The sequence below is a fragment of the Papaver somniferum genome, chromosome 7 (genome assembly GCF_003573695.1).
Source record: "Papaver somniferum cultivar HN1 chromosome 7, ASM357369v1, whole genome shotgun sequence".
Lineage (NCBI taxonomy): Eukaryota > Viridiplantae > Streptophyta > Magnoliopsida > Ranunculales > Papaveraceae > Papaver > Papaver somniferum.
Genome location: NC_039364.1, coordinates 34,236,007 through 34,308,095, shown reverse-complemented (window position 1 = coordinate 34,308,095; position 72,089 = coordinate 34,236,007). Strand labels below are relative to the sequence as shown.

The 72,089-nt window shown below is 38.2% G+C and overlaps 2 protein-coding genes and 2 long non-coding RNA genes across 6 annotated transcripts; 2 read left to right on the top strand and 2 right to left on the bottom strand.

Annotated features, from left to right (window-relative positions):
* Positions 1-6,339: 6,339 nt before the first annotated feature.
* Positions 6,340-9,250, top strand: LOC113300654. 3 transcript variants are annotated; one of them, XR_003335866.1, is made up of 5 exons: positions 6,340-6,842; positions 7,309-7,383; positions 8,302-8,361; positions 8,458-8,605; positions 8,745-9,250. It is a non-coding gene; the product is annotated as an uncharacterized LOC113300654 (long non-coding RNA). The 3 variants fall into 3 exon arrangements; XR_003335865.1 differs by having other exon boundaries at positions 8,458-9,250; XR_003335867.1 differs by lacking the exon at positions 8,302-8,361 and having other exon boundaries at positions 8,458-9,250.
* Positions 9,251-30,592: 21,342 nt separating this feature from the next.
* Positions 30,593-31,871, bottom strand: LOC113296943. Its single transcript, XR_003333201.1, has 2 exons — positions 31,604-31,871; positions 30,593-31,505 (listed from the first exon to the last, which is right to left on the bottom strand). It is a non-coding gene; the product is annotated as an uncharacterized LOC113296943 (long non-coding RNA).
* An 8,475-nt stretch (positions 31,872-40,346) lies between these two features.
* LOC113294507 (NDR1/HIN1-like protein 3) lies at positions 40,347-56,553 on the top strand. Its single transcript, XM_026542903.1, has 2 exons — positions 40,347-40,544; positions 55,675-56,553. The coding sequence occupies exons 1-2, from the start codon at positions 40,347-40,349 to the stop codon at positions 56,368-56,370; spliced, it is 894 nt and encodes a 297-aa protein (XP_026398688.1). The 3' UTR covers positions 56,371-56,553.
* A 186-nt stretch (positions 56,554-56,739) lies between these two features.
* On the bottom strand, positions 56,740-68,000 carry LOC113296941 (vacuolar protein sorting-associated protein 51 homolog). The gene is made up of 20 exons (XM_026545314.1): positions 67,670-68,000; positions 65,836-65,975; positions 64,936-64,990; positions 64,747-64,854; positions 64,169-64,267; positions 63,963-64,040; positions 62,991-63,068; positions 62,545-62,667; positions 61,626-61,726; positions 61,427-61,494; positions 60,423-60,496; positions 60,071-60,137; positions 59,398-59,513; positions 59,034-59,300; positions 58,795-58,911; positions 58,179-58,250; positions 58,027-58,077; positions 57,626-57,856; positions 57,370-57,546; positions 56,740-57,281 (listed from the first exon to the last, which is right to left on the bottom strand). Exons 1-20 carry the CDS (start codon positions 67,865-67,867, stop codon positions 57,168-57,170), a joined length of 2,334 nt encoding a protein of 777 aa, XP_026401099.1. The 5' UTR covers positions 67,868-68,000; the 3' UTR covers positions 56,740-57,167.
* Between the last annotated feature and the right edge of the window lie 4,089 nt (positions 68,001-72,089).

Genomic DNA, 72,089 nt, shown 5'->3' with positions numbered 1-72,089 from the left:
GGTGAACAGGAACCAATTGATAAACCGGTCTTATATTCCCGAAGAACAGCCTAGTATTATCAATCACCTCACAATAAACTTAATCGGCTAGCGAAAAAATGTTATTGTGAAATCACAAACGATGATATGAAGTTTGTTTGTGATTACTTTTCTATCTTGCCTATCGGAGATATAAAATCTCGAGCCAATTATTTCAATTGCACTCAACACGATAGAAACATCAAGATCAAATCACGCAACTACAAAGATAATAGTTGGGTCTGGCTTCACAATCCTAATGAAGTCTTCAAGTCGTTAACCTACAGGGTCTCGAGAAGAAACTTAAGGTTAAAGGAGAATCGACTCTAGTTATGCAACTAGTAACAGATAGGAGGTGTGGGGATTAGTTTTCCCAGTTGCTAGAGTTCTCCTTTATATAGTTTTCAAATCAGGGTTTGCAATCCAAGTTGCCTTGGTAACAAAGCATTCAATATTCACCGTTAGATGAAAAACCTAATTCAACCAAGATAATATCTTTCAACCGTTAGATCGAACTTAGCTTGTTACACACAAATGAAATGTACCCTCATTTAGGTTTATGTAACCGTACCTAAACGTGTACACCAGGTTGGTTCACAAATAGTTAACCAAGGTTAGCCATATGATTACTCTCATATCCACCTTATTCATCTTAACCATAGCTAGTTCAAATGACTCAAATGAAACTAGTTAAATAGTTGTTCAATTGTTTAGAAAACACAATTGAAACCAAATCGCTTTGATTCACTTGAATCAATCATGGACATTATAGCCACAATTTGCAAAGATTGCATTCCTTATGATTTAAATGTTTAAGTCCATGGACTGACCGATTTGACAAAGGTATGTGGAGACTTGGACTCATATATCATTTAAGTATGCGTACGGGAATGCGTACTTAAGCAACCGGTTTTTGAGTTTGTTAAGTTTCCAAACTCAGAAGAAATTTTCGGTTCGAAAACTTCTGCCAGTATGCGTACGGGTACGCATACTTAAGGTGACTAGTTAAGAGTTTGTCGAAAACAAAACTCAGCAGAAATTCTCGGCTCGAGAACTTCCGCCAGTATGCGTACGGGTACGCATACTTAACCTGTCTCCTTCACCAATTTCGTATACACACATATGCATACTCTTGGCTTCAAGTTTATCGATTTATACACTTATGTGTGAACACACTATATATGCTTATAACCAAAGATGGTTACATCATCAACTCTTTATTTCAATCATTTAAACATTCTTCTATAATGACAATAGCTGTTTCCACACACTATTAGCATCAAAGCAATTTTCAAGATATTCATTACCGAAACATTCCAAGCCTACATCAAATAATTGTATCACACAAACCATGTAAGATGTTACTCGGAAATTTTCTCATGATATAAGATGAACTTGGTCGAAGTGAAAGCTTACCAACACATGTTTCGAAAAATATGTAAGCGGGATATACTCAGCTCGAATCTCAAATGTGTATAGAGAAAACTATATTGTAACACGACTTATGTCTCAATATAGTTGATAGTAGAAATAGACTTTCCAAGTGATATATGAGTCCAAGTCTCCACATACCTTTTGTCGAAGAAGTTCCACAAGCTCCCTTTAATAGTTCTTCGTCTTCAAGAGATGAACATCGAGAGATCTAAGATCAACTACACTATCTATGTCCTAGTTCGAGACATCTATAAATATGCTAGAAATCAAGACTTATAGTTTTGATCACTAACATTGACAAACCTTCTTGAGATAGCAACGCATGCGAGTTCGACCGAGCAATGCTCTAACAACAAGGATTGGTTTCCTCTTGCAAATTTATTGCAGCTCTTACTAGGATCGGTTCCCTAATGACTATATAAAAGTTGTTATTTACAAGGCATCGATCATACCATCTTGAGTGATTACTTAAGATTGGCTTCACTAATAAAAGTCATACCAATACATAAGTTAGGCCTTGTGAATAGTTTTACCAAGATACATAAACAGGTTTATGAGCGGTTATACTAAACACACATATTGGTAATTCAAAATAGATTTGCAATGAAAAACAATACCAGTAAACACAAAATCGATTCATAATTCCTGGATATGCACTATCCAAATATTGACCGAAATCCCAATAGAAAAATCTACAATCATTAAATGCACATTACTAATTATTATTTTCTAAAGATATGCATTTAATTGTTGGAGATTAAATAGCATATAAAAACTAAGAAACCTTAATTAAAAGATTCTCTATTTATTTCGATCCTGGGATTCTCCTTTAGCTATTAAGGAATATCTTTGAACAATTAATGATAAGAGTTATTGCACATGTTCAAAGTATGTCGAAATATTTACTTTGCAAGTCCTTTTTCATACTTACAATCTTGGAAACGATTTGCCACACTTCCAAACAAGTTTAGAATTAGTTCATCTGAATTCCAAGAACTATATGATTGATTATCATATCAAATCACCAATTATGGGTTTCACGGTTCTACCTCCATGTGAGTACTGTGCATAGTCACGCTAGTTACCAAAATTCGGTTGACTAGGTACTAGGATCGGTTCCCCACAACTTATGGTAACAACCTGTATTCGGTTGCACATGTCCATAAGATCGGTTTCCCCAAAACTACAAACTTGTTGCACATGTTCATAGGATCGGTTCCCCCATCTACTAAAAACGTGTTACACCTCTTACAAGGATCGATTCCCTCTTGCAAATTTGTTGCACCTCTTACTAGGATCGGTTCCCCAATGACCAGATAAAAGTTGTTATTTACAAGGCATCGATCATACCATCTTGAGTGATTACTTAAGATCAGTTTCACTAATAAAAGTCATACCAATACATAAGTCAGGCGTTTTGAATAGTTTTACCAAGATACATAAACAAGTTTATGAGCGGGTTATACTAAACACACATATTGGCAATTCAAAATAGATTTGCAATGAATAACAATACCAATAAGCCTAACGATTTCCCTTTTAATTCACAAACACAAGTTTATGAACTTACTTCCTTTAAACGAATGTAAAACATTGTTTCCTAGGATGAAATCTTCACTCATACCCATACATAATAACAATAGCATTCATATGATCATGTCGATGTCTTATATACAAAGTTTAATGGTTAAGCATTAGACCTCGTATTGTATTCCTTAATACTATGTCTAACTATAGTTTCATACACAGCTTCGCAGTTATGTTTTCAATATGCACGACTTGAAAGATACGTTAGGGAAAGAAGCAGTTCAAGTCAAATATTACTAACCTCAAGAGGAAGGATGATGTTGTCGTTGTAGCTCCATACTTCTTCACATTCTTCAAGTCTTTATGTAATACTTGTAAGTCTCATATCCTAACACTTTCAAGCTAACCTATACGAAGTTGACTCTAGTATATAATCAAGCGACTCTTTAAATGAGTTTTGTTTCACTAAAATATGACAACCAAACTTGACATACCAACGCTTGGTGGGTTCAACCGAGCTATACTCTAACACCGAACTTATATTCCCGAAGAACAACCTAGTACTATCAATCACCTCACAATAATCTTAATCGTATGGAAGGAAACAAGATATTGTGGAATCACAAACGATGAGGCGAAGATGTTTGTGACTACTTTTAATCTTACCTATCAGAGATAAATCTCAAACAAATCTTAGAAAAGATAATACTCAATCACGATAGTTTAAGTAAAATCAGAACACGCAACTACATAGAAAATAGTTGGGTATGGCTTCAAAATCCCAATGAAGTCTTCAAGTCGTTAACCTACATGGTTTTGGAATAAAACTAAGGTTAAAGGAGAATCGACTCTAGTCGCAACTAGTATCACACATGAGGTGTAGGGATTAGGTTTCCCTGTTGCTAGAGTTCTCCTTTATATAGTCTTCAAATCAGGTTTTGCAATCAATGCTACCTTGGTAACAAAGCATTCAATATTCACTGTTAGATGAAAACCTGATTAGACTCAAGCTAATATATTTCAACCATTAGATCGAACTTAGATTTTTACACACAAATAAAATGTACCTTTATTTAGATATAGGTAACCGTACCTAAACGTGTAGACTAGGTTGGATCAACAATAGTTAACCGAAGTTATCCATATGAACACTTTCATATCAACCTTATTCATCTTAATCACAACTAGTTCAAATGACTCAAACGAAACTAGTTATAGATTTGTTCAATTGCTATATTCTCATAGAAGTATACAAGAACACAACTGAAACAAAATCGGTTTGATTTACTCGAATCAATTCATGAACATTATAGCCATGGTTTGCAAAAGATTGCATTCCTTATTATATAAATATATTGGTTCATGACACAACCGATTCTAGAACATCACCCACTCAAGTATGAAAACGGTTACGCATACTTAAGTAGTCGGACTTGGACTGTGTCCGACTATATGCGAACGGGTACGCATACTATCACACATCCAAAATATCAGTTGAATTAGTACGCGTACGAGTACCCATACGTTAGTTCCTGAAATTCAACTGAGTTCTCCAGTACGCGTACATGTACGCATACAAAGGCTCCTGGACTTTACCTGACCTCGTCAGTACGCATACAGATATGCATATTATATCGGTCTTGGATCAACATATATGCAAGTACGCATACTATGTCTACAATCCAATTATGGTTAAGTGTTCAAAACTCTATTTCAATCATTGAAACATTCTTAGAGGATGACAATAGTTTTTCACAAACTATTAGCATCAAAGCTATTTTCAAGATTGACATAATCCATACGAAACATTCCGAGTCTATATCAAATGAGATGTTACAAGGCGGTTTTCATATGATCATCTTTTGATTTTCGTCAAGAACATAAGATGAACTTGGTTAAAGCGAAAGCTTACAAACACATATTTCGAGAAATATGTAAGCTATTTAAACTCAACTCGAAATATCAAATGTGTATAATCGAATTATATAGCTATACGACTTTTGTCTCAATAAAGGACATAGAGTAGAAATAGACTTTCCGAGTGATAGATGAGTTTCAGTCTCCACATACCTTTTGTTGATGAAGTTCCACAAGATCTCCTTAGTAGTTCTTCGTCTTCAATTGATGAACACCGTGAAGTCTAAAGCTCAACTACACAATCTATCCTAGTCTGAAACATAGCTATAAGTAGACTATAAATCAAGACTTATAGTTTTGATCACTAAACTTGACAAACAAGCTTGAGATATCAACCTTGCGAGGTTGACCGAGCAGTGATCTAACACTCATTACTCCGTTTCATGGCTTATTCTCAGCTGAATTCCATGGATTAGTGCTAGATATTCACTTTTCGGGAATTTTAGCTAGCACCGAGTAAGCCCGGAGAAAATGGTGCGAGTGTACTTCACATTAATGCACGAACGAGCACCGAAATATGCATAAGTGAAAACCCAAATGCATAAAAGAGTATTCAAAAATATGAACGAACGAGGAAACCGATGCAAAATAAAGAAAGAAAATAATATAAAATAAAATACACAAGAGCGCAGGGATCGGGCCCACCGTCCGTCCGGTCATGCCTCCATGGCCGGTTCCGCCTCTGCCTTTATTTTATTTTAACCTATTTTATTATTTTCTTTGTCTCATGAACACTCCTTGTTTGAGCAAACTTCCTCATTTGAGGAAAACTTCTAGTTTCTCCATATTTCCTCACATGATGAAAAATAATAAAATAAAATAGGGAAGAGCACGTGACTGGGCACATGGGACGGCAAGCCATGCCTTGGCCGTGGTTGGTTTCACACCTCCTTAATTCCTTATTTTATTATTATTATTTCTTCTCTCATCTCATGAAACTCCCTCGTATGAGCAAAAAACCTGGTTTTTCCATATTTCTCAAATATTGCTCAAACTACCAAAACCCAAAAAGCCAAATGGTCACACGACCAGGCTCCTGACGAAAAATATTAAAATATCATTATTGGGCCGACCGAGCGAAGCGAGGGAGGACCTTTATATGGCCACTTTTTTGTAAATCCTAAGTCATCATCGATTAACACAAAAAGATTGGATTTTGGTATCCCAAACCATTTTCAATCAACAATGAAAAGACTAAAGAGCCCCTCTATGCTTCTATTTCTCACTAAAATTGGTGTAAATATAACAAAACACAATGGGTAATCACGTAAATTTCGTGTGCAGAAAAAAGGACACGGAGGTTGGTAATGTTGTAATTGTTGAGGGGCAGTTTAGTAAAATACAGGGTAAAGTGACCTAGATGTTGCAGGTTCGAATCTCGGCAACCTCCTTTTTTTTTTTTCCTCTTTTCTTTTTACCTTCTTCTTTCTTCTCCTTCGTTATGTTTTCTTCTTCGTCCCAAACTCCCGAGAAACTCCACCTCCACCTCGCCGCAAACTACCACCATCACCACCGCCGCAAACATCAGTTTTTGAAACACCACCACTATCTTCACCTGCAGCTCTCAATCGACTGAAACACCACCACTACTACCAATTTCGTCTTTTGTGCCTTCTACAAATCACCCGTACTTTCTCAATCTAAATCTCCGTTCATCTTCACCAATTTCCACTCTAAATTTGAATATTTTGTACTCACTTTCGAATTTAGAGTACAGGTTTTTGATTTGATTGAATAATTCAATCATCATCTAACCTGTAACCCTAAATACGAAATTGGGTGAATTGTTTCAATTACTTTTAATTGATGGAATTTCTTTTGAATGAATCGATTCAATGATTTACAGAGAAATAACCACTCATTTGATGTAATTGATTGAATTACTTTTAAGTTGTGAGAGAATTAGGGTTTTTGCAAACTTTTGATCAATCGAAGAACAATTTGAGGTAAGATTAATGGCGCATATGACAACAATTTAAGTTCTTTTAGTAAATTTATTGCATTCTCTCTTTTGTTGGTGTAGGAGTGCTATTTGAAACCCATGTATTTGGTCCTATGTGCTTATCATATCATGTTGAGCAGGATTTTAGCCTTGTTCTGAAAATTCAGTAAGTGGGCATCTGTGAGATGAACTGTATCGTGTGCATTTTCCAGTGCTCACTGGAAGGAACTTTGAAGGCATTCCCATGCTTTTGTTTTGCCATTATTATGGAATACAATATTAATGCCAAAATGTAGTTTCTTTTGTAAAAGCGAATGCAGTAAATTTACTAGCTTTATTATGTTCTTGAATTTTCAGGTCCCTATCTGTTTAGCATTGATGTAATGTTAATATGTTCTTCTTTCAGGAATTCATATCCTTACTAATTGTATTAAAGGAGTTCTTATCAATTTACTATTTTGTGTTGCTAGATATTTCTGCTACCAAAATAGTTTTTGAGCAATTGATACCCTAGGAGGCTTTTATCTGATGTGGAATATGTTAAGGTTTGTGTCTCTTTTTCTTTTCTCTCTCCATTCGTTTCTTTAACGTACATTTAACAAAGCTGTTAGCTATTTAGCACACGGCAAATGCAGAACGCCGGAACCCCACTCTTTCTATCTTCTTTATCCACTTATTACTTTTCCTGTTACCTCACTAGATCAAAAGGTCCTTGAGATGTGTTTGGGTTGAACCATTTCATAGGAAAGGTGAACTGATCCATTGGAAATATGGCTGCCAAAGAATTTCTGGTCGCCTAAAAACTAGCTAATGCCAGTGCACAATGTCTCTCATTTGTTGTCAGTATTGCCTCATGACCCCCCATCCACTGATTCTAATCACAAGTGGTAGTAGAGTTATGTTTTAGGTAGTCAAGAAACTCATTTATAACTACTCATCTTGGTTGGTGCAAGTCTGATAAAGTTAAAAAAAAATAATGATGCATAAGGTTACCAAATTAATTCCATTGAAGCCCTTGCCATCTACTGATACACTCCACTACTCTTTTAAAAGACTTTTTTGTCAATTCTAAAGGATTGACTCGTCCTCTGAAGATTACAGGTTCATGAGTAAAGAACTGTATTATATTTTCCTATGAAAACTTGCCGGTTTTTGGTTTTTAAAGTACTTGCTACACATTTGACCTTTCCACTTGTTAGGACTTGTATGTTTGGGCTGGGAGTCTAAGTTTTATATCCTCAAGTTCCTCTTTTTGTTTCAATGAGTATCAGCATAGCGCTACATGTTCATTATCTTCGTCTCCATTCTCCAGTTCTGTTGTTTTTCCCCTCATGAAAGTCATCTTCAATGATAAATAATTTGGATCCATTTCTTTTCCAGGATTTTTTCTCTGTTTCCCCGTTTGTTTTTTTTCTACAAATTTTACATGTTCCGATCATCTCTTGTTGTTGCTCTTGTTTCAGCATAGAGCTCCTATAGTGGGATCTGCTCCACTAAGAATCTGACTTATATGATATGTAATGGTATAAGTCTATACCTATAGTATATTAATTTGGATGATAGATTTTCGCACTGAAATCAGTTTTGTGTCTGATCGTATTTATTTCTTTTAATTGCAGGCACTCTCTTCTGTTTGTTTACGGATCACTGCCAGCACATGGAGGCATATTTACTTGGATGATGCTGATGCCAATTTCGTACCAGGACCAGTGGCATCTCGCTGTTGCGGATTGCTAGGATATTCATTGTTTTCATCTCCGTTCTCCAGTTCTGTTGGTTTTTCCTCATGGAAATATTTTGAATTCATTAGATAGTACCGTAATTTGGATGATAGATTCTCGCGATGAAATCAGATTTTTATCTTATTAAAACTAAATGAAGTCATATATATTTCTTTTAATTGTAGGCACTCTCTTCTGGTTGTTTACGGATCACTGCCAGCACATGGAGGCATATTTTACCGGGATGACGCTGATGCCAATTTTGATGCAATCACGTAGTGGTGTCGTTTCTTCAGGTTCTTCGACCGGCCCTCGCACCGTGGCAACAGTTGTACTAGTTTTAAAATATTATTCGTGCGAGCAAAGTTCTACTTGTTCATTCAAGCAAAATCGAGAGTTTCAGTCAAGATTAAACTCTTCTGAAAATCTAAAATATTGCTCGAACGCGCACCGGAAAATATCAAAATTCTCAAAATTGAGTCACGAGAAGTATGGTGACACATGCATGTTACCTTGACAGACCAAGGTCGGCCTTTTGGCTTGCAAAAGCCGGTCTCACACCTGTTATGATTTCTGACCTAATTGATCATATTGGGTTCAAACTCTTTCCAAACAACTTGGAATTTGATCGACCATCAGTTGGTCCCACGACCACCAAGGGCCAGTCTCGTACCCCTTGGTCGGTCCTCATCTCTTCATAACTAGGTTTTATTACGTAATCCTCAGACGAACACTATTTTAATAATAATTAAACGAGCATTTAATCATCCTTTCACCAACTGGTCTACAAAGGACTCGGGTGCATGCTCATTTGAGCACCTGGGTGCTACATGGTTGGCCCATCATCCCATGTTGGCGGTTCCTCACTCACTCATTGGTTGATTTCAGTAAATCATCAATTGATCAACAATCGATCAAAATTAGGGTTTCAAACCAAATGCTCTGCAAATCATAATTATGAGCAAGTTCAAACACTAATAATTTTATGTTGATCCAACAATCAACATCCTAATTAATCATACAATATTCAGTCTAGCTACCAGTCTTTTTAATTAATACTTTATTTGGTCTCGCTACCAATAATTCATGAATCGAGCAATATTTATTTTGCTCATCTATCAACACTAAACTGCTTAAATTAGCAAAATACACGATCAACTAGGTTCAGAACTCATTGATTCAACTATCAATTGCTCAACCGAGCAATATTCCTCATGTTGATTCAACTATCAACATTAGAGGATTCTATTATCCAGCAATAAATATTTTAATTTAATGTTTGGTCCTGCTACCAACATTTTTGCTCGACTGAACAACATGGTTCGAATGGATGACCATCCAACATTTTTGATTCCTATCATTCGATCATTCATGATATATTAGATCAGAAATGAGCATTCTGCAATATCTATGGTTTCTTTTCGAGTACTCGACATACCAAAATAAATCCTTGATCGAGCAATCTCATCAGACGCTTGATCCAAATTATCAAAATATTATTATTACCTCGACTGGTAAAATGATATATCACAATTCATCAAGACTCAACGTCTTTCCATTATTCTGTCTCAGCAAACACCTTACGCTCAATCCATGAGTCTCAGAGCATACCACATTCGTTCATTATGCTCGAATCATTAAGGCTAAGACTCATTGTCTAGACAAGTCAACAACTGACTAATTAAATGCACTTCTTCCTTGAAGACTCCACATTCGTGAGACATCAATCACGTCACATGGGGGATATTCACTAGGGTTTTGTTCTGTCAGCCTACGACACGTGTATACACCCATGATGAGAAATGTGAGTAAGTCGTGCAAGCAGTTGAGGGAGTTAGCAAAATAGTGGATGAAAAATCAACAAAGTCTCCGCACGACATGGAACTGGTTTAACAACGATTTCCCACTCTTTCACTCCAGCAACCGTCATACTTACTGGGATCAATGTGTCTACTATTCTTGCAATATAAATAGGTTTCTGAATCCATGATTGAATAATAACAATTTCGACACACAAGTAATTATCACTCAATCAATCAATCAAAACTTATCTCATTCGAACTCAACAGTTCACAAACTTACAAAAATCATCAACACATTCACAATCCTCGATCATCATTGATCTCACACACACTACTCAGCTTCCCTCCTACAGATCGACCCTCATCCCTCTTTGTGACTGTATTGACTCTGGAACGACCACTGTCTTGGTTTAAGCCGGAGTTGAAAAAGCGGGGGTCTAACAACTACACCCAATATTTCGTTCAACAATCTGAATAGACAAAGTACAATAATTTTCAAGAGAATCAACTAGACAGTCAGACTCAATCTATAGAAAATTATATCAAAGAGTTATATCTCAATTTCTCAATTCAATCTGCAATCAACAAATAGGAATTTGCGAGCCCGGTTGAATAAGAGAAATAACTTAGACGATATCACAAACCAATATCCAAGTGTCAATCAATTCAATCAACAACCCAAAGGTCGGATTTAAGAACTGATTGTACTTAACACACAACCTGTGATATTTCTATTATATAACAAAATATAATGCGGAAAATAAATAACACAGACACCAGAAATTTTGTTAACGAGAAAACCGCAAATGCAGAAAGACCCCGGGACCTAGCCAGCTTTGAACACCATACTTTATTAAGCCGCTACAGACACTAGCCTACTATCAATGAACTTCGGACTGGAATGTAGTTGAGCCCGAACCAATCTGACACTGATCAAGGTACAGTTGCGTGTCTCTGAACCCCAACAAGATTCTACGCACTTGATTCCCTTAGTTGATCTCACCCACAACCAAGAGTTGCAACGACCCAAAGTCGAAGACTTGATAAACAAATCTGTCTCACACAGAAAATTCTATTGGAATAGATAAATGTGTCTCCCATAGAAATACCTACGACTTTTGTTCCGTCTTTTGATAAATCAAGTTGCACATGAACTAATTGATAAACCATACTTATATTCCCGAAGAACATCCTAGTATTATCAATCACCTCACAATAATCTTAATCGTATGGTAGCGAAACAAGATATTGTGGAATCACAAACGATGAAACGAAGATGTTTGTGACTACTTTTAATCTTACCTATCAGAGATAAATCTCAAGAAAATATTAGCAAAGATAAAACTCAATCACGATAGTAAAAGTAAGATCAGAACACGCAACTACAAAGAAAATAGTTGGGTATGGCTTCACAATCCCAATGAAGTCTTCAAGTCGTTAACCTACAGGGTTTCGTGAAAAAACTAAGGTTAAAGGAGAATCGACTCTAGTCGCAACTAGTATCGCACATGAGGTGTGGGGATTAGGTTTCCCAGTTGCTAGAGTTCTCCTTTATATAGTTTTCAAATCAGCATTTGCAATCTAAGTTACCTTAGTAACAAAGCATTCAATATTCACCGTTAGATGAAAACCTGATTAGATTCAAGCTAATATCTTTCAACCGTTAGATCGAACTTAGCTTGTTATACACAAATGGAATGTACCTTCATTTAGGTTTAAATAACCGTACCTAAACGTGTACACCATGTTGAATCAACGGTAGTTAATCGAGGTTAGCTATATGAACACTCTCATATCAACCTTATTCATCATAACCATAACTAGCTAGTTCAAATGACTCAAACGAAACTAGTTAAAGAGTTGTTCAATTGCTATATTCTCATAGAAGTATACAAGAACACCATTGAAGCGAAATCAGTTTGATTCACTCGAATCAATTCATGAACATTATAGCCACGGTTTGCAAAGAATGCATTCCTTAATATATAAATGTATTAGTTCATGAACAAACTGATTTTTAGAACTTTAACCACTCAAGTGTGCAACGGGTATGCATACCTAAGTAGCCGGTCTGAGTTTGGGTTCGCCAGTATGCAAACGGGGCACACCTTACTACACTTCCAAAACCCAGCAGAAATTCCCGGACCTATACCTTACGCAAGTATGCGTACCGGTATGTGTACTCGGTACCCAGAATTCCACAACTACAAGTACGCATACGGTTATGCATACTATAGTTCCGGTCATGGATCACATACATGCAATAATGCGTACTATGTTCGTAATCCAATGATGGTTATGTCCAAACTCTATTTCAATCATTGAAACTTTCTTAGAGGATGACAATAATCGTTTTCACACACTATTAGCATCAAAGCAATTTTCAAGTTATTGAATAATCATAACGAAACATTCCAAGTCTACACCAAATGATTGTATCACGCAAATCATGTAAGATATTACTTGGAAATTTTCACATGATCATCTTTTGACTTTCGTCAAGAATATAAGATGAACTTGGTTGACTCGAAAGCTTACCGACACATATTTCGAGAAATACGTAGGCGAGTTAAACTCAGCTCGAAATCTCAAATGTGCATAATCGAATACTATATAGTAATACGACTTTTGTCTCAATGTAGGAGATAAAGTAGAAATAGACTTTCCAAGTGATAAATGAGTTTTAGTCTCCACATACCTTTTGTTTATGAAGTTCCACAAGCACTCCTTAGTAGTTCTTCGTCTTCAATTGATGAACGACGTGAAGTCTAATGCTCAACTACACAAACTATCCTAGTCCGAGACATTACTATAAGTAGACTAGAAATCAAGACTTATATTTTTGATCATTAACATTGACAAACAAGCTTGAGATAGCAACGCTTGCGAGTTCGACCGAGCAGTGCTCTAACATGAGTCCTACAGATTGATCTCTCAGACTCAAAGCACTCTCGTGCAGTGTATCTGTTTGAAAAAGGTTTAGTCAATTTTCTCGGTCGAGGAGTCCCCTCTCGCACGATCATCTCTTCACTTTCCTAAAAAAATAGCAAATCGTTTTCTCCCATCAATACATGTATTTTCATAAACTCTTTTAGAGGAAAATTTTTCCTTGAACAATGAAGAACTTCCTATAGAAAATCCAGAGCCAGATAAGAGCATAATACTGACAGTTCAAGAAAGAAAAAGCAAATTTTAAAAAATCAAAAATCATGACGAAAAAAAGAAAGATCCAAGGAGCAGACAGAAGAACAGAGAAACAAACAGTTCAAGCAATAAAAAAATAAACATTAATAAAGGAACAACGAAAAACCTCTAAGGCAGATGAAATCCAAAGTGAGTAGTATGAAATTCCAATCAAAACCCCACATGCATAAACAAGCTACAGAAGATATTTAAGAATTGATTAAGAAAAACCTTGGAGAAGAAAAAAAAACACCTAAAAACGGAGGATTCAGAAATAAGGAAGAAGAAAGAAAAAGAAAATCGCGAAATTGAAGATAGTAACCCAATATGCGAAGATAGAATCACTTTTTAATTAATTTTGTTTTCGAAAATGTCATAACAAAATTTCATTTGCGGGTTATATAATCGGTATTAATAATAGGCATCTAGTTTGATCATAATGTAAACCACAATAAATTGTAAGTCTTGAGAATTTGAGGTAAATCATCACTCGAGTGTTGTTCACATCACACCGCGAGAAAAAATTATTATTATATACTCCCTCCGTCCCAAACTAGTTGAGCTAGTCATTTTCAAATTTTGTCCTATTAATAGTTGACTTTATATTATTTGATAGTCATGTTTATATTTGTTAATAGGTATTTTAAAATGCTTTTCAATGATATAAAATTTACGAATATATGTGGTGTAGTTTGAGAGATAAATCATTTCTAAATTGTACTACTAGCTCAACTAATTTGGGACGGAGGTAAGTAGTTTCTAAACAGGGTTCTATAGTATATTCTCAATTAACTGAAATCGTTAAGGTTAGATATCAAATTATTCACTTAGAGTGCCAAAATTCTAAAGTTTGAGTGCTTTTAATAAATACTGCTGGGTTTGTTTTAATTATTACATAAGTGCATAAAATAGCAAAATCTACCATAATCTGAACTCTGAGCACCTTGATAGTGCACCACAAAACCATGCATTGTGTTTAAATTTTGGATCGGCGATAGATTAGAGAACTGACCGTGACCAAAGTAAAAGGAGAAACATGTTTTTTCATCCTTAGCTTTTCTTGATATTTTTTATTATTTCCTTTTTGTTCTTTCTCTCTGATATGGATTTTTCGAGATAATTCATGTTATCTGAATATAACGAGGAGGTATAGATGATTGTCACTGTTTGAGGTAAATCATATAACCTGGACCAATACATGAATATGTGATAAGAACGATTGCTAGCATTCGAAAACCGATATAATCATACCATTTAAATTAGCATGTGAGGCATGAGATGATTGTTATCGCTTGAGGTAATTCATATAATATGATAAGGGTTACTACGTATAGCGACAGTTCGTATCATCTATATAATGAACTAGAAAATTTTCGCTCTTGCTCAGTTGGCAAGCTCCGATTTCTCAATGTTCCACTCACTTGGATAACCAGAATGTCAAATATTATGGAATTTTTTCCTTCCATGCAAATGTTAATTTATTTTTCCAAACATGATTCTGTGAATGTAGCTACATATTGTTCTAAATTTCCTCTTTATTCTGTTAAGCGAGTAAAGCCACAAATGATTCGTAATTATCTCTGGGGAGCCATATTTGTACTAGCATGTTCCATACTCACCAAGGTCGCGATACTCACCCTTATAGAATGCTTCGCCAGAGTATTGGAACCATGCCAATAAGTCTTCCAAGTGTTGGCCAACCTTGCTACATACGCTACGCGTTTCTTAGCCAAACAACTGACAATGTTGCACATTAATCATGCGCTACGGGTATATACTAGTGAAAATACGAGGGTACCCAAATATACCTCAATCTAAAACTTTTCCACCTATAAGTCCTTTCTCCGAAAGTGATTGTCTATGGACTGAGTTGAGACAATACAACAAATCGGTTCACACTTCGTGTGATCGTCTATGGATACGATATCGAGACAATACAACAACGAAGTATATTTACTTGATAAAAGGTTCAGACTTAACCAAACACAATAGGATTAATTACTTAACAAGTAAATAGGAATTAACGTTTGTGTAATTTACTTTAAATTATAATAACAACAATTATAATTGCTGAAAATAAAAGTAAATGACACAGCAAGATTTTGTTAACGAGGAAACCAAAATGCAGAAAAACTCCGGGACCTTGTCCAGAATTGAATACTCTAAGGATTATTCCGCTATACAAAATCAAACCAACTTCGTATAATTGATACCAAGCAACTAAACCTATAGTTCACCTAGTTCTGTCTGTATTCCCACGCCTCCGACCTGTAATAAGTCACGTACTGGGAACAATTCCTTTGGTTCGTATTCCAAACAGTAAAGGAACAACAAATCTATTTTGTATCAACTCTTTTCAACCAAGTGATACGAATTCAACAAAGGCTCTTATGTTTATCTCAATAAACTCCTTCGTGGGTTCTTAGATCTATCTTATTATCAACTACCAAAGTAATTGCTAAGATTTTGCAATCAATATTTTTAATCACAAAGAATTTTATTGATGCCGATCTACACAACTAATCAATCTAATCTATCACAAGGATAAACCAATTATAGTTGGATCCTCTTTTACCGAAACAAGTAATGTGCACACCAAAGATTATGAATCCCAAATCAGAAATCTTCAAAGTCTTCTTCGTCTTCAAATCTTCTTAGATCTTCAATAAACACCTGCACACAATCAACTTGAATCTCTTGTGATCAATCACGCACAGAACGGAGTGTGTTAACAATGGATTATCACAAGACGTCTTTAGATCTACAAACAGTCTAAACATCCCCGTCGAAACTTCGATCTAGCTTGAGTGAATCTTATATCAGAAGAGAAGATTCTCAAGCATAAACAAAATAGGTGCAATCAAAGTCCAACCGCTGTTAGTCAATCAAATCAGTCGAAAACAAAAGATAAACCGTAAGTATCTAGTTTCCCACCAACGGTACTAATGGAGCTTCTCAATCCAAAATAAGTCTTTAAACTGCGCGGTCATAAGAGATTTCGCCTAGTTAGGTTACTCTCCTCTCCGAATATGCGGCTTCACCAGTAGCAGCACAACTGAGATAATTCTTGTTGTACGAGGATTAGTTTGATCGAAATGCAAACTTTTATATTTGTAGACCAAGAAAGTTTGGACACCAAGGAATTTCCAAAACCGAAAATATTATCAAGATATACAATATATTCCATATTCAATTTCCATAATTCCTGGAAAGGCTTTGTCCAAAATAATGACCGAAAATCTCTTAGAAAATTTCCAACTAGTAAATGCACATTACTAGTTTACATTTTCCAAAATAAAATTAAAACCTTAAATAAAATATTCTCAATTTATTTTATTCGATCCGGGATTTTCTTCCTTTAGCTATTAAGGAATAACTTTGAACAATTAAAGATTAGCGTTACTGCACATGTTCAAAGTATGTCGACATCCTTACTTTCTAAGTCATATTTCATACTTACAATCTTGAAACCGATTTTCCATACTTCCAAACAAGTTTAGAATTGGTTCATCTGACTTTCAAGAACTACGCGATTGATCAAGAACACTCAATCACCAAACATGGGTTTCACGGTTCTACCAAAACAAGTTTCGGTTCTACCTCCATGTGAGTAATGTGCATAGTCACGCTAGTTACTAAAATTCGGTTGACTAGGTACTAGGATCGGTTCCACACATATATATGGTATCTAACTTGTGCTTGCTGCACATGTCCATAGGATCGGTTCCCCTTTGCCTAAAAACGTGTTGCACATGTCCATAGGATCGGTTCCCCTTTCTGCTAAAAACTTGTTACACCTTATACAAGGATCGGTTCCCCTTTGTGATAGGTTGCACCTCTTACTAGGATCGGTTCCCCTTTACCCAGAGTCGGTAATACCAATAACACAAAATTGATCATACCATCTCAGGTGATTACTTAAGATCGGTTTCACTAATAAAAGTCATACCAATACAAAAGTCAGGCCTTTGTGAATAGTTTTACCAAGAACATAAACAAGTCATGAGCGGTTATACTAATCACACATATTGGTAGTTCAAAAAATATGCAATGAATAACAATACCGATAATGCCTGGCGATTTCTCTTTCGATTCACAAAACAAGTTTATGAATTTACTTCCTTAAAACAAATGTAAAACATTGTTTCCTAGGATGAAATCTTCAACTTATACCCATACATAATCACAATAGCATTCAAACGATTATTTTGATGTCTTATCTACAAAGTTTAATGGTTAAGCAATAAACCTCGTATTTGTATTCCTTAATACCGTGTCTAACTAGAGTATAATCATTCATGCTTCGCAGTTTTGCTTTCAATATGCACGACTTGAAAGATACGTTAGGGAATGAAACAGTTCAAGTCAAATATCACTAACATCAAGTGGAAGGATGATGTTGTCGCTGTAGCTCCTTACTTCTTCACTTCTTCAAGTCTTCGCAATACTTGTAATGTCTCATATCCTAATACTTTCAAGCTTACCTATACGAAGTTGACTCTAGTACATAATCAAGCGACTCTTAAATGAGTTTTGGCTCACTAAAATATGACAACCAAACCAGACATACCAACGCTTGGTGGTTTCAACCGAGCTAAGCTCTAACAATATCCCCCTTTGTCAAATTTAGTGACAAAACTCTTACATCATATGGATAAGCAAATTACAAGAATTCATTACACATATGCTTGATTCCCGAATTCAACAACACAATAACCTGTATATATTCAATCCATAAATGTCGATGTTGACATTGTAATAACAAAGATAATACTCCCCCTAAAGGAGATAAGTAGAATTTATCGATCCGCACGTCTTTGTTATTTCCTTTGTAGTCCATATAACTACAAGTATATGATATGTTACTCCCCCTTAGTCTGTGCTTTCACTCTTTCGTTAGATAAATGTTTAAGTACCAATGTCCTTTCCCTTAGTGATACCAATCAATATAAATCAATACCAGTATCACTTGTTTACTTCATATATTTCTCCCCCTTTTTGTCACAAAATTACAAAGAAACGAAAAAATAAAGGACAAAACGAAAGGATCTTACAAATCTTAATAGACTTGCAACCTATAAAGTTAAGCACGAGGGTTCCACACACCATTTTTGATAACCAATATCAAAACCGAAACTACAAAGTAATTTGTTTTGTATGTTACCAAGGAAATAATTGCCCTAAGCAATTTTCCCTAGTAGTTTAGCAAACCAAAAATCAACTAAGCACCTTAGTTCCTTTGCTAAACCGATTCGCTTGTTCGATAAGACCAAAATAAAGATAACTCTATTTTTCTCATCAGGTTCTAATTATCCATATAACTTAGATCTTTAACTTTTAAACAACACAAGTACTAGGTTAGTTAACTAGCATTTCTTGTTAAGGCATTCGATTAGATTTGAATAACCGAAACCTCCACTTTGATAAGTCTAACTAAGATCATAATTAACTTAGTTTCTCTTATCCGGAATCGAATTTGACTAAACAATTCTTCACGTAAACCTTTTATTTCGTTAATCCATAAACAATTCATACAAACCAAATAAATAAATTTGAATAATTATTCACCTCAATTGGAAGCAATTGAAACAACATAGACATTAAAGCACCGCAATTGCACCGAAATTTTGTAAGCCTAAACAATTGATACCGAACAATAAAGCAAGATAACAATAGTTTTTCTTAACTGGAACCAATTGAATCACACACACATCCATACACAAATAATGGAATAAAACATCAATTGTACCGAAATTTTGTTAAGCAAAAGCAATAAATATAAGAAATAAAATCAGGTTTTTCTTAAACAGGAAAACAATTAACTAAAAAGATTGTTACCTCTAATTTCGCATCCTCTTCTCCAATATGTTTGCATCTTCTTCCAGGGAGAATTGATATCGAAATATCATTACGTTGTCATCCTTATGCAAAACAAAAGAATAACAACAACCAACCTTTACCAGAGAAAGGTTGAAAACCGGTTTTTAACTATTGCAAGCAAAAGTTGAAAAATCCCGAAACACATATACTTTTATGCTAAACCAAAACCGATTCAACATATTGTGACTTTTTCTCATATTGTTTCTACCAGAACCCATCATGATCCTTTGATAAATCCTACCAACATGGGATAGAACTTAATCCTGCTAAATCAAAAAGTCACCCAAACCATAAGGGTTCACATCATATGAGATCGAATATTAAGGTCACGAAAACCGAAATCATACATCTCATAAATCAATTTGCAATATACCATAAATATTCAACATAAATTCAATTATTTAAATTACCTCAATCTTCTAGGAATTTGAATTATGAAACGAACGCAAAAAGAATGAGGTCGTTCCGAGTTCAGACGAAGAAGTTATAGGCAAAACAGTTTTGCAATCCTTCGTATTGCACCTCTCACTAGGATCGGTACCCATGTGTTGCACTTCTCACTAGGATCGGTACCCATGTGTTGTTAGTGAAGGATCACAATACTAAACTGTTTTTGACATAACTTTTGTATACGATGTCCGAATTTAGAGATTTTTGGCTCGTTTTAACCGTAAAAACAAGAGCTACACATATATGATAAGTAGATATCAACATCCAAATCCGAAGCCTTTTCCAGTTGGAAGTACCGGATCGGCTAGAGAATATCTCCTAAAAGTCGAACATAGGTTTTACGCCGGCCTGTCCAAGCCTTGCACAACTTGCACTACGGCAAGCAAAATACTTGACGCTACCTGCGTCGCGATTGTTTTGTTTTGGACCAGATGGACAGTAATCACCGTGTTAATGGGATTACGAATTCTCGACCATTAATGCGGATATACTTACACCATGTCCCGGTTGCAGAAGCTACGGGGTGTTTCCCCTTCACAATCCTGCCAACTGCAGCGCTACAGGGGGATTTCCCCCTTCACAAACTGCAGGGTTGCCTTTACGTGTTCGTTGATTGAGTTGTAAAGAAACTTATAGGAAATAAAGAAGAGGGGTTGCTAGTCTACATACCTGAAACCCACCTCTTCCACGCGTATCGCCTCCTTCCATGTCTCTGTCCAACGCATGTTCTGGTGAAAGATTTCGGTTGCTCAAGTCGTTCTTTACGCACTCGTCCCATGTTAGCTTCGGTCGGCCTCTGCGTTGCATCCTTCCTTCAGCGCGCCTGATGCGACCTACTCGCACTAGGCATCGGGCGGTCTTTGCTGGAGATGCCCAAACCAGCGCAACCGATGCTGTGTGAGCATCTCCTTGATTGGCGCTACCATAAGTTTCTTACATACGTACTCATTCCTGATACGGTCATGCCTCGTATGTCTGCATGCCCACCTCAGCATCCGCATCTCGGTACTCTTCAGTATCAAAGTGTCTCGGCTGTTCATCGCCAAACATTCCGTACCATAAAGCATGGCAGGCCTGATCGCTGATTTGTAAAACTTACCTTTAAGCCTTAGCGGGATTTTGCGGTCACAAAGGACTCCCTGATGAGTGCTAAAAAGTGCATATTTCTATATATTTTTCTTGGCATTTAACTCATCTTTTGTGCATTAATTCTCCATTTTAACCCATATTCTGTATTTTCATTGTTTTCAAGAATAAATATTTTTATTAATTAATTTTGCATTTTTAGGTACCAAATAAAGTTTGGATGAATTGCGGAGCGGAAAAGAGCAGAAAAGTGATGGAAGCCAAGAGGAATTACACAAGGAAGCCGCGAAGAATGTTGTGCGCAAGACCATGAGGCTAGAACTGGGCTTGAAGAGGAAGAATTGTTCTTAAAGAAGATATGGTCTTGGCATACCCAAGGCCCAAAACCCTCACCCAAGTCCATTTCCTATATCCATACCTGTTTCCCTTTCTAGCCGTCAGATTGGATCATCTCAGCATCCTACGGTCGCAGCATTGTCAGTACATCAAAGTCTGAAGCTCCTGTCTAACACTACAGCACCTAACTCCATCTTGAGCCGTCAGTTTCGTTGTATCAGGCATCCAACGGTCTCTCAAGACCTGCTTCCATCTTGCCGTTAGATCCATTTCAGAAGTGACAATCCAACGCTCATCTTCGTTGTTCATCAAAATTTGCTGCACCCGCTCAACACCACAATACCTAACCCTACCCAAAACAGAACCAAACGCGCCCCAACCTAATTCCCATCGAGTTTCCTTCTTCTCCATCTCTTCTCCCTCACCCCCGATGCAGAACCCATTTCCACCACCTGCTCTGCCTCTGCCACCACCACCAACTCCGTCTGCACCTTCCATACCGCCACCACTCGAGCCATCATCACTTCTAACAACCAAGACCTACCTTTCTATCCACTTATATTATCATCTCCTAATCGTTTCATCTCACAGGAACCCTAGGTTAGGAGTTGATGAAATAGGTGAGGTTAGAGGATAAATCGAAGGCATGGGTAGCATCAGCAGACGAGAAGGAAGCATGGGTGAGAGCTATCAATCGTTTTCAGAGATTAGGTAAGGATTTTTTGTAAAACCCTAATTTCATAATTTGGGGATAAATTGGGGAAATTGGTTGTACGTCCAATTGGAAGCATGGGTCACGAATTAGGGTGGTTATCAGTGTGTTAGGTGAGGGAATTGTGAGTTTAATTGAACTTTTTAGCAAACCCTAATTTTGCTGATTTGGGGGAATTTTGGGGTTTCAACTGTATGTATAAATATGGGTCTTTGGATGTTGTGTAGGGCATGCCTGGATTAGCCAGAGCACCCTTTGGATGTCTGGATTAGCCAGAGCACCCTTTGGAGGCCTGGATTAGCCAGTGCTCTCCACTGTTAGGTTTTGTAATCTTCTGTTTTAATTCCAAGTTTCAATTTCAATTACTCTTTATGTTTATCATGTTTACAATTACTGTCAATATGTTCTAATTACTCTTGCTAGGGCTTAGATGAAGCCTGAAGACCTTGTTGGGTAGAAAAATCTTAGTGAACACTCTTGTAGGGTTAACTGAATTAGGATGTTAGTGTTCTTGGTGATTGAAGTCACCTATGATTGAGTGTGTTGTAAGAAGACACTCAATGCTAGGGGTGAACTAGAGAATTTAGGGACTTAACCATCCACATTTAACTAAAGTAGGGAAGTTATGAAGCTTAGGGATCAAACATCACCTGTGATTGAGTGTGCTGTAAGAAGACACTCAATGCTAGGGGTGATGCTAGTGAGCTTAGTTAATTAACTCTCTATCTATGTATGCCCTGGATTATAGGAAGGCATGAGCCTCCACCTTGGTCCATTAGGGACAAGAGCATAAACTAGATTGATGCTGCCTAGCTAGGCCATAAGGTGAATTCAAATCCCCTAGTGCATTTACTGCTTAGCTTCTCTGCCTTAGGCTCACTGCCTTTGTGTAACTCCACTGTCACTATCACTGCCACTTAGTTTACTGCTTAGGATAATCTTAGCTTAGGAAAGTAGGAAAGCTTCAACTCACTCACCTTGTCCCTGTGGAATGACCCTGTTCTTGCACATACATTGCTACAACTGACCCTGTGCACTTGCAGGTATCACTGTAGGCTGTCTTTGCTCTTATTTTATACATATCCCAAAGCCTACCAAGTTTTTAGCGCTGTTTCCGGGGACTTGGTGCTGTTGTGTTGAAGGTGTTCTTTGCTGTTCTTTGGCTGTTATAAATTAGTGTAACTTATTATAATCTTCTGTAACTTAGCTGTAATTTAGTGTAGTTTAGTATACCTGTTTGTAGCTTAGTGTAATTGTTTTAACTGTAACTTAGTCTATCATTGTAAGCATCTGCATCTGCATATTAGTGTAATCATCTGCATCTTAGTGTAAGCATTGCATCCATACTGTATCTGCATCTTGCATCTGTAGCTTTTCTTCTTTGCATTCTTGCATGCCTTGTAACATACCTGCAACTTTGCAAAGTGTCTGTGGCTTTGTTCATTGCCTTTAGCCTTGACCTGCCCTGTAAGCATGATGATAATGCATCTACAGCTGCAAACTGCACTGCTTTATGCAGTTTTCCATTTTTTCCTGCCTTCTCTGTGTACTGATCACACACAATGAGTGTCAGGTGTTGCTACAGCCAGCCTCTGGTGCTGCTGCTGTTTGTCTTCTGCTTCTGAGCTGAGCTGCTGTGGCTGCTGTTGCCATTTGCTGCTGGCCCTTGCTGTTGTTGCCTGGTGCTACTCTCTTGTTGCTGCTATGCTGCTGCTGAAGCCTGAACCTGCTGTTGCTGAGCCTGGAGCAAAGAACCAATCCCAACTGGGCTGTGCAACTAAAAAGAAAAAAAGAACAACTGGGCTGAGGCAAAAAACCAGGTAAGCATACAACCCAGTTTACTGGGTTTGGGGTACTGTATTCTCCCATTAAAACTCTGGGCTCTTAGCAAAAATTTGAAACTGAAATTGTATGATTGCAAGCAGCTGAATGTTTCTGAACTGTGGGTTTCAACCCTGAAATTTGAATTTCTGAACTGTGGGCTTGACCCAAAACAAAAATTTGTAAAACGTTTTCATAGCCCAGTTGGGCCTAAGCTTTTGGCTAAACTGCTAGCCCAAAACCCAACTGAAAATGAACTTCTGGGCTTGTTTCTGAACACTGGGTTTGACCCAAATTTAAAATTTGAAAAACAAATTCCAAGCCCAAGTGGGCCTCGTACTTTTACTCTCTGAGAGCCCAACAGCCAAATACCCAACTGGGCTTCTGAACCCAGTTTGTGGGCTTGTTCTAATTGTTTTTGGGCTTGATTAATTTGTTTTTGAGTTTGTTTAAAACTGTTTTGGGCTTGTTTGAATTTACTGTGGGCCTGTAATTGTAACTCTAAAAACCAAAATCTAGGCCAACTTTTTAAACTGAATTTTGGGCCTCAAACAAACTGCAACCCCCCCCCCCTTTTCCCTAAAAAAACCAAAGTTTTCCAAAAGTTTCCCATAAAAACCAAATGTCTCCCGACAAAACCAAATTTTGCCAAAATGTCTCCCGACAAAACCAAAATTTTTTTGTATATAATCCAGTAAAAAAAAAAAAAAAAGTTGTTTCTTTTGTACATATTTTGCTAATCCAATATGATCTCGGCTGACATATGTTGGATTCTTGCCTTGAATAACGGAGTTCTAATATTGCTTTCGCCGAAATCGGGTATTCTCTTTCCTTTTTCTCTACTCAGCATAATCCTCTCCATATGTTGTATTATAATTCTTTACATCTTTTGAAACATTGAGGACAATGTTTAGTTTAGGTTTGGGGATATAGAGTAGATACCACGATCACATGCCATAATTGAAAACAAGAACTCCTTCTTTTTGAAAAAAAATAAAAAAATTGAAAAAAAATAAAAAATCATAAAAATGGAGCTCATTTACCTTGAAATGTTGACTCTTGTGCATGTATGTAAACATAAGGATTCTTAGTCTAGATATTTAGGCACCCTGATTCTAGCACAATTCACATGTGATAAGAAACTTGCACACGCACAATCTACCAATACATGTATAGCCTCGATCTTCAAGGTGTTTGATAGGAAGTTAGATTGCCAATCACTTTAGAATACTGAATGAGACTTGAATAGCTTGTTCTTTGGTTGGCTGGGATAGAAGTTGGAGGATACGTTAAGAAAAGCAACCATAGAATTTGACCGGATGCATTCGATAAGGGCCACCTCTTGCTAAGAGTCATGTAATTATGTTTTTCTTTTTTGTTCATGTATCAAAAGTGTCACTATGTTGTAAAGATCAAAGTTATTTCTTAAAAAAAAAAAAAAAAAAAGTATTCCATGTTTTGTCATGTTAAAGACAATATTCTCTCTTGTTCCAAAAATAAAAGAGAGTAATCAATGTAAATAAGAGTCATGTAAAGAGTCATCTTTTTGTTGTAAATAGTTTTGTAATAAGCAAGGAGGGTGCAGCCATCGATGTATAACGCGGGTAAACTGAAATATCACCAACTCATTGGGTGAACATTCACAATTCTCGTAAAGCCGGACAGCTAGCTTGGCTTAGAATTCGGTTCTTAGCCTAAAAACTATCTCTTGGTGATTAGTAGTCATGACTTCAGGTCATTCTAGAAACATGTGTAGATACACTTTACACTCTTATCACGTGTCTTTAGTTGTCATCAGTGCTAGGATTGTGCCTTTGATAGCTAGATTGACATCTCCATTTTGCTGTGAGCTTCTACTGTCTTGCACATGTCACATTTCATGGAATCTGAGCTTATATTTTGGCCTAGAACTTTGTAGGTACGTTCTAAGCAAACCTTCACGAGACTTCACTCGTCCACTAGGGACACTTAGTGGTTTAAAAGGCTTAGTGCATACGCTAAATGCATTCGAGAAACCAGCGACAGTGGTATAGGTAGGATTTCCTTAGTTTTGTTTTACTTGAGGACAAGTAAAATTCAGGTTTGGGGGTATTTGATGAGTGCTAAAAAGTGCATATTTCTATATATTTTTCTTGGCATTTAACTCATCTTTTGTGCATTAATTCTCCATTTTAACCCATATTCTGTATTTTCATTGTTTTCAAGAATAAATATTTTTATTAATTAATTTTGCATTTTTAGGTACCAAATAAAGTTTGGATGAATTGCGGAGCGGAAAAGAGCAGAAAAGTGATGGAAGCCAAGAGGAATCACACAAGGAAGCCGCGAAGAATGTTGTGCGCAAGACCAGGAGGATAGAACTGGGCTTGAAGAGGAAGAATTGTTCTTAAAGAAGATATGGGCTTGGCATACCCAAGACCCAAAACCCTCACCCAAGTCCATTTCCTATATCCATACCCGTTTCCCTTTCTAGCCGTCAGATTGGATCATCTCAGCATCCTACGGTCGCAGCATTGTCAGTACATCAAAGTCTGAAGCTCCTGTCTAAACTACAGCACCTAACTCCATCTTGAGCCGTCAGTTTCGTTGTATCAGGCATCCAACGGTCTCTCAAGACCTTCTTCCATCTTGCCGTTAGATCCATTTCAGAAGTGACAATCCAACGCTCATCTTCGTTGTTCATCAAAATTTTCTGCACCCGCTCAACACCACAATACCTAACCCTACCCAAAACAGAACCAAACGCGCCCCAACCTAATTCCCATCGAGTTTCCTTCTTCTCCATCTCTTCTCCCTCACCCCCGATGCAGAACCCATTTCCACCACCTGCTCTGCCTCTGCCACCACCACCAACTCCGTCTGCACCTTCCATACTGCCACCACTCGAGCCATCATCACTTCTAACAACCAAGACCTACCTTTCTATCCACTTATATTATCATCTCCTAATCGTTTCATCTCACAGGAACCCTAGGTTAGGAGTTGATGAAATAGGTGAGGTTAGAGGATAAATCGAAGGCATGGGTAGCATCAGCAGACGAGAAGGAAGCATGGGTGAGAGCTATCAATCGTTTTCAGAGATTAGGTAAGGATTTTTTGTAAAACCCTAATTTCATAATTTGGGGATAAATTGGGGAAATTGGTTGTACGTCCAATTGGAAGCATGGGTCACGAATTAGGGTGGTTATCAGTGTGTTAGGTGAGGGAATTGTGAGTTTAATTGAACTTTTTAGCAAACCCTAATTTTGCTGATTTGGGGGAATTTTGGGGTTTCAACTGTATGTATAAATATGGGTCTTTGGATGTTGTTTAGGGCATGCCTGGATTACCAGAGCACCCTTTGGATGCCTGGATTAGACAGAGCACCCTTTGGAGGCCTGGATTAGCCAGTGCTCTCCACTGTTAGGTTTTGTAATCTTCTGTTTTAATTCCAAGTTTCAATTTCAATTACTCTTTATGTTTATCATGTTTACAATTACTGTCAATATGTTCTAATTACTCTTGCTAGGGCTTAGATGAAGCCTGAAGACCTTGTTGGGTAGCAAAATCTTAGTGAACACTCTTGTAGGTTTAACTGAATTAGGATGTTAGTGTTCTTGGTGATTGAAGTCACCTGTGATTGAGTGTGCTGTAAGAAGACACTCAATGCTAGGGGTGAACTAGAGAATTTAGGGACTTAACCATCCACATTTAACTAAAGTAGGGAAGTTATGAAGCTTAGGGATCAAACATCACCTGTGATTGAGTGTGCTGTAAGAAGACACTCAATGCTAGGGGTGATGCTAGTGAGCTTAGTTAATTAACTCTCTATCTATGTATGCCCTGGATTATAGGAAGGCATGAGCCTCCACCTTGGTCCATTAGGGACAAGAGCATAAACTAGATTGATGCTGCCTAGCTAGGACATAAGGTGAATTCAAATCCCCTAGTGCATTTACTGCTTAGCTTCTCTGCCTTAGGCTCACTGCCTTTGTGTAACTCCACTGTCACTATCACTGCCACTTAGTTTACTGCTTAGGATAATCTTAGCTTAGGAAAGTAGGAAAGCTTCAACTCACTCACCTTGTCCCTGTGGAATGACCCTGTTCTTGCACATACATTGCTACAACTGACCCTGTGCACTTGCAGGTATCACTGTAGGCTGTCTTTGCTCTTATTTTATACATATCCCAAAGCCTACCACTCCCCCATCCAGATTGAGTTTGATGGAGAATATCCTCCTCGATTCCCCCATTACTTTAGAGTATCGATCCCAGATAGCGAAACGATTCTTTCCTTGGTACAGGTTGTCCATCTAGCAGAATGTCCCCTTCAACTCTCCCGGAATCGCTGAGATCGCACTTCAGATATCAACATAATCAACTCAAAATTATCGTTTCTATCAAAATCTCAAATATAGATAGAGAAGGTATGAATATAGAAGAAAATAAATCTCCCTAAAGATGTTAATTCGTCATATAATAACCGAGAGATCATGTGCTCAGTTTTTGATGTGCTTTCTCACCTTTCAAAAGATTGAGCACTAAGGTGACCACGCACATTCTAACACAACTAGGTTGTGCTGAGTTGAGCCTTGTCTTGTTTGTCACGAGTGACTAAGACAAGATCATCATTCTTGACCTCTTGCTTGGTTTGGTTTCTCTTGTTCCATCTCTTGTTTTTATTCTTTGACTTGTGATGAAGAGTGTCATTATCACAACGTTCACTAGTACAAGAGATTGCAAAATCTACTTGTGACATCGTTGCTTTTCACTAACTTATAATATGGTTGTCTCGCTCATACTGGCCATGCCCAATTCGAAATTTGCACATGCCAATATCATATAACTTGCTAGTTAGTATGAGCATCTAGTAAATAGATTGCATCTACTTAATCGACGGCATCGACTTCCTCAGAGGTAACAACCATCTCTTATCCCACACGCCTAGGCAGGTGATATGAATTATCTTTTGTGGGTTAATTATCTCTTAATAGATGATATGACTAACCAAGTGTTGAATCGCAAAAAGCCTACATATATACCCTCTTATGTACTACAACGAGATCAAGAATGATTGTACTTTATCAAGCAAAATCCATCTCGAATCGTAATAATAACGCAAGTCAATTAAAGACAAAGAAAAACACATATGCCAAAGACCAATTTTTCCACATTGTTCATGTATAATTAACATTACTGATAAGTGCATAATTTACATATTCCTGGTATCAAATCCATGCTTATATTTGCCATAATATATATTGCTTTGAATTACCATTTTTCTAATTTCATGTTAGGTGAATCAACCAATCGTTTCAGTGCCTGAATTACTAGGGAAGATCAAGTTGATTGGGATTTGGTGGGATAATGGACCCGGTGATGGGCTTGACTCATCAAATTTTTATTGGATTTAAAGAAGGTTTGGAATGCTTCTTTGACTCTCGGGATATCCATGAATGAGTAAGAAGAGGCTGGTTTTCTTAATGTATGTTATTCATAAACGGATTCCAGATTTGAACTTGCATATCATTCAGAAAAATAGATCATCACCAGGGAATGAAGAAACTACACTTATATCATGGATATCTTCTAAGGCTTTGTTTTGAACCAGGGGACAACTTTCGATCATGTGAATGATCACAGAAATTTGATGGAAAGTTTAGGAAATGGATACAAACTTATGTGATAGGGTAACTCCCAACTTTCACTTAGTAACACAGGAATCCTGATGTCTACATTGCAACGGTTTGAATCAAAGATTGATTAAAAGAAGATAAATGTTTACAGGACTGTGAAGAGAATATATTCAATACTCTCTCTATCGACTCAATTCATCTCTTGCACTCGCATGTGCCACACACACTCAACCTACACACACAATCACTTGCACACTTACGTTACATTACATGTTATTACCATCCCTCAATCTCAAGGGGGCTTGAAGAGGCGACTTGAGCTTGCACACACAATCACTTGCACACTTACATTACAAAACTAACCATATATGGTGATATAGAAATGACAAACCAGAAGTGTTCAGAGCAGTAACAAGCAGAATTGGTGCAGTAGTGACAAACCAAGGCCTGAATTGGAGGAGTTGCAGTAGCTGGCAGTTGATGATGCAACAACAGTTGAGTAGTATGAGAAGCAGGTGACACTCACAGTGAATATAAGACCTGACACACCATATGTAGCACTGAAGTAGGGCTAGATGAGCTGAGAAGACCTGTATAGTGTAGAAAAGTATAGCAGCATCCAACTTATTTGCAAAGGCTAATTCTAACAAAATAATTTCATGCCATAGTGACAGTTGAGTAGAATGGTAGTATTCCGGAACCATACTCCAAAACTGAATTTTAAGCATTGAAGAATATATGACTGTAATAGGCACCATGAGTTTGTTGGCGCAGACCATGATTAAACAACTGACCAGAAAATTAAACTTGTCGCAGATGAAAACGCTTGGCAGGTCATACAATAGAGATAGACTAATCGCTGTTGCAGACCAAATATGGCTGGAGATGCAGGAATTGTAGGCTAGACAGAAATTTGATGCCTATTAAAGTGGAAATTGTCTTGAGAAAACCAGTATGCATATACAATTGATGTAGTATGTAAAATGCTCAGAATGGCAGCATGAGAGATAGCTTGAGCTGGTGTGGTATGAGAAGTAGGTAATGATGAGACGACGCAGTGGAAATTGTAAACCAGAAGTAGTCAGGCAGAAATAATTGTAGAATGCAGTCTCAGAAAAATACAAATCCAGCACCACATCATGCAAATACCATTCATATAAGAAGTATACTATGAACACCACCAGCTTACATACACTAATGACATGAGAGAGCAGTTGAATCAGTTTACTGAAAGCACTTAAAGTACCCATATTGTGTAACGACGAAATCCAAAAAAAGAATTGTGTACCAGCTGCACACACAATCACTTGCAGCACAGTTAACCCTTGTAAACAGAAAATTGCAGTAGAAATATGAAATTCAAGCACTGCAGCTCCATCCATCAACACATAAAAAGTCATTTGGACCAATTCAAACTGTAACCTATGAGCATTTAAACATCCAGCAGCACACACTGTTGTCAAATGTGAAGTATTGGGCACAGCTGCAACACAAGCAATCTTCCCGCCAGATGGACCCTGTCTCATTCAATTCACACAATAGCTGAAGCAATTTATTGAACAATCTATGTTGTACTCCAACATGACTTGTCTTCAAATGTATTATTAATCTTTGATTATTCTCCATAAGACCATAGCAGGTTGAATTATTTACTCACATATGAAACAAAAGTAAAAACCACCATTGAAGTTGAAACTTCAACTGAATTATTCTAAGAGCATGAAAAGTAGAAGAACCACAGGTTGCACATTGAACACATATGCAAGCTGAAAACTAGGTTGCATCTGAATGTATACAAACTCAACAAAAGAACTCCAACTTGTACTTAATGTAACTCAGCAACTCCAATTCAATGTTCAATCGCAGAAACACCATTAAAAAACGCAATATTCTTCAACACATATGTGAGGACTGCCTTGAAGTAAGATATGAGACCAACAACTTCTCAATCTTCTGCTGAATCCAATTAGTGGAACGACTTTAAGTTTTCGCCCTAACTGGTGTAGCGAACTAGAACACGCTCAGACTATCTCGACATCAGGAATCAAGAACAGCAGATCTTGATGAAGAAATTAGATACAAAATACATGTTAATTATGATGTATAAAGCAGTTGATGAAACTGGATGTAGTTGAGCAGTTGAAGAAAAATACCAACCGTTGCTGTAGATGTAGATAAAACGCACCGTTGAGTCGAATTAGCCTCAAATCTGAGATGAATTATTAAAATCGACCTTCAAATGTCGATCTACAGTTGCAGCAGCAGAAGATGATGAATCAATGGTAATGGAGATTGTTGAAGATGAAGTAATGGTGGTGATGGTGAAGAAACATGCTAGGATCGGTACCCTCAGAATTTGATTTCTGAGTCTGATACCATAGTAACACAGGAATCCTGATGTCTACATTGCAATGGTTTGAATCAAAGATTGATTAAAAGAAGATAAATGTTTACAGGACTTTGAAGAGAATATATACAATACTCTCTCTCTCGACTCAATTCATCTCTTGCACTCGCACGTGCTACACACACTCAACCTATACACACAATCACTTGCACACTTACATTACATTACATGTTATTATCACTAACATACAGTTAATGAGAAGTTTATTAATATTTACTCTTATCAAAGCCTTTGGTTAAAATCTTGAGTTAGAAGAAGCATTCCCCACACAGACACAGATAACACTAACAATCCTACCAACAATAAGCTCTAATATACTTTAACTACGATGTTCATGTTTAGTATTTATGAAGAACCCATATAGGGATTTATTGGATCACCACCTTCTCAGCATCACTTCTGATTGCATTCACGTCACCCATTAAACAATAAGCTGCATCTTGCCGCTGTCTTATTAATCTGAAATCACTCCAGAAATCTTATCTCAAGTGGTAATAACAGGGAGACTATAGTTCTACAAAATAAATATAAGCCTTGTAGTTTTACATCTTAAAAGAATAAAGATAAATTTGTAACCAAACCATATCCATATATTCTATCATATTCCATGAGAAGGGATAAATCTCCAACCAAAATCTACATCATACCATGTTGCACAAACCAAGGGGTCATCTACATAATTTTAGTTTTTGCATTGCACAAACTACATATTTATGTGCCAAAATAAGATCTTTCAAAGAATTTTTCTTATTATAAGAACTTAATCCTATTAGATTCCAATTCAAGAGTTTAGTTCCATTAAAATTCAACATCTCCCTAGAAATAATCGCATCGCCATCTTTCATAGAGTTTGAATACTTGACACCAACAGAGTAAGAATCAGAACTGCTTCCACTTTCTTGACTCCTACCAGTTTAAATATTGTCAAATCTTTGTTTATAATTATATAAAATACCTTCAATAAGGTGTTTCGACTAATCTTCATCCTCTCTTCTCATACCACTAAATCTGCAATATATTTTTAATTTAGAAATGGACAGAATCACCTCAGTGACACCAAGCTTAGTATTTTTAACATCTCTCAACTTGTTGACCATATTATCCTCCATAACTGAAAAAATATTTCCTTTCACCATAAAGTCTGAAGACTTGGAGGTATCAACTCATCATCCACTTTCACCAGCATCTCATTTTTTACCAACTGGTGAAATTTTAGATAGTGGTAAGAAAGGTTGTCGTTCACTCGGACTTGATGAAATTGATTTTAAGAATTAATAAACTAAAATAATAAAAATAGAGAGTATATGTACAAAATATGGTCACAGGATGAAGAATTTACTAAGATTCGGGATTTCACTGTTTCTCATGTTCATGGGTTCATAAATTAATCCTAGACATTTATAGCTCAAAACAAAAGAAACAATAACTTTATTCTTTGCCAAAGTAGATTTCATAAAACATTAGTTGTTGTTTGTGAGCATGACGCATCAAAAGTAATTAAAACTAAGCATGCGACATCAAACAAAATAATAAATAATTAATAGAAATCATAATTCATTAAAAATCAGTGCAAATAGTAATTAAGGAATTAATTAAATTTACCACATGATGAAATTCAGCTTCATCCGTCGTCCCAGAGATGGGGTCTAGCTCCTCATCGTAAAAACACATTCAAAAAGATAAATCATAGCCCAAAGGTGGTTTTATTAAATAAAAATATAACACAGGGAGTTTGCAACGCTTTGCATGCGTTATAGAACTCACCGTTACAATATTGTCACAAACTGAAGTTGGTATCGCAAATCGACTGTTACAGAGTCTATGAAATAATAAGACACTAGAAAATAAACGACTGTTGTCTGCAGTCTTATGTTCTTCGTATCTTCTTCTTCTTCGTGCAGCAGCAGAGAGAACTCTGCAACTATCTATTCTACACTCTGTTTTCTCCCCCTAACTCTCCATATCCCCTCTTCTGTGATCCCAGCAGCGTATATATACCCATTTGGACCGAGAATAAATCCATATAACTCCAAATAATCTCGGTAATCAATACAAAATATTTTCTTTTACTCCACGGGAAATATTTCCTTCTTTATCTCTATCATGCGTCTGTAGTGATTAGCCCGTGTCTTTTGATGATACTGTAAACTTCGACATGCTGGAACATGTTCAAGCTGAAGGTAAACACACGTCATTCTCCCGGAATACACAGTATTCACACCCCCTGTTGCATCGAGTTTAAGATGGTAATGCTCTCCACGCGTGTTCTGAGTTGTTGAGACTTTCCAAATTATGTCTAGATTGGATCACATGATAGAATAAAATCCTAACAGAATATATTCTCCCCTAAAGTTCTTTCTTTTATCAAACAACCAAATCCGTGGCTTTGATTTCCTTTTTTATCGAAACAGGGTATGGAAACAAGTGAGTATCTTCAACTTAAAACCCTTATCGACCCTGTTTTAGCCTAACAAGCCATTCCCAAACCAAAACCCGAAGCAAACCTGACTAAATCTCTTGCAAAACTTCTCCAGAAAATACGCAGGTGAAATAACAATTTTCCCGCAAAATAATTCTTTAAAAAGGAAGAAGATGGAGTCCCATTAACCGGACCGGGTGCGTAAATAGCAAATGGGTACCCCTTATCAAATGAGGTGCCCCTTATCCGAAGTAGGGGTTCGTTTAGGAGATATCCTCCAGGGTGCCTTTAGCAACGTTTCAAGCCGAATTTTCCAAAAAATGTTTATTGCCCAAAAATATCTACGAACACACAAAACGCCATAATAAGTATAAAATCGAGTACCAACAATTCAGAAAATTGAGGACAACTTAGACACAAAAATGTGTCTATCACCAACCTATTTTCTGGCTTGTTCTGTATCCACCAGTTCAGATATCTTGGCAATGTCACTATGAGAGTGCGACCATCATCTCCTCTTTCACCCTGTTTAGTAGTAACCAAAACTGTTAGAGCATAGCTCGGTTGTACTCACCAAACGTTGGTATGTCAAGTTTGGTTGTCATATTTTAGTATCAAAACTCATCTAGAGTCGCTTGATTAAATATTAGAGTCAACTTCGTCTAGGTTATGCTAGAAAGTCTAAGAATGTTGAGACATACAAGTATTACTCCGAAGACCTGAAGAATATGAAGAAATAGCGAACCACAACAAATACATCATCCTTCCACTTGAGGTTAGTAATATTGACTTGAACTATTTCATTCCTAAGGTATCTTTAAAGTCGTGCTATATTGAAAACATAACTGCGAAGCTATATATATTGTACATATTGTATAATACTCTAGTGATGTGACATGATCATAATAGTTTGATCATAGTATTAGGTAATTAGACTACGAAGTATAACGCTTATCTTTTGAACTTCGTGGATATGACATCGACATAATCTTGTATATATTGTTATGATTATGTGAATGGGTTATGGTGGAGACTCCATCCTAGGAAACAATGTTTACTTTTTTTTAAAGGAAGTACATTCATGAACTTGTTTCGTGAATCGAAAAGGAAATCATTAGGCTTATTGGTACGGTTATTCATTGCAAATCTTTGGATGACCAATATGTGTGAAATGGTAGAACCGATTTTAACTTAGGTTATGTATCTTGGTGTTGATGGTGGTTTTTAGCTTAGGGTTAAAATCGTAAAGCTATACATCCGACATGACGTCATTATGACCATTAGTACGTTTACTGAATCAATCAGCACCCTTACGTAAGAATTACCGGGGGTACCTTTTTTCTACACGGGTCATGTTCCACGGCAGAACCCTTAACATTGACTAACATCACCTAAACCCTAATTCTCATTCTACCGCGCCAAGGCATGCCAACCATGCCAGCCGCACCACTGTGCCAATGGAAAACCATGCCAGCCACATCTACCGCTCCAAGGCATGCCAACCATGCCAGCCGTACCACTGTGCCAATGGCAAACCATGCCAGCCACATCTACCGCGCCAAGGCATGCCAACCATGCCAGCCGCACCACTGTGCCAATGCCAATCCATGCCAGCCACATCTACCGCGCCAAGGCATGCCAACCATGCCAGCCGCACCACTGTGCCAATGGCAAACCATGCCAACCACATCTACCGCGCCAAGGCATGCCAACCATGCCAGCCGAACCACTGTGCCAATGGCAAACCATGCCAGCCACATCTCCGCGCCAAGGAATGCCAACCATGCCATCCGCACCACATGTGCCAATGGAAAACCATGCCAGCCACATCCCCGCGCCGAGGCATGCCAACCATGTCATCCGCGCCACCATGCCAATGGCTAACCATGCCAACCACGTTTCCATGCCAAATCCACGCCGGCCCCGCTACATGTCGCTGGCTGCCAAAACGAAGGGTTGCAACAATCAACGACCACCCTTCCATCTGAGATGCAGATCTTAGCCGTCCAAGGTCGCCAGCCGACGCGTGGTAACCTTTAGCTCAACGCCAAGCCCCTATTTTGGTCGCGCCCAAACTAATGCCAAACCCTATATTTTTGGCCGCGCCTAAACTATGCCAAAATCCTGGTTTGGCCACGCCTAAACCATGCCATGCCGGCCTTTCCTTCACGCCTGCAAAAACGAAGGCGTGCAGCAATCAACGTCCACTCTCTAATCTAAGATGCAAATCTTATCCGTCCAAGGTCGCTAGCCGACGCGTGGTAACCTTTGGCCCAACGCCAAAATCCTATCCTGGCCATGCGGCCATCCCTCCTGAATTCTTCCTGGTTTTTACTGTCGGGATGTTTTCACCACCCAAACGAGCTCAAAACCTAAATATTCTCGCGTCGGAAGATAGAGAATTCTTTTCCGGTCAGATGGAGGGGCGGACCATAAATATCCGAGTCCGTATGCGAATTATACGACGATTCTAGTAAAGGGCTCTAATTAGGGTTTCGGTATGTCAAACCCTTAACTAGTTTGGTCGCGCCTAAACCGCGCCAAGGCATGCCGACCATGTCACATGTGCCAATGGCATGCCAAGCCAACCGCACTTTTCCTTGGACCTAGCTATGCTAACCGCACCATGCGCCAATGGCATGCCAAACCATTGGCCCTACTATGCCAAGCCGGCCGCACCATTCAGCCTTGGCCCCACTATGCCCAGCCGGCCGCACCATTCAGCCTTGGCCCCACTATGCCAAGACGGCCGCACCATTCAGCCTTGGCCCTACTATGTCAAGCCATACGCACCATTTTCCTTGGCCATACCATGCCGGCCTTCCCCATGCGGCTACCAAAACGAAGGCGTCCGACGATCAACGGTCATCCTTCAATCCCAGATGCAAATCCTAGCCGTCCAAGTCCCCCAAGCTCGACTTTCCAGACGACAACAATATGCTACATGTTTTCCACGAAAACACTCGAGACATCAATTCATATCACAAACTGGGGGATCTTCTTTGGGTATTGGTTTGGCGGTTTACAGCGTGCGGCGTACACTACGCCCGTTATAAGAAAGTTTAATAAGAATGAGGCGGTTAGTAAACATGGGAAGTAATGGTGAAACACTTTCTTTTATGGAACATCAATTCCAAGCGTGACCGGTCATCACCTCCTCCAATTTACTCACCCATTTACCATTTCTTAATGAGACTAGAGTACGTTTCACTTCGACTTGTATAAATAGGTCTTACCTATTTCCACCGAACAACAAGTTCAGTCAGGAGAAATACAACACTCAGAAAACATTTGCTATCTTTCCATCTGTTAGCTTCCTAATTTCTGAAACAAGTCGTGAAACAACTACTCTTCCAGAATCAACTATTCTGGTCACAACACTTTCCTTGCTTCCCTCCCCAAAACCAACCCATTCTCCTTCACTTTGTGACCGAAGCAAGTCTGGAACGGCCATTTCTTGGTTTAGGCCGGACTTGTACAGATTGATCTCTCGAATCTAAAGTACTCCCTTGTAGTACATTGTTTAGGGTTTAAATTCGTTTCTCACCCACACACCCGAAATTACCAAAATCAGCAGAAACCATTTTCACCCTCAAGCAATTGGAGACCGTAGTGGGAGATTGATCTTTCGGTTACAATGTCAATTTTCGACCATCGATTTCATGCTTTGACCCAGATATCAAGACGGTAGAAGCAGGCGATCCGCTCAGGGATCGACGACTCAGTTACCAGATGACCCGATTATCAGTCTTGACACGACAAGGGATGACTGGGGACTTCCTAGAGTTTAAAAGCGAATGACCCAACCAGTCTTGACGCGGCAAGGGGCGACTGGGGACTTCCCAGAAGTTAAAAGCAAAACGATCCGCTCAGGGATCGACGACTCGATCATCAAGTGACTCAGGGACGACGAGGGACTTTCCATAATCGCGGTGTTTCCCACGAAAGTCGGACTTGCACCTGACTCGTTTTCGTTAGCAGATCCAAGAAACCGAGTAAGTCTTGCCTAGACAAAATACGTGGTTTACTATTTCAAGTTTTCACGGGAATGATAAAACCGATAGCCATGTTATGTTTCATCCCATGTCATCTACCGACACGCAATGTTCATGTTTCCATATCTTCCCTGGGATGTTTGTGTTACTTACATTCATAACCAAAACGGCATCATCCTAAAACAATTCATCCAGAATAATAATCCAAAACCCTCATAGGTAACACCTATCTATCAACCCAAAAATCCAGAAAATAAAAACCATAGGCCAGGTGTTCCGTTTGCCTTTCAAAAAAAAGAAAAAAAAAACGAAACAGAAGAATTTCAGAAGACAGCAGTGCATTCAAAGGAAGCCATTCAACGGTGTTTTGCTCTTCTCGAAGAAGGAGTCCTTCGTCATTTGGAAGACCGCCTGTTTCAGCTCCAACTCTTTGGACATCCTTTCGACCTCCGCTTCTTGTTGTTTGACCACGTCCGCGGAAGGACCTTTGGTCACCTCGGCCTGCAACTTTTGGATCTCAAAGAAACCGTAACGCCCAGTTCTTCGTGGAATCAGTCACCTAAGCGTACGTACCTACTTTTCATAATAACGATTACCAGTCACTATTCATGAGGTAACCGACACTACTACGGTGATGTTCGAAGAGAAGAACAATTACTTCTATAAGTTTATGAATGACATACCAACGGCTAAGGTTTACACCAGTTCGGAAGAACAATATTTCTACATGTTTATGGAAGGCATACCTATGGCTAGGGTATACACCAACACAAGAAAACAAATTGGAAGAGGAACGCTGGAGTACAGACCGGGAATATGCTTGACCACTTTATTGCTACCGCGCCACGCCAAGCCAGTGCCATGCCAAGCCAACAGTCCGCGCCACGCCAAGCCAACGTCGTGCCAAGCCAACGCCCATTCCAAGTCGATCCAGCACCAGCAGCTTGCATCTTCCCATAACCAGCAACTTGCATCCTTCCAGCGCTTACAACTTGCATCATTACAGCAGCTTGCATCTTCCCAGCACCAGCAGCTTGCATCCTTCTAGCGCTTACAACTTGCATCATTACAGCAGCTTGCATCTTCCCAGCACTAGCACCTTGCATTCTTCCAGCGTTGTTTCTGAACGCCCAGTAGAAGGGAATCAGCAACCCAGTTTCATAATACGTAAAGATAAGGAATGGATTCTCCAAAATCGAGGCAAAGAAAATCAACAACCCCCTGAGTTCACAAAGACTCTCTTCCTGTCAGGAGATGCATGATTTCTGGGTACTTCGCCCATAAAATCGTGCAGTCTGTGATGAAACACTTATGTGAGATTATGTATTTCCCCAAGGCGCAGCGTCAATACATATTCGCATCCCTCAACCGCACTGCATCAGGGAAGCAGTTGTTTCCAACCAGAGAAGCCATTCTCAAACCCTAACCTCTCTTGGAAAGCACGAATGATAAATGGAACTGGGGACTTATAACCATTGTTCGCTTTAAGGATGTCCAATTTGACAACACACTGATTAACGCAGCTATTCCGCTTCAACGTTCGCTCCAACAACCACTTCACTTCAACGTCCTCCAGCAGCGGCTCCGCTTCAACGTTCGCTCCAACAGCCACTTCACTTCAACGTCCGTTTTGCTTCTTTAAGTTTCAACATCCTCTCCAAGGGCCGAAGCTGCTTCAATGTCGCTTCTTCATGCAAAGGATCATACCACCACGTTCTCCGTGTCAAGGATCATGATCACAGACAACCATTATTCGTAGTTATGGCCACCTTTTAATCCATCCCGCCAAAACTCGTGATCATGAACAGTTCGCTCGCTAACGCATCCAGCCGATCTTTATACTACCATGGATGCCCATACAATTCCATCCAACCTACTTTGTTACCACGACAATGCAGTCTCTTCTGATTACATCTGCTACCAAGAACTGTTGCCGCTAATTTGTTGATACCAGCCAGAGCTTCACCACAGCAGCAATCACTACAAAGATGGAAACATGTAAACCATACTTGGGGACTGAGGATATACACAGAATCCCTTCACTGTCAAATCTCAGGTGACACAGTCAACTAAAAGGCCATGGCCACAACAAAGTCATCTACTCTTCAAGGGTGCAGCGCAAGAATAACATCACCTCTATGTATAGAAGACGCCTTTGACACTCTACGAGGCCGCGAAAAATCCCAAGCCTGCCCAGAGGAAACAACTTCAGAAACTAAAGAAAATCGTGACTGGGCACTGATCATTGCAGTCCATCCCGACGACCATCAAAGATTCGTGAGATAAACTCCAGAGATGCGGCTAAAACGGTTCCCTGAAGAAACATAGGGAGTCACGACAAACAACATAACTCTATCATTTTATACCTCTTCGCTACCCAGAATATTTCATCCATGTGGTATCCTGAGCATCACGGCATCACATCCACATCCATAAGAATACAATAAGCTTGCATCAAATTCCGTGGACGTGGATCCAAGGAGATGCAATGGAAGTACGCTACACATGGGGAATACCAACATAAGACGCTTTCACTCCCCTCAACCAGGTTATTTCTAATTTCAACGTTATCACTATCGGAGTTTTACGCAAAAATTTCTCAACATGAAGCCGTACATATACACCGAAGACTCCAAAAGCACGCCACGGAGATACATTCACATATTCGGCCATGACAATCGGATCAAACAGAAGTATAACTGGGGACTGTTCACCGCATCCCATTCCATACGATAATCCAAGATTCAGAAGCTGGTTCGAAGGATGTCTCTTGGAACAAAGTCCTTGAAGACTTGATAGCAGCACAAAGGCGACAGAATGTCTCCCAACTCATTTGTTTCAAATTGTGTCCTCAGAAGATTTCTACCATATGGTCATCCACAACATATCATCATCGCGATCAGAGGATCTAGACACTGAACAACCTAAAGTCAAGGATGGCCGACAACGTAACAACAATACCCAAGATTAGCCCTGATATGATCGTTGCCGAACATATATTTCATCCATTCATCCCAAGAATGCAGTGGAGTTTTGGTAAATTTTGGAATCCACTGGAGAGACACTGCAGACGAAAGCACGGATCCAGACGAGCAACAAAAGAGTGTCGGTACCTCTTTTCATGCGAATGGAGTTTCTAGAGTTTGAACAGAATGAAGATTCATTCTTGCTCCATGAACGGGAATAGATGACTGGGAGCGACTATACCACCTCGATCCCACAACATCCCTCCTGAATTCTTCTTGAGTTTCACTGTCGGGCCGTTTTTACCTCTTGAACGAGCTCAAAACCTAAATATTCCCTCGTAAGGAGATAGGAAATTCTTTTCCGGTCATATGGATGGGCGGACCATCGAAATCTGAGTTCGTACGAGAATTTTACAACGATTCTACTAAGGAGCGGTAATTAGGGTTTCGGCATGCCAAACCCTAAATTAGACAAAGTTGTCAGGCGTCATTACCACCATTTGATAGCCGAAGTTCCATCGTCATCACCATTCCCACCATTCCAAGCTGATCGATGCTGACGGCTCCATTCCAAGCCGACCGATGCTGACGGCGCCGACCGATGTTGACGGCTCCATTCCAAGCCGACCGATGCTGACGGCTCCATTCCAAGTCGACCGATGTTGACAGCTCCATTCCAAGCCGACCGATGCTGACGTCTCCATTCCAACACCAACAACTCGCCAAGCCAGCGTCATGATGTTCCCTAACCCATCCAAGATGACCCATAACCAGACTAAGCTGGCGATTTTCATCTCACCACACCACGGTCTGCACCACCAGTACAATTCATGCAAGGCCGCCAACACGGGAAGCACAATCTCTCCTTACATCTCGAAAAAGGTTAGTCGGACCTTCCTGACCATCTTTTCACGACTTGTCGTTTCGATTTTTGTCCTTGCCCGTCACCATCTTATGCTTACCTCGCAACAACACTCATGTTCCGAGCTAACCAGGGGACTGAATGTTGATGGTGGTTTTTAGCTTAAGGTTAAAATCGTAAAATTGTATATCCGACATGACGTCACTATGACCATTAGTACATTGATTGGCTCAATCAGCACGCTTACGTAAGAATTACCGGGGTACCTTTTTTATACACGGGTCATGTTCCACGGCAGAACCCTTAATATTGACCACCATCACCTAAACCCTAATTCTCATTCTACCGCGCCAAGGAATGCCAACCATGCCAGCCACATCTACCGCGCCAAGGCATGCCAACCATGCCAGCCAAATCTACCACGCCAAGGCATGCCAACCATGCCAGCCGCACCACTGTGCCAATGGCAAACCGTGCCAGCCACATCTACTGCGCCAAGGCATGCCAACCATGCCAGCCACATCTACCGCGCCAACGCATGCCATCCATGCCAGCCACACCACTAACCATGCCAGTCACATCTCCGCGCCAAGGCATGTTAACCATGCCAGCCGCACCACATGTGCCAATGGCAAACCATACCAGCCACATCCCCGCGGCGAGGCATGCCAACTATGCCAACTATGCCATCCGCGCCACCATGACAATGAATAACCATGCCAGCCACGTTTCCATGCCAAAGCCACGTCGGCCCCGCTACATGTCGCTGGCTACCAAAACGAAGAGTTGCAACAATCAACGGCCACCCTTCCATCTGAGATGCAGATCTTAGCCGTCCAAGGTCGCCAGCCGACGTGTGGTAACCTTTGGCTCAACGCCAAGCCCCAATTTTGGTCGGGCCCAAACTAATGCCAAACCCTAGCTTTTTTTTCGCGCATAAATTATGCCAAAATCCTGGTTTGGCCACGCCTAAACCATGTTATGTCGGTCTTTCCTTCACGACTGCCAAAACGAAGGCGTGCAGCAATCAACGGTCACTCTCCAATCTAAGATGCAAATCTTAGCCGTCCAAGGTCGCTAGCCGACGCGTGGTAACCTTTGTCCCAACGCCAAAATCCTAGCCTGGTCACGCCAAAATCCTAGCCTGGCCATGCCGCCATCCCTCCTGAATTCTTCCTGGTTTTTACTGTCGGGCTGTTTTCACCACACAAACGAGCTCAAAACCTAAATATTCTCGCGCGGGGAGATAGAGAATTCTTTTTCGGTCATATGGAGGGGATGACCATCAAAATCCAAGTCTGTATGCGAATTATACGGCGATTCTAGTAAAGGGCTCTAATTAGGGTTTCAGTATGTCAAACCCTTAACTAGTTTGGTCGCGCCTAAACCGCGCCAAGGCATGCCGATCATGCCACATGTGCCAATGGCATGTCAAGCCAACCACACCTTGCCTTGGCCCTAGCCATACTAGCCGCACCATGCGCCAATGGCATGCCAAACCCTTGGCTCTACTATGCCAAGCCGGTCGCACCATTCAGCCTTGGCCCCACTATGCCCAGCCGGCCGCACCATTTAGCCTTGGCCCTACTATGCCAAGCCATCCGCACCATTTTCCTTGGCCATACCATGCCGGCCTTCCCCATGCGGATACCAAAACGAAGGCGTGCGACGATCAACGGTCACCCTTCAATCCCAGATGCAAATCCTAGCCGTCCAAGGTCGCCAGACAACGCATGGTAACCTTTGGCCCAAAACCCTAGTTTTGGCTACTCCAAACCGCGCCAAGGCATGCCATGCCACATGTGCCAGTGGCATGCCAACCACCTTTCCGCGCCATTCCATGACAGCCTTCCCTATGCGGTTACCAAAACGAAGGCGTGCGACAATCAACGACTACGTTTCCTCTGAAGATGAAAAATCTCGACCGTCGAAGGTCACCAAGACGGAAAGTCTCCCAAGATCGACTTTCCAGACGACAACAATATGCTACATGTTTTCCACGAAAACACTCGAGACATCAACGCATATCACAAACTGGGGGATCCTCTTTGGGTATTGGTTTGGCGGTTTACAGCGTGCGGCGTACACTACGCCCGTTATAAAAAAGTGTAATAAGAATGAGGCAGTTAGTAAACATGGGAAGTAATGGTGAAATGCTTTCTTTTATGGAACATCAATTCCAAGCGTGACCGGTCATCACCTCCTCCCATTTACTCACCCATTTACCATTTCTTAATGAGACTAGAGTACGTTTCACTTCGACTTGTATAAATAGGTCTTACCTATTTCCACCGAACAACAAGTTCAGTCAGGAGCAATACAACACTCAGAAAACATTTGCTAGCTTTCCATCTTTTAGCTTCCTACTTTCTGATACAAGTCGTGAAACAACTACTCTTCCATAATCAACTATTCTGGTCTCAACACTTTCCTTTCTTCCCTTCCCAAAACCAACACATTCTCCTTCACTTTGTGACCGAAGCAAGTATGGAACGGCCCGGACTTGTACAGATTGATCTATCGAATCTAAAGTACTCCCATGCAGTACAATTTTTAGGGTTTAAATTCGTTTCTCACCCACACACCCGAAATTACCAAAATCAACAGAAACCATTTTCACCCTCAAACACTTGGTATAACTAATCACAATGCCTGACTTATGATTTGGTATGAATGGTTATTGTAAATTGGTGTAACCGATCCCAAGTAATCACCACCATGTGATGGTATGATCGATCCTTATAATTGGTGTGTCCGATCCTACTAATTGGTCTGACCGGTCATGAGTGTATATGTGACCTATCCCTGTAATTGGTGTAACCGGTCCCGGTAACTGGTATGACCGATCACAAGTAATACCATGTGTAGATGGAACCGATCCTTGTAACTGGTGTAACCGATCCTAGTGACGGTGTGACCGATCACAAGTGTTTCCATAAATAGGTATAACCGATCCTTGTGATTGGTAGAACCGATTGAACCCGTGGATGTGATTTGGTATGTGATTAATTACATAGTAGTCTTGGAAAACAGAGGCCCAATTGTAAACTTGTTTGGAAGGGTGGTATAACCGATTCCAAGAATGCAAATCCATGTAAATATGAAATAGGGATTTGCAGTGATATGATGTCGACATACATGGAACACGAGCAGTAACTATTATCATTTATTGTTCAAAGATATTCCTTAGTACTCAAGGTGATCCTGTGCCGAAATAAATTAAGAATATTTTAATTCAGGTTTTTGGTTTTATATGCTTTAATTACTAGCAATTAATGCATATCTCTAGAGAATAAAATTAGTAATGTGCATTTACTAATTGGATATCTTCTATTGAGAGATTTCGGAAGTATTGGACAAGTATTTATTGGAATTAGGAAAACCGAATTTTTCCATTCATTGCATATCTTGAGAATATTTTTCGGTTTTGGAAATTCCTTGGTGTCCAGACATCCTTGGTCTATAAATACATAAGTTTGTATTTCTAGCAAATTATCCTAAGATCCAGGCAAACTTCATTTCTTGTTGTCTCTGGTGGAGCCGTCTATTCGAAGAGGAAAGTATCCTAATTAGGTGAAATATCTTACAAGCACTCGTTTAAAGACTTATGTGGGATCAAGAAGCTCTACGAGTACCGTTGGTGGGAAACTGGATAATTGCGGTGTTATTAGTTTTCGATTGAGTTGATTGACTAACGGTTTTTCAAACTTTGATTGCACCTAGTTTGTTTATTCTTGAGAATCTTCTCTTCTGATATAAGATTCACTCAAACTAAATCGAAGTATCGACGGGATCTTTAGAACTGTTGTTAGATCTAAAGTCATCTTGTGATAATCCATTCTTAACAGACTCCATTCTGTGGGTGATTGATCACAAGAGATTCAAGTGGTGTTGTGCAGGTTATTGAAGATTAAAGAAGATTTGAAGACGAAGAAGATTTCTTATTGGTTTTGGTATCTTGTGAATTGTGAGCACAAACCTTGATTGGCTGGGATCCAACTAGAATCAGATTTATTTGATTGATTAGTTGCGTGAGATCGACATTCTCAATATATCTCTTTGAGACCTATTTTGATTGAGTGTGAATCTTTACTGACTATTTTGGTCGTTAAAGTTAGATCGATCTAACCAGACAAAGGAGGTTATTAGATTATACAGAAGAGCACAGATTCTTCCTTTGTTGTTTGGAATACGATCCAAAGGACTTGTTATTCATGTGCGTGACTCTAGAAGTCGAAGGCGCTGGGAAACTAAGGGAACTAAGTAGCTAGGGGTAGTCTGCTTGGTCTCAACTATACGAAGTTGGTATTAGATTTTGTATAACGGCTTAATTCTGAGAGTATTCAAAATTGGGCTAGGTCCCGGGGTTTTTCTGCATTTGCAGTTTCCTCGTTAACAAAATCTTGTTGTGTATTTTACTTTGATTTCCGCATTGTAATTATTTATTATAATAAAGTAAATGCACATATACGTTAACTACGCATTACTTGATAGTGACCATATAGAGTTTGGTTATTACCGAACTTATTATCAAGTAACATACTTCGTTGTTGTATTATCTTGATCTTATATCCATAGTTAATCACACAAGTTATCTTGTTGTCGTATTGTCTCGATCTCGTATCCATAGACGATCACACGAAGTGTGAACCGAATTGTCGTATTGTCTCGACTTTGTCCATAGACGATCACGTTCGGTAGAGGACTTATATGTTGAAATAAAAATATTGTGGTGTATTTGGGTACCCATTATATGTTGAAATAAAAAGATTTCCCACCTTGACCATCATCCTCCACCAACAGAACTGTTGGAATCAAAGAAAAGGCACATTTGGCAGCGATCTTGAAGAAATTAAAATTTTCCATTCTCAAAATGCTAACATCCACTTCAGATAAACCACTCATTATCTCCCTAATTGACTTAAAAAGATCATAACTCTGAAGTTTCCTTGGAATACCTCTGATCTTGGCCACTGAATCAATTTAGACATAGCTTGGATTGGAACAAGTTTACCTTCTCCCTTATAGTTTTCCTTTGCATCTTTGATTTTTATCTGATGAACATCCTTAGTGCTTTTAAAGATAAAAACATTTTCCCAACGAATAATAATTTTCTTAAATCTCTATAAATCTAACCAACACTCTTCAGAAACTTCAAAAGAAGCAGTTTGTGAATGGATCGCATCTAGCAGGATAACAGAATCCAAAAATAATTGATTCTTCATGTCTTTAACTAACTTATTCCATCATAGAAAGCCTTTTGCTCTCACAAGTTATCCTTTTGATTGCTTAATGGAACTAGGCAACACCATCTGGAAATCCTCCCTTGAAGGGATAATTTAAGGATTTACCTTCATCGTGTCATAACTCTTCAAAACCATATGCATTTCCTTGTACAATACTTCCCAATAATATCCATATTACCACAAGGAATACAAAATGCATCTTTATCTCCTCTCCTCACCCTGGAAAATCTTAGGTATATCGTCCCTTTAGTGCTCTATATCTCACAATGAAAAAATGATTCACCTTCTCTATTTGATCATCTCCTTGAAATAAAAGAAAAATCTCCATCTTCCTCCAAATCCCCAAACACCATTGTAATGTATCAAGAGAGATATGCAGCAAGATTTGAACCCCCTCTATTGTACTCTTCCAACACGATTCTTTTTCGATTATTCAAAGTCATTGCTAAAACAAAAAAAACATCTCTTTCTAAGTAGAGAGGCTTCCCATTCTACGTCTCTCTTACCCACACTCTCCTTCATCTTGTATTATCATAGTTAGCGCGTAGTCGAGGAAAGATACAATTAAAAAAATATTAAAATTTTCATGAACATTTTCAGACTCAGTGAAGCTTTAAGAAATCTTGTCTTAATAAACCAATCATTTTAATAACATGGGTGTATTGGATTAAGATTTATATGAATATTTAACAATTTTAAAAACTCCTAGGTATTCAATTAGGATATGTAAATGATTCATTGTATTCAAACTGGATTTTTTTATATTCCACAAATATCCTAGGTATTTAATTCATTTAAGATTTCTTAGGATAGTTGATGTCCAAGATAAATATGGATATTTGCAGTCAAAATATGTATGTTATTATCCCATATCAATATCAACCAAAACCATAAGAGTTACATGGATTCCTATGGACAATGTTTTTCTTTTTTTTTTTACCATTTTTTATCAAAACATGTTATGATTTTCACCACCACCACCACCACCACCACCAAACGCCACCAACCACCACCGACCACCACCAACAACCATCGCCGCCACCACCACCACCTCTACACAACTTACTGATGATTTTTTTTTTGAAAGGAAAATATGATGAGCTTGGTTTTTTCAACAATGTTACTATTTGGTAATCCACTTCGATTTTTATAAATGTAAACTAATCCTGATTCGATCCATTATAATTCAGCTAGTGTTACTGTAGTATAGTGGTAAAGTCATAGGGTGATAATAACAGCGACTATTTAATCTATATAAATCCTGATCCAATATACCTCTGTAAATCTTCTGATAACCCCTGGATCTTCAGCTCATCATCCCCGTCTATCCTAAGATGGATCACCCCGGAAAACTACTCGCTAGCCATGAAAATCACAAGGAAGAGAAAAAAGAGGAACTATGATTTTTGGCATACCAAAATCTTCCAAGACATACTGAATGAAGACAAAAAAAGGTTGTGAAATAGAAAAATCAGATAACCCCTTAACCCAAAAATTTTTTAATGGCAAATCTTCCCTTTATGTATTAATGTTAATAATCTTGATTAGTGATTAAATATTTGTTTAGTGATTAAGATAATTTTCAGAATTATAAGAGTTGTTTAGATGAAAAATTTGGGGAAAACAAAATCAAAGTTTTGGTTTGATTAAGAAGGAGAGAAAGAGAAGGAGAAAGTGAGAAAATTCTAATTCTTGATTCAATGGAGGATGAGGAGGGTCATCATTCATCTAAAAAACCGAGGAAAATAGATATCAACTACAACAATGATCTAGAAATGGCTGATTTTTTAGATTATGAGAATGATTTTACACAAACTCAAACACAAGATCAAATTCAAACACAAACTCAAGATGATGATTTTTATGAGCCAAATCCAGATGTTGAAGACATTGATGACGAACCCAATGCTTCTAATACACAGGTACACTTATATCCTATACTTAATCTCACTTCTATAGCTCTCAATTATCAAAAGTTAGGTTTTTTGAATCATGGTTCGGCGAAACAGGTTGAGGTTCGGCTCACATCTATGAGCCGAATCTACCAATTGATGAACGGTTCGGCTTACTGAATCTGTTTACTGCATGCGCCGAACCTATAATTTCCAATTCCAACCCTTTTGCTAGACACTAGTTCGGTTTATATGAAAGTTTCATAGTAAGCCGAACAACATCCTGAATAGCCCGGAATAGAATCATTACTAATTCGGCTTATATATCCAAAATCGTATGTGCCGAACATAATTTTTTAATTTCTGGGTTGAAATATTGTTACTGGTTCGGCACATATGGAGAATATCGTATCAGCCGAAACCTCTTAATGTTCAAGGTTCGGCACATAATATGATTATCGTCTGAGCCGAACATGAATTTGTTAATTTTTGGGTTAAAATATTGTTCGTGGTTCGACACATATTGAGGATATCGTATAAGCCGAAACCTGTAAATGTTTATAGTTCGGCACATAATGTGATTATCGAATGCGCCGAACCTTGTTATTATATTCCCTTTCTAGTGTTTAACCTTGTGATATTCTTTGTAGATCGTGCTTGGACCCATGGAAAATCAACCTGATCCAGTAGACATAATTCACGAGGATACCAAGGATCACTTCCAAAATGATTTGGTATGTAAGAACCTTTTGTTTACCTTAATGTTGTCGTAATATTCCAAAGTTTTTCTTACTAATTACTTGTTTTGTAATGAACGTAGATATGGAAAACTAAACCAGAAGTTGTGGATTGGCTTGAGGAACACGCGACGAAGATAAATTGTGTGCTAGTTAAAGGACAACAAAGCCGATGGGATCGGTTTGAAATGATTTGTGAGCGTAGTGGAACCGGCGCTAGCAAGGTTAAAAAGGGTACTGTATACGTTGGGAAGACCGGGAGAAAGAATAGGACGAAGACGAAGAAAAGAAATTTCCCTTTCAAGATCGTTTTAAACCTCAAGAATAAGCCCATGAACAAAGAAGATCAATATTGGATAATGAATAAAGATATGGATTGTCGTCATAACCACCCACGTCCCAAAGACCTTCATGGACATGCGAAAGTAGCTCGACTCAAACCCGACGAGATGCTAGAAGTGGACAAAATGACACGAGCACGTTTGCCACCTTCTAGGATTCTTAGAAAATTGAAGGCGGACAACAAGAATAACAAGTCGACTATGCAAACTATCTACAATGCAAGACAAAAGATTAGAAGACTCAATTTGCATGGTAGGATGGTGATGCAACAAGTAATGTGGTTAGGGGTGAAGAATAACTACGCTTGCCAAAAGAAGTTGGATGACTTCGGTCAAGTCGCACACCTTTTCCTTGCCCACCCGGAATGCGCCCAATTGGCTCTATGCTTCCCACAAGTTATTATATTGGATTGCACGTACAAGACTAATAAATATGATATGTCGTTGATGAACATTGTGGGGCATACTTCGACAAAGGCACCGTTCATCGTGGCTTTTTGTTTCACGAAAAACGAGAAGAAATAGAGTTATGTTTGGGGGTTAGAACAATTGAAGTTAATCTTCCGGGAGGGTGCTCTTCCTAAAGTGTTCGTTTCCGATCAAGATTCATCGTTGATGTATGCTATTAAGAAGGTATTTCCGGATGCACTCAATTTTCTTTGTACGTTTCACATATGGTGCAATGTGGGGAAAAAATGCCAACCGATAATTCAACCACTTAAGTTGAAAGAATTAGAGAATATTGCTAAGCTACCGTTGGAGACACGAGTAAAGAAAAAAAAAGGAATTCTTGAAAGCATATGAATTTAATGAGATGTTGTGGGCTTATTTCCAAGGCGAATGGGAAGCTTTGATATGGTCAATCACCGAGGATGTCTATGAAGAAAATTTTAAAATGCTTATTAAGCATTGGAAGACCGCCTACCCCGATGTCATTGCTTACTTGGTCAAAGATGTGTTGGAACCTAATAAAGAAAGGTTCGTGAGTTGTTTCACAAATCGGCACAAACACTTCGACAACCAAGCCACAAGTATGGTAGAGTCGGCTCATTATCGGTTGAAGAAGAACCTTTTTGGTTGTGTTGACACTTTTGTCACTGTTTTTGATGCAATTGATGAATATTTCAAAAGTGATGTTGTGAGAATTAAAACCGCGTTCGAGCATGACCTTATGTTTAGACACAAGAATTATGGTACTAATTGGCTACGGGAATTAACTTATAGAGTCTCCCATCTATGCATCGACTTGTTGATGAAAGAAGTGGATTTGATTAAGACATTAGGTGCCACCTTGGAGGAAGAGTGTGTTTGTACAATGAAGAAATCTATGGGACTTCCATGCCGCCACGACCTACTTCGGTACAAGGATGGTATCATACCATTTGAGGATATTGATTATTTTTGGAAACAATTAAGCTTCGATCCTCTCCCAACTGAAGACGACGAGGATGATCTAGAGATATGGGACACGACAAATGGGAAAAAATTGGCGGAGATGTATAGGAATATGTCCCGACCTCAAAAGAAATTCCTATGGGACAACATGATGTCGGTCATGTATCCTTTCACCCAAGAAAATATTTTGGAACTGGAGAAGAGTGACCCGAAAGGTAGGAAGAGTAAGAAAATGAATAATTTTCAAACTAGACAAGCCAACAAGGAACTATTGGCTAATAAAAGGAATCCATCCGGCGTTGACTACCATGATGCAAGGTTTGAAAAGGCAAAGAAAAAAATTGAGAAGTTGATGAAGGAGAAAGAAGTCAAAGTTCCAAAAAAACGAGGTCGTCTGAGTATTCAAAAATCGGAAACAAGTAACAAAGAGGTGAATGATAATGATTGTTCGTCACAAGCTAAGGATAGTAAAGAGGATGTCAAGGGGAAGGCTAAGATGTATCCTTCACAAACTAAGATAAAGGAGAAAAGGACCGTACATGAAATTGGTAGGATGAGAGGACCCAAAAGAGATAAGTCCGGTAAGTATATGAGGCCTATCAATTTTATATACGATAACTACTTGGAAGATCTATCGCCAATAATTCATGAGCATATTATAGCAATGGACGACGTGCAAGGCGATGGAAATTGTGGTTATTACGTCACGGCGGAACAACTTGGTCCTTTTATGGAAGGGAATAATCCGGTGCCCCCTGAGAATGAAGTGAACTATATTCGGCAACGATTGTTACAAACCCTACGTAAAAACAAATAATTCTATAAGACAATGATGAGAACATGTCCAAGAAAAGATGCAGGGGTGGCAACGGAGTACGTTGCATTCGAACGTTGTTTGCATGGGGATTTTATCATTACCGAAGAACATTGGATGGCAATGCCCATTTGTGGGTTTTTAATAGCAGAGACATTCAATTGCGTCGTACATTGTTTCGCATGGACAGGTAGTAGCTTTACTTACGCGCCTCCAACAAAACCTTGCAATGATGGTGTAAAGGATAGAAGACTTGTTCTTGGATTTGTTCAAAATTGTCATTTTATCGGCCTCAAACTTAGACCCGGTTGCCCATTACCACCCTTGATGAGTGCAGCCTTTTGGCCTAGATTTGAAAATAATTTTGCGATGGATTGGTGTGCAAATTATGCGACGGAAATGGATTGGTGTGATCCGTCGATCATCATCGTCCTTCTCTTTCTCGGGTTCTGCCACCTTCTTACCTTTCTTGTCTTTCTTGGGTTTTCCATGGGGTTGTGTTTCTTGATGAACTTCTTGATTATCATCAACTTCTTCATCTTCAGCTATTCCTTCTTCTTGTCTTTCAATTCTTACTTGTTCAGCTTCTTCTTCTAAAATTCCTCCTCTACCTCCCGCTCCCAATTTTTTCTTACCTCCTCCTCTAGGATCGGGAGTTTTAGAAGTAGAAGGTGTTACCTCCATCTTCTTCCTCTTTGTAGTTGCATTGGTCCTGACACAAGTATGAAAGTTATAAGACTAATTCGAACAACAAAGGGATTTGGAAAGCCAAAAACTTGTAAGAAAATAAGAAGGCTCGGCTTACCCGAAATAACACATATGAGCCGAATCATGTCTTGAAATTTTTATTAGCTTACACAGAGAGTGGATCCGCTCATACCACAAAACAATTATAAGCCGATCCTATATATTCGGCTCACAACCGATATTGTCGAATAAGCCGAATCTATGATTATGAACTCAAACATGTATTCGGCGCAACATGATATCATATAAATAAGCCGATCCTATACACTTGTAAAATTTATGGAATTTTAACAATGATATTCGGCGCAACCCTAATACTATCGAATAAGCCGAATCTAGACTTATGAATTGAAACATTTATTCGGCGCAAAATGGTTTCATACAAATAAGCCGATCCTACACATGAAGAATTCATGAATTTCAAACAACATTAATCGGCGCAAAACTAATACAACCATACAAGCCGATCCTAAGCACATGCAAAAATTCTGAAATTCAAACAACATTTATTCGGCACAAAACTAATACTACCATACAAGCCGATCCTACGCACATGCAAAATTTCTGAAATTCACAAAACATATTCGGCACAAAACTAACACCATCGAATAAGACGATCCTAAATATAAGTCTCTGTGTCATTAAGTTCGGCTCAAAACGGATTTCAGATTTACGCCAAGCCGTTCATATGCACTTTCAGGGTTCAGTTTCAAGAACAGCTTAGCGCACATCTAAGATTTGTTTTGCGCCGAACTATACACTGTCACCGCCGCAGAAACATGATTTTGACGAATTAAATCGACCAAACCAATCTAAAACATCAAATACGAGATGGGTTTGTAGAACTAACCTTCTTATTCTCATTTTCGGAGTTGGTTCTTCTTCAATCTCTTCTTCCGGTTGATTTTGAGTTTGTTCTTCACTCTCTAAATCTTCTTCTTCGTCAATAGGTTGTTCAATCGATCGATTTGAACGAGATACTGGCTTACGACGACCCATTATATAGATGAGTTTAATCGTCGACTAAATTTTCACGAATCGTCGATTAAATTTCCGCGATGATACGATGCAAAAAAAAGGAAGAAGAAGGGTTCGGCTGTTGTGGAGGAGGAAGAAGAAGGGGTTAGGGATATGAAACTGATTTTGGTTATGAAACTGATTTTAGGTTTATTGATTATAGGTTTTTGTATTAGGATTAGGGATAGATTAGTAATTTAAAAGATTTAAGGGCATATAGGTAATTGAACCACCCCATAGGATACCCCTTATAAGGTCACCCAAGTTAGAACTAGTGCTTTGTATTCCTAGGAAGATTTTGGTATGCCAAAATGAGGGTTCAAAAAGAGTCGTTTATCATTTGTCTGGGTAACAAATTGAGACAATAAGACTATGCTTTTTCACTTCCCAGCTCAGCTAAACCGGCCTCGATGCAAGGCCCAAGGGTATCAAAAGCCCACTTTCATAACAGATGTTCCATGAAAAAAATGATTTTGTAGAAAATTGTTCGGAAAATAATCCATGAATAAGGAAGCAACAACAAAAAAATAATGTTTGTGGGATTTGATGCATCCATCTAACCTACCATTTGAGGAGCAGCATTTCCAACCTCAGCCGTTTACACCAATTGTCAAACGCGCATACAAGACTTTCGTAGCACAAAATCGCCCCTTTCTAACCGAGCCGCCAACACCAATCTCAATCCCCACACAAACAACCACATTATTTAGGCCTATCTATCATTTTCACTAGAAAATCACGCCCTGAACCCAGTTTCCTCGTTATTTCGTACTGCGTATTTCGGGATAGAGTCATTTAAGTATATAACACGTTAATTCCTAATAATCCCATGAATAACTCTACACAACCCTAAATTTCAAAGAAACGCGTCAACAAACCACGGTTTTCTTCACTATTAAGACTCACCAAATCCGGTTTCAACATTAACTGCCCACCTTCTTCCGTTACGACCTACTCCCTACGGTACTTTTAATAGATCAGTTTTTATAAATAAATATTTCAAAAAATAGTCTAGTTTCAAATTGGGAAAGTCAAATGTTACTTTAATTTTCTGAGACTACTTTTTTTTTTAACTTTTTTTGATGACAAGTGTTATGTGGACCATTTCACTTATTTCTTTGGATGATAAGTGTCATGGAGACCATTTCACTTCACTTCTTTTATTGACATGTGTCTAGAGGAACACTTTTAATAATTAATTCTCTTAATTTCCTTAATTTTCTCAGAAAAGGAAACCGTTCTATTAAAAAAATAACGGACGGAGTATAATAACTACAGAAATCGCCCCCTTCAATTCATAAATCTCATTCCATTTCAACAATCATCTTTTCATCTCCCCTTCTCTCCTTTCTTTCTGAGTTTTCATTTATCTGCATTCGGCTGTTCTTAGTTTTTGTGCACAATAGCAAAGCAATCCGAGTTGAACGGTGCATATTACGGTCCATCAATTCCACCACAACAATCATATCACAGTCATGGCCGTGGAAGTAGCGACTGTGGAATCTGTTGTTTCCCATGCTGTATTCTCAAGATGATCTTCCAAATAATTTTCTTTCTTCTCATCGTGTTGGGTTTAGCAGCTCTTGTTGTTTGGTTAATCCTTCGTCCGATTAATCCCTTGAAAGTCCATGTCGAAGAAGTTTCGCTTACTCAATTCAATGTTACGGACAACAACATCCTTCACTACAATCTTGGTGTAACCATAAATCTAAGAAACCCTAACAAGAAAATTGGTGTTTACTATGATGAGATTGAAGCTAGAGCTTTTTACGATGGTCAGCGGTTCGATTCGATCACGATAACACCATTCTATCAAGGTCATAAGAACACAACTATTCTTAAACCAGTTTTCAAAGGGCAGAGACTTTTACCAAACGTACATGGTGAGTACAATAAAGATAAGACTGAAGGGAAGTTCGATATTGAAGTTAAACTCTATCTTAAGATGAGATTCAAGGCCGGTGTTGTTAAGACTTTGAAGTTTAAGCCTAAGATTATGTGTGAGTTTGAAGTTCCTTTGGGTTCTGAGTCCAATCCTGGAGTTGGCTTCACTGCTGAGAAGTGTGAATTTGGTTACAGATTCTAATCCTCCTCGGCATATTCCTTGGTTTATTTTTTTCATTTTGGTACAGAGAGAGATAGATGCACTGTTGATGATAGGAGTATTGTTTTAATTGGTTCATTTTCGTTTGTGTTAGGTGTTATTTAGATAACACCATTTACTTTTTCCTTTTTATGTGAATAAATAATTTGATTTTGAGTTTTTTAAGTACTTGTTCTTTCTCTAAGTTTGGTTGTTCTGTGATAACTACGTTTTTCTCAAGGTCTTTCATTTGATCATGTCAACTATTTGGTAATCGATTAGGTAACAACTGATTCGAGAAGGTGGGCATTTTTATATTCCACCAGGACAAGCTGACGACAATATTGATCTCTATAAAATTGACACTTTTTCTCAGTTTTAATCAAGGGTCGAATACTCAAATCTTATTACCATAGTTACATTTTAGAAAAGATCAAGATTAACCATTACAGGAAGAGAAAGTACAGACACATTATTTATACACTGAGATATAGTCAGTGTTTACAGGACCGCAAGCACAAATATAACACGTTTAACAAATCCTGTAAAACTCTAACAGACGGATGAGTTGATGCGGTTGCACTCTAACAGTTACACTACACAGACAAGAAGTAAACCGAGTGTAAGAACGAAAACAGAGAGTCTATATACTTGTGTGTTACTAGTTCTCATCAAAGCAGAAGTCTCATCAAGCAGAAGGCATTGAATTGTTGTTGTTTTGGTCTCTGTCCCTGGTCAATTTTGCTTGTATAAGTCTGTCCAAGATAGCGGGCTCCAGCGTGGTCGAGTCTAGACACCTCTCAGTTGTTGTTTTGGTCTCTGCCCCTGGTCAATTTCGCTTGTATAAGTCTGTCCAAGATAGCAGGCTCCAGCGGGGTCGAGTCCAGACACCTCTCAGCTGTGGCAACAGTTACCTACAAATGTAACATCCACAACAATGAAGAAAAGCATTTAGCAGAACTTTCTACAAAGCTCATGTACGATTTATATCAAGTTTTTCACCTCATCCAATAGGAAGTCAATGGCAGCTTCATCTTCAGCAATTTCTTTTAAAGGGGTTCTTAGGAACTGAATATCCAATTGAATTTGCTGAAATCCACTGCGGTTGAAAGATTGGAGCCTGACAAATTCCTGGAAGCTCTTGAGGCAAAGTTTCACCATAGTTGACACAACTGATTCCTGGAAACATAATGAAAATAGAAGTCAACTGCTTTGCTTCACCTTTTACATGCACATTGTCACAGAAATCACTAGTTACCTGTGTATATTCGACTTTTGTGAAAATTTCCATCTTTTGTTTGAACAACTTCGCAAGATGGGTCTCTAGAAGTTGGCTCCTTGCCCGTTGGGCATTTGATCGCACATTTTTATCTTCACGTATTGGATTACTACGGGACGAAGCAGTGCTCCCATTGCTGTCAGACCGACGATGTTTTCTGGCGTGCCCTCTAGGTAAAATCTGTTTTACTTCATTCCTTATGGCTTCCAGCTAAACACATGGATGGGAAAGAAAGATTGTCAATGCACTTTGAGCTAAAATAGGAAGCATGAAGGAATCAAGAAGCTCAGATGATAATCAACACACGAGATAAAGTAAGCATCCAAGTGATGACTATGAGATTGAGAGCTTCCTATTGGTGGAAAATAAAATGGCCATACCTCTTGAAGAAGTAAATCAACGAACATATGAACTTCTCTGGGTTCCTTGTGCTGCAGTAAGTTTAATCAGAAAGGTCAGCAAAGCAAATTCACGGATCTATTAGTGTCACACAATACAACGCATGGAGGAATAAATAAAAGAAACTACTGACCTTGATCCAGTTGGGTGTTGTAAACCTCTTTCTGAGAAGAACAGATATCTTCTGAGTTTTCATATTGATGTACTGCAGAGAGAAAGATTCGACAAGGCATTCTCAGGTGAGTTTAGATGTACCCTCGTGAGGCACTGGATGAACTTACTAAAATATACTAATAAGAACTATCACTAGTTACACATACAACAAGGAGTCAAGGACACATGTGGAGGCTTTAGCAGGTACATAATAAAATTAAGACTTTGTATCGTGTGTGTATCTTGTGTTTTTTTATCTTTAATAAATTTGGCTTTTCTTTTTTCATTAGCACACATATCAAAAACATAATTAAGCTTTACTATGTGTAAAAGTATGTGACACCTACAGACGGAAAAGTACTGCATGGTCATTAAATCTTCCTAAGCTAATACTGCGAACCGCTACAGTCACAAAGCCCACTTAATGTTCCACCATCTTCAAATAAATTTATGTCATTCTGCGACCCTACATCAATATATTTTCTAGCACAATAGCGGAATAAAAAATTCTGAAGGCAACAATACTCCATCTGTACACATGACTTGAGCCAAAATCCACAAGCTATAAAAATAACTAAATGAAAATATCCACATACTAGATGGAGAAACTTTTCGCCCGCTGCCCGAAATGTGCGACAGATCTCTCCAGGAACAAATGCAGGTCCATTCTCATTATCGTGAACCCCTCCACCAGAAAAAGAGGCAGCTATTTCCTAATAAATGGAAGATGGAATTTTTTAATAAAACAGGTGATGAGACTACAGGTCTACAACTATTATTTACCATTAGCATTAGAAAAACAAATAAGCAAAAGAAAACATCAACAACTCCTTACCTCAGTAATTCTAGGAATGGCGCTTTGCTCTATGAAAACAGCAAGTTGGGCCAACACAAGAACAAGCCCGGCAAGAACTTTCTCCCCCTTCGTCGCGTCTACTGAATCTTGATCTTCGGTAGTTGGAATACTTCCTCCCGAAATAAGAAGGAAGTAATCATCAAGTGACTTGAAGAATTGTTGGAAACCATCTTGTACCCAATCGACGATTGAGTCTCTCAACTTCACTAATATCTCTAGGTTATCATCAAGAAGCTGGCGAAATCCCTAGAATAAACAAGACACATAGCCATTTAATTTGCTAAGCAGATAAATATGTGAAATAATATGCTCCATATTTATAAGTAAGGTGCTGGATTGTTACCAGTAGGACTTCCATGCTGCCCTGAATCACAACCCTTTTACTTCCATCCAGGGCAACCTGCAAGCAATCCTCCTCTATCCCTACCTTTGGCTTGGCATGTACTCTCATGAGGGCCTCTGCCATTTTGAACAACTCTAACTCAGAACATGGGAATGCATAGATGGATAACATATAAACAAACTTGGACTGAGAATGAAAATTTACAAAGAGACTATGAATCATGTGACTTTGTTGATTTAAATCTTTAAAATAGTGGCATCTCTGTCAAACAACATTTCTCACATAACAAAAGTAGTTCTAAAAGAACTAGTTACAAAAACTGGGAACCGCATGGAAACTCCTTAATATGAACATTAGGTTGGAAAAACCAAACTTTTCATTGCTTTGCTTACGAAGACATTCCACGCCTACATATTAGTTGTTTTAGGACTAAAGAACAATAGGGATTTAGGTGAAATCCACTTGTCAAATTAACTATGTCTAGATTCGCGTGTGTTGCTCGTAGTTTTAAGGAATGGAAATAAATGTCGTCACTTTTGTTTTACAGAGGTAAAATTGGAAAATTTTCTGGGTATGAGAAGGAGATGCCTTGCGGAAGTACTTCTCAGGCACATTATAATAATAGAAATGTAAGTCTAGAATAATTTATCATTATAGCTAGAACAAGAGTCACCTGAGACGTCTTGTAGAAGATGGGAGAATGCGCATCTCACATATTGCCTCGTTACATCTCTGGCAACCTAAAATCATTATAATTGTGTTATCAAGACAAATCAAGAGGTATATGTATAAGTTTATCAAATACTATAAGATTGTGTTTTCAATTTTAAAGTAAAAAGAACATTGCAATTTGGAATTCCAACTAACATCAAAACAGAGATCGGACTGGAAGGACATGCATTGGACATTAACATCAAAAACAAACTTCTAAGATCAATTAGGGGGGAACTACTTCTTAGATTGTGAAGCTCGATAATCATCACCAGATACCACCAATGTAAACATATAGAAAGATGGTAGTAGACCTCAAGAGAATATAATGGGAGAGCAGCCTCGGGCAAGACTTCATCCATCACCGCAATATCCATCCAAATAACTCCTGCAATCATCCATTGCAATAACTTATGAATTAACATAGAGATCTGCGTATCCATGACACCTAGTTTTTCAAAATTCTGCCATGTCTATGCATAGTGACTCTGGTACTCGTGTTGGACATGAGTGACCAATAGACATGGCGACAGCTCTACTAGCCATTAAACTTTGCCAGTTTACCAAATTTGTGTATAAAGCTTGAAAGATATGGAAGAAAAGACACGGTTGCCTATTTCTTCGCTATTAACCTGGAATCCTGGAACCAACTAAGGCTAACAAGCATATATAAGCTGTCAGCTAGCATGTTTTTCTGTTAGGCTTCCATATCTACTATGAGGGGTTGTTGTAGAACATTCCACTAATAGGCTATAGCCTAGCACCATCAGCCTTTTACTTGATGATTTCCCCCTTCTTAACCAGACAGTGTCTTGCCTGATAATAAGTGAACTCCCAAAAAGCTCATCATACATAAACATTTGCTTTATTGGCCCACGGGACAGCATTAGAGTCCACTAGAGCTTTCAAGGTTTTAATTGAAATTTCTTGTTTATGACTGTGGGAACTGGGAATATTGGATAGATGAGCAGAGGAAAAGCTAAAAGATCACTCAATACAGCCTCTCACATAAAGAAAAAATGTATCACCAACAGCGTCAATAAACATGAATATCAAGATGGGTCGCCCGTGAAAGAGAAATAATCTGGTAAATGCAAAAAAAAAACTGTAATCGATGCATAAAACAGCAGACTTGTACCACTCATTTTTTACTACTTTTTCCTGTTAACTGCTGGTTAAATCCCAAGATAGTAATTTGTTTTCTGACTTAAATGAAGTCGCACTCATACTGGACAATAGTTACGTACAAACTCATGATGCAAAATTAATATATTAATTTAGTGTACTTGGATCAGAAATAAAAAGATAGAGTACTTACGGAGCATTTTCAATATATCTGACGGTGCAACCTTTTTTTTTATTCGGTTTTCAATGGTCTTCGAGTGCCTTTTCAAAGAAAAAATCAAGGTCAGAATCTCACAAGAAAAAGCATTCAGCTACAATAGTGACAAACAGATGAAACTTTAAGGTAATTTAAAAGAGAGGGAAAAGAAGAAGAATACCAGTTACATGTATACCTGCTAAACAATTCTCTTGCAAGCTGAGTGAGCTGCTCTTCTGACTCAGGAAATATTACCCGATAAGCACGAACAGCCTCTGCGAAGTCTTGTACCGTAGCCTAAGTAGGAGAATAAAGCTAAACTGTAAGATGGTTCATCATTCTGATGAAAAAAATTATGCTCATGGGTGATGGGATGCAAATAAAAGAAGGCTAGCAAGCAATCCATTACAGGTGCAAGTACTATGCAAAACTTGTGGAATGGCTTCAGCTTTAAGGCTGAATCAATAACAGAAATCATTCCCGAAATAGAAACAGAAAGCAGCTAATAGGAAAGGCTCGTTCTTGTTCATCTATAAATTTGTTCAGCATGTATTAAATTTCAACTTTAAGCCCATAAACAATTACTTCAATAAGCTTATCATATGGAGTTATGTAACCTTGGCCAAGATGCCACAACGCACTATAGGGATTTTAGTCTCCTGTGATTGGTGTTTTTACATCAAGAAATTGAGAATATAAGCCAGTTAAAGGTTAATGGTGACAGAATACCTAAGGGGAATTAAACAGTTAAGTGAAGAACTTGCAAAAATGTCCCAAACATGCTACTTATAGTTTATCTTGTTGTTCTGTTTGCTGGATGGTTTGGCCAACATCTTCCATTTATTGTTGTTTCCGTTCCTTTGATTAGCACTTAAAAAAGATCTCCTTTTGCTGGCAAAAGATTTTTTATTTGTTTTTTTGTAAACAAAAAAGACTCGCATAGAGCAAATGATACATAGGTCTGCACCATATAGGACACATGCATGGACGAACGACGGACTTACAGTCCGAATAGGCAAATTTTAATGTTCAAAAATCACGAGGTGAAGAGACAACAACAAGCTAATCATTCAGATCCCAAATCTACTATGAGTAAAGAGACAGAATTTAAAAACCTTTCCAACTTTTATCGGCTGCTCGGTATCCACTTCAGTAGTCTGCCCCGCAGTAGCTTCAAGCTGAAGGTCCCCCACGAAGTGCTGTAACTTTTCAAGTAGTCTTGTCCTTAAGCTGTCAACCTGCAAAAACAATAAATAATATCTCATAGTCAGCATTTGCCATCAGGTAATGAGATATGAAGAAAAAGGATACTGCATAGATAAAGAGACAGAAACTGCTTCCACTGGTAAGCAAGAATATATAGGCAGCTACAGAGTACAGACTCGAATTTCTTATTAGGATACCTATGTTTCTGAAATTTGTCAAAAATCTTGTTATCATAATTAATATTTTTTAGTAGCATACTGGGGAGGCACAGTAACTTATCAATATCATAAGTGTACCAAGGGGTGAATATATACATATAACAAGCAAAAAAAAAAAAAAAATTGTAGTTACCAACCGGAAAGTCCAATTGCTTAAGAAGTTGTACAGCTTCTGTTCTCGCTTCAATATGTTCAGAATCTGACATAAGCTTTGCCTGGTACAAACACACTAAGAATAGTTAACTCTAGATGTTGCAGCATTTGGATACAAAAGTTTCGCGCTTTCAAATCTAATTTATGATTGCAACCATCACGTACAGAAGGTTATTCATGATATATGATATAATATCACATTCAAGATTCCAATAAGTACAATTTCACAGGACCCAAACTTTATGTACCAAAACCTATCCAGTTCAAACCTAGCCTCTAGACGATGGGGTGCACATCCTGACAAAATCAGCTTGTGCTGGTACCTCCCCAACTCTTTCCAGCAATTAATCCTCTCCAAGTACATTTTCAGGTCTACAGAAATGCTAATTTAAAACAGGGAATATCCATAAAATAAGAGGGTTTAGAGGGATATGAAAGACAGGAGCGATAGGAAATCATGGTTAGACGAACCCAAAATAGAAAAATCATGAACTCTCAGCTTCGTGAAAGTGGATTGGAGTTTGAGGAAGCAATAGTAACAGTAGGTTTCTAAGGTGAGATTTCAAACTCTAACAAGCTGTCCATCATGAAAATGGCTGAAGAAGATGTTAAAATGGTCAGAGCATGGGCCAAGTGTTAAAGTTTGAGGGTTCTACAACTAGTTGTGGAGCTCAAACAAAAAAGCTGGTGGAGCACAAGAGAATATATTTTAATTTCTACATGTCAGTTTTGTCCTCCGCTGCCTACAACTTCAAAAGAAATGACTAGTTGCGCATATAAGTGTTAAAGAAACTGGTGGGGAATAAGAGGGTTCTGCAGGGAGTATATAGGAAAACAAGGAGGGACAGTATATGACTATCTATTTCCCATAATGTGCCCATATGGTGATTTTTTAGAAATTATATATAGAGCCAAAGCATAAGTATCATATTAAATTAAAGGAGAAAATTGTGTACCTGAAGATTCTTTATGATTGTACCCATTGCTTCCTCGGATGCTCTCTTGCAATCCTGGAAGGATGAGTCACCATATACCTAAAGAGTAGACACATAATTTCATATAAACGCCATTTATATTTTATTTAACAAAAGAAAACAACAAACAGTATACAGAAAACTGAGTAGAAGTATAAAACAGTGGAAGAGCCAGGTAGAGAAAATACCTTAAAAATTGGCATGGCTCCGGTATAAAACTTCACGGCATCAACATAAGCTTCTGATTTGATACATTTCCCAAGTCGAGTAGGAAGATCATATATAAACTGTTTTTTCAGAAAAGGATGAAAGCTGTGGTGAATATACATGGGTAACATATTTTACGCTCATAAATTCTTGAGAATATTCTCTCCATCCAATCAAGAGTTTGTTTGATATTATACTTGACTAACCATTTACATTTCCTTTATGCACGTACTCAATTTTGTTCATGCCGCAGATATCAATAGAACTCTAGCACCAACACAGCTAGAAGAGGTAAAAGGCTTAAAGCATCGTCAAAGGATCTGTTCAACTACTATTCCAAACCACCCTAATCATATGACTATTTCATTCCAATTAACATCACCTAGCTTGTTTCGTCTGCTTACACTCAAGGTCTTATTTTCATAAACAAATCCACTATATGCACGCTGTCCTATTTCATATGAATCAATCTTGTTCTAATAATATAGTTGGTTCATTGTATTCACTGATTCTCTGTAGTACCTACCACTCAAAAAGTGTGATTAGGTACATTTGATACCTGAACTTTTCGAAGAAGATTGCGCGTCCGATGCAATTTCTCAATGTGTTCTCTCTTTTCGAAAAGAGATGTATTGACCACGTCACTTTTAGATTGCACAGACACGATCTGCGATACGAGCAAGTAATTAGTTAATGCTTTCCTAATAAACCCCAATCACATAAATTGTGAAATGAAAGATATATACACCTTATCGAGAAGCTGCTCCATGTTGACCTCCATTCCGACAATGTTATTTTTCATCCTGCAGAAAAAAAAAATTAAGTCGTTTGAGTTCATGTAACAAAGCTACTTGTAAACCTAACTATGACAGTGTCTCATCAATACTGAAACAGCATGAGATGAGAATCTAAACACACGTGACTCACTGTTTACATCACGCACTTGACAGAAAGAACTAGCAAGTGCTTCAAATTTGGTAAATGAGGGGTCTCAAGTTTGGTTGCAGTAGTCGTTACGGTATGAATTTCCATTTAACCATCTACTGGATGAGGGAAACGGTTATTCGCCTACTGGTTACACCTAGTTCAAAGATACCTAAGTATTTAAATACTTTTCACTGAAATAAAGAAAGCACTTGCGGTGCCCCTTGAATACATACAACTATACAAGAGAATAAAAATTAAAAAAAAAATCACATATACGAGGTCTACGACCTTGGTTGAGCAGTATCTTCACTGCTCAACAAAGGACAAGAGCTTTCCACCATTTTAATTAGCATGACACCATTAAAAGTGACTAATACACTAATTACAATAGGAGTAACTCTTATCTGTATCTCTAACTAAGAATTTGAAAATATGGTACTTGGATTGTTTATCTTCTGATTACATCACGTCCACAAGTAGGACTGGTCCAGCAAAATTCTTGAAACAAAAACCATGTTTGTGAGATTCCTCTACAACAATAACACTCAGGTCTAGTGTTATGTTAACTTGTTATGTCCAAACAACAATAAGAGCGGACGTGCAACCAAAGTAAAAAGTGATACCAATCCGCTGTATCTTTAATAAGACTGTAAGTGTGTCTCATCGTTCTGGCACAAGCATATGGTGTTAACCCTACTATACATGCTTGTATACTACATACCTTTTAATTGTTTCGGTGGCACTAATAAACTTGTTATAGTTTTCGTATACTAGCATTTGCAAATCGGTGTCAAGATTTTTTATTTCGGCAGCCATTTCAACATGTCTTTGAAGAAGTCCCTCCAGGTTTGATTTATGGATCTGCACACGGGCAATCAAAACTGAAAATCAATTGTACATTAAGACTTAAGAGACTACATGAGAAGGGTCTTGTAGCAGCACAGAGAAGTGGTGGAAGGATTCCATTAAAAATATTAGAGTTTCGTAAAATAGAGTTTGGAACCCATGCCTGATCTTGATCATTTCTTCCTAATTATTTTGATATTATTTTATAATCTTCAAACAAGAAATCAAATGTCCAAAATCATGGGAAGGTGCAAAGGCTTGCGTGCATTTTCTAGTCAACCAACTCATGGGATTTTAGAACACATCCCTAACAATTTCCCTAATTTGATCAGCAATCAATGAGACCTGCTAAAAGGTCTTCATCATTCTAGCTAGCCTACCTAATGCAAGCTATTACTTGCTGACTTCATTAGAACACCACATGGATTGAAACACATCAACCTTGACCGAATCGTAAACATTTCTGAGCGAAAAAGGTTTTGGTTTTGATGGAAATAGGAAGTTAAAGTTCCAGTGAAAAGGTATATTAAAACATAAGACACATGTGTGAGCCGTTACATGGCGCATCCCGAGCTTAACTTGTTTAGAAGCACTATTTGACTCTTTTATGTTTCCCAAAAAAAAAAGGAAAAAACAAACGATGTGCAGAAAAAATACATCCAGATCACCGAAGCAATCCGAACAGACTAGTAGACTGATTTAAAAGCCCGTAGAGTAACTGCAAACCACCTACAAGGTATCCTAGTCAGCTTGGAACTGAAAGTTGACCAATGCTATGAATGTGCACGCATATGACGCAAACTGGTAAAACTATATCTCTAGATGTAAGCTGGCTGGTCAGCGTAAGCGTGACAATCATACCGAGAGCTAATAATTGCAACTGTTGAAGAGACAAAGAAGCCGAGAAGGACGAGCAAATTATGAATATAGGAAGCGAGTCAATGGAAAAACAAATTCCTTTTGGTTTTGTATTTCCACAAATCTGTATCTTCACCCCGGTAAATCAAATTGAACCTCCATGTATTGTTCCTAATGTACTAATAATTATCCATTGTGGTTCTACAAATATCCTTTTATTCCCTTTGTAAAGTAACGCAAGTTCTAAAGAACAGCTTTTTCTTTGTCCTAACCGGCCACTTACGAGTAAAGGCTTCCTTCGAGATAGTTAAGGTCATTCAATTATAAAATTATTAAATTGACAAGAGTCATCACCCTTAATCTTAATATTCTAATGAATTCACTCCCACAGCCTTGACTGCAAAACCTTTCTGATCACTTATTAGACATGATTTCGTGAACTCTAGATTCTAGCTGAATTAACACTCAACATTCAATCCTAAATACTTTCTGAACTCATTTAAGACACTAAACTAAACACTCTCATAACACCTGTTACTTTGAGAAATTCTTGGTCATAATTAAACTACATTTGATCAAGTAAGCCATATTCCTTCTTGAAATACCATATGCACCAGCTTAACATTATTGGTTTACCTAAAATCTACCTATCTTTCATACTGGATATTGAAAATTAGACACTCAAACTAGTCCTCATTTGACAATTTCCTTAAAATAATAGTTTCAAACACATTACCAACTAATATACACTTAATCAGATCGCGATCTAAAACTTACAAACAAAAAAAAATTATGCCACAAACAAAAGCAAAACAATTTTAAGTGAACAAATTTGAAAGAGATGTATATACCAAAAGTTTCATGTATTGATCTGGATCAAAAGAAGGAGAATTAATAGATTCGAGTGAATTTTGTTTAGCAACAGCAGCAGCAGCACTAGCAGCCATTGTAGAAGATGAAGAAGAAAGATCAGGGGAGTAAAAGCTTGATAATAAATCTCTCATTCTCTTTGCTTTATCATCTAACGGTGGTACATCTTCGACCGCCATTTTCAGGAATCCTTTCTTTCTTTAACTTGCTCTCCTCTTCTTCTTCTGATTAGCAGATCGTTTCTCTTCTCTTTGTTGTTCTTGTTGTTCTTCTCAGATCTGAGCGAATTTGTTTGTCAGTGTAAGAAAATGAAAGTAAGTAGGTAGTGGGCCTTTTTGGGTACGTTGGGCGTCGGCTACGGCTTTGATGGGTGCCCCTTCGGCTAAGCCATCTTGTTTTTTCAGTCTCGTTGGCATGACCTTGGTCTTCAAGATGGCTTTCAGCACAGCTTCTTCTTTCTTTCTTTTTTCTAAGAGCAAGGATTAAAGGATAGACTGTTTTAGAGTCTGTCCCTTTCAAAATAAAAGAGAGTCAACGTGAAAGAGCGCAAATCTCACCGTGGGATAGAGGATTAATTAGGGCTGCACAATGGGTAGGGTGGGTAGGATATGGCCTATACCCGCCACCCTACCCGTTTACTGGCGGTTAAGAAAATCTTTACCCGTCATCCTACCCGCCAAATAATGGATAGGGTAGGATACGGTTAAAAAACTGGCGGGTAGGATAGGATTGGCGGGCAGGAGTAGGGTATGTGCACTCCTAGGTAGGGTGGGTAGGATATAGCATATACCCGCCACCCTACCCGTTTACTTGCGGTTAAGAAAATCTTTACCCGTCACCCTACCCGCCAAATAGTGGATAGGATGGATACGGTTAAAAAACTGACGGATAGGGTAGGGTTGGCGGGTATGGGTAGGGTATGTGCACCCCTAGGATTAATAGCCTATACGGCAAGCAAATGCCCGTTTGAGGAGAAAAAAAACAGAAGTCAAACAAACAATTAAACGAAATTTGGTGCTATTATGTACGGTTATTTAGGCATTTAACCTTGTAGTTTACACATGGCATAATGTTATTGGATAGAGAAAATAAATCACATGATATGAGGGATAGATTTACTTTCCAAAATTCTGTATAAATCACATATGGCAAACCAAAAGCCCTTAATTTCTTTCCCAACTTTATACGGCAGATTCAGTGCCGTTTTTCCTATATTATTTCACACGGAAAATTGTTAGTCGTATGGGGAACACTTTCACTCACTCGTTCAAATGAAAGAGTGGGTGATTGAGTTTGGGGTGAAAGGGGGTTTCCCTCTACCCATAGTAGGACCTAATTTGATCAACTCTTTCATTTCGAAAGAGACTCTCAACCCCCATAGTCCTTGCTCTAACAGGAAAGGAATTAGATTGATTGAGAAAGGATTACATCTGTTTTTCCTCTTGGAGACATGATGATATCCAAGACGGAAAATTGACACTCCATTCTTCCTCACTAATCAAGATTTCTAGTATATTCTGCTAAAGAGTCTGCAAAATGATTAGCATCTTTATGCACAAAAATGCAGAGCCACTCCTCAAACTTAACTAATAAATCTAGACAATCCTTAATAATGTTTCCGGTTGTTTACTTTATTGATTTAAGCTACCATTAATAGCTTTAATGATATTATAGCAATCTCCTTATATGTGAAGTTTTCTGACATCTTTCCTCTTTGTGCAAAAGCTCCCACTTGTTCTGGATTTATAGTTTTTGTATGCTAGCATCTACCTCCATCACTGTCGCCTGCAAAAATTCGCTTTATCAGTCTCACTACCACATATTTAATTAAATTTATATAAATGATGTATCAAGTTTATCTTAACATAAGTATTTTCAGGACATTTCCACTGTCTAAAAAAATCATTTAATGTAACATCAGGCTCATGATTCCTGACATTTACTTTATGTCAAGCAAAATATTTTGTTTGAATATTATGAGCAACCTAAGAAGGTGTCAACTAAACATTATCATACACTTTTTTACACCTAGATTTCCATATATGCCACATGACATAAGCATATCAATTTAGCATAAATGCACTGATATGTTGAGAAGTACTTACCTTGAACTTATAAGTGATCCATTCCTGCACATTTACATTAGCAATTTCATGTATGAAATTAACATTAACACCAGACCATATAGCTTTAGCAAGCTCACCATAAACGAAAAAGTATTGCATTGATTCAATATTAGCACTACAATTAGGACATTGAATGTTGATGTTTTGACAGAACTAGCCATTCTATCACTGGCGGGTAGCAGTTAATGATACACTTCCATAGGAAGCGTAAGATTGTTTGTTGCGGTATTGTTTTCCAGACACCTTCCATTTCACCACTGTATTGGGGGATAAATCATTTAAAATTGCTTTATAAGCAGTTTTGACACTAAACTCACCGCTAGAGCTAGGTTGCCATCTAATTTAATCATTACCATTAAATGGTATCCTAATTTCCTTAATTATGTTTACAGTGTCATCATTGAAAAGAAAGCATGTCAGGATTCCCGGTTTTACCATTAATATCCATCAGCTGAGACACCTTTTAAAATTAGCTGAAGCAAAATGATTATTAACCTTGTTTATCAAACTAAATATCCATTTGTTTTTCCACATAGTCCCATCACCTACTTTCCAACAAGCATGCTTTTTGGTAATATTCAAGCCTTCACATATACCCTTCCAAATCCAAGAGTCATTACTAAAAGCATAATCAGTAAGAGGATCATAGTCAAGAAAATACTTACCTCTCATAAGTTTCACTTAGAGATCATCATGAAAGTTGATCATTCTCCAAGCAAGTTTAGCTAACAGGGCTTTGTTCAAAATAACAGTTTGTTTTGAGTTCATACCACCAAATTTTTTTGGTTTGAGCTAATTCTTCCCACTTTTTTAAACAAACACCCTTTTGTCCTTTCTTTTTGTTCCACCAAAATCTCTTATGAATTATATCCATTTGATCAGTAAGATGTTTTGGTATAGGGAAAACAACCATATGATGTGTGGTTAGGAACCAAGCACTGACTAAACTAAGACAGTTATACCAGGTTGATTAACAATTCTAGACTTCCAAGGGTCTAATTTATCATCATAGCTGTCTATAAGAGAATAAAAAAAGATTGAACTTTGCTTCTTTGTAATAAGAGTGCTATGTACTCTTGGATATTTATCATTTAAGGCAAGCTTTTTAATGTTGAATATACTAGAAATATCATTTTATGACTTGATTAGTGACCCCGGTACAAAAAGCCAAACCTAATTTATGGAAATTAACAGATTGTTCAGAGTACTTACTGAATTGTTCAATGAATATTGGTAAAATGCCTAGCTTCAGCAGTATTTTGCCATCAAAAATTAAGCAGTCATCTGCAAAAAAAAAAAAAAAAAAAAAGTGAGAAATAAATGGACAGTTTTGACTTATCTCAATATCATGAATGTGATTAGCTTGGTCGGCTTGAAATAAAGCTTTAGAGAATGATTTCAGACACAAATGAACATGTAAGGAGATGAGGGATCTCTCAATATCATGAATGTGATTAGCTTGTTCAGCTTGAAGTAAAGACTTGAACACCACACTGTATTAAGCCGCAACAGACACTAGCCTACTACGAATAACTTCGGTCTGGAATGTAGTTGAGCCCGAACCCAATATCACACCGATTCAGGTACAGTCGCTCTCCCTACGCCTTTTGAATCCCAGCAGGACTCTGCGCAAATGATTCCCCTAGCTGACGTCCTTTACAACCTATAATTTGCTTCAACCTAAAAAAGAAGACTTATAAACAATCTGTCTCCCACAGATAAGTCTATTACGATTTATGTTTAGATCAAAGATCAAGGTGAAATAGGAAATAGGAAATCGATTGCAATAATCATAAAGCTCGGGAACCTTAAAATCCGGTACTTATGACTCCCGAAGAGCAGCCTAGATTATTATTCACCTCACAATAACTTAACTAATAGATAAAAAAAGTTATTATGGGATCACAAAGTCTGAGACGAAGAACTTTTTGTCTTCTTTATATCTTACTTATCAGAGATAACTCGATATAACTCATAAACGTGATAAAATCAAAACGATAGAAATGTAAGATCGGGATACACGAACTATCAAAGATAAAATAGTCGGTCCTGGCTTCACAAATCCCAAGAAAAATATTTTAAGTCGTAAACCTAATTATGTTTCTCAGAAAAAATATGGAAACCTAGGTTGAGAGAGAATCGACTCTAGTTTGCAAATAGGACACAGGAAAGTGTCGGGATTAATTTTCCCGGATGCAAGAGCTTCTATTTATATAGACTTTCAAGATCAGAGGTTGCTTACGATTTAAGCTGAGATAGCTTTGTAATCAAGCAA

What these genes read in the sequence shown, in the direction of transcription:
- LOC113294507 (XM_026542903.1), top strand. Translation starts at nt 40,347, where the DNA reads ATGGCCACAACAAAGTCATCTACTCTTCAAGGGTGCAGCGCAAGAATA. An exon ending in CCGACGACCATCAAAGATTC is followed by an intron (nt 40,545 to 55,674) that starts GTGAGATAAACT and finishes GGCTGTTCTTAG; the next exon opens with TTTTTGTGCACAATAGCAAA.
- LOC113296941 (XM_026545314.1), bottom strand. Translation starts at nt 67,867, where the DNA reads ATGGCGGTCGAAGATGTACCACCGTTAGATGATAAAGCAAAGAGAATG. An exon ending in GCCACCGAAACAATTAAAAG is followed by an intron (nt 64,991 to 65,835) that starts GTATGTAGTATA and finishes TTTTTTCTGCAG; the next exon opens with GATGAAAAATAACATTGTCG. An exon ending in TTAAGCAATTGGACTTTCCG is followed by an intron (nt 62,668 to 62,990) that starts GTTGGTAACTAC and finishes TTGTTTTTGCAG; the next exon opens with GTTGACAGCTTAAGGACAAG.